Here is a 72,089-nt window from a genome sequence, read left to right on the forward strand (position 1 = left end):
CGAAGAAGGCTATACTAGTGTGTTTGGGGACAAAAAGTGGAAGCTAACAAAAAGTTCCTTAGTAATAGCCCGAGGCAAGAAAGTAAGCACTCTTTATGTGATAGAAGCCAAAGTCAATAATGGGTGCGTTAATGCTCTCGGAGAAGACTCCTCAGTTGAGCTATGGCATAAACGGCTCAGACATATGAGTGAGAAAGGACTTCAAATTCTAGCCAGAAGAGGTATTTTGGCCGGTATGAAAGGATTGAAAATGTCTCTTAAGCCATGCACGCATTGTTTGGCTGGAAAGCAACATAGAGCTTCATTTCAATATAAGGCCCCGCATAGAAGACCACATGTTTTAGATGTGGTACATTCTGATGTTTGTGGTCCAATGACCACTAATACTCTTGGAGGTGCAAGGTATTTTGTTACCTTTATTGATGACCACTCCAGAAAGGTTTGGGTGTATGCCCTCAAAACAAAAGACCAGGTGTATGTAGTATTCAAACAGTTTCACGCTAGCGTTGAGCGAGAAACTGGAATGAAGTTAAAATGTGTTCGCACTGACAACAGAGGAGAATTTATTGGAGATTTCAAACGTTACTGTATGAGTAATGGAATCCGACATGAAAGATCTGTTCCGAAGACACCTCAGCACAATGGAGTAGCTGAGAGAATGAACAGAACTATTGTTGAAAGAGTGAGAACAATGTTATCTCATGCTAAGTTACCCAAGAGTTTTTGGGGTGAGGCTCTGATGACTGCAGTTGATTTAATCAACTTATCCCTTTCAGCTCCATTGAATGGTGATGTTCCAAATAGATTTTGGACAGGTAAAGGTGTATCCTATAATCATTTGAAGGTGTTTGGTTGTAAAGCGTTTGTTCATGTTCCAAAAGATGAGAGATCAAAACTCGACTCAAAGTCGAAGGAATGCATCTTCTTGGGATATGGAAATGAAGAATTAGGGTACAGGTTATGGGATCTTGTAGAGAAAAAGATTATTAGAAGCAGAGATGTTGTCTTCTTTGAAGACCAAAATATTGAAGATGTTCAGAAGAGAGTCAAGCCTGTTATTTCTAGAGAACATCCAATCAACTTGGATCCAATTCCTCCTCTAGAGAATTATAGGAAAGATGAAATAAAAGATATTGGAGATGCAGAAAATGAACCTCCAATTATTAATGGTCCAAATCAAGAAGTAACAGATGGTAATAGAAACGATGGTGATAATGAAGATATGGTTGAAGACTATGAGGATGAAGAACAAGTTCCTCAAGTAAGAAGGTCATTTAGGATACCTAAACCGCAAACCAAATATCCTGCAACGGAATTTGTGTTACTCACTGACGGGGGAGAACCAGAGTCTTATGAAGAAGCTATGATGGATAACCACAAAGAAGAGTGGTTGAAAGCCATGCAGGAAGAATTGCAATCCTTGCATGAGAACCTGACATATAAGTTAGTAGTTTTACCGAAAGGTAAAAGAGCACTAAAAAACAAATGGGTGTATAAGTTAAAGACCGAGGAGAATAACTCACGACCAAGATACAAGGCAAGATTAGTTGTGAAAGGCTTTAGTCAAAATAAAGGCATTGACTTTGAAGATATTTTTTCACCCGTGGTCAAGAGTCATCAATCCGGGTAGTGCTTGGTTTGGCTGCAAGTTTGGATCTAGAAGTGGAACAACTAGATGTGAAGACTGCATTTCTTCATGGTGATTTAGAAGAAGAAATTTACATGGATCAGCCAGAGGGATTCAAAGTCAAAGGCAAAGAAAACTTGGTATGTCAGTTGAAAAAGAGTTTATATGGACTTAAACAGGCACCACGTCAATGGTACAAGAAGTTTGATTCCTTCATGATTGATCATGGATACCAAAGAACTAATTCTGATCATTGTGTGTTTGTGAAGAGATTTGATGATGGTGAATTCATCATATTACTCTTGTATGTTGATGATATGTTGATTGTAGGACAAAATAGTGAGAAGATCAGCAAGCTGAAGGCTGAAATGAAGAAGTATTTTGCTATGAAAGACTTGGGACCAGCAAAACATATTCTTGGTATGTCCATCCGCCGTGATCGGAAGGAACACAAGTTGTGGTTGTCACAAGAAAAATATATCGAGAAGGTGTTAGAGCGTTTTCACATGGAAAACGCAAAGCCAGTTGCTACTCCACTTGCTAGTCACTTTTGTCTTAGTTCAAAGCAGAGCCCGACAAGTGAAATAGAAAAGCAGGAGATGAACAAGGTGCCATATTCCTCAACAGTTGAAAGTTTAATGTATGCGATGGTATGTACACGAGCAGATATAACACACGCGGTTGGTGTAGTTAGTAGATTCTTGGCAAACCCAGGAAATGAGCATTGGAATGTTGTGAAGTGGATCTTGCGATATCTCAGAGGAACTTCAAAAACGAGTTTGTGCTTTGGAAGTAGAAAACCTGAACTGATTAGCTACACAGATGCAGATATGGCGGGAGATATTGATTCTATGAAATCAACATCTGGATTCTTGATAACATATTCAGGGGGAGCTGTATCGTGGCAGTCGAAGCTACAAAAGTGTGTTGCTTTGTCTACCACAGAGGCAGAGTTCATTGCAACAACATAAGCTTACAAGGAAATGTTATGGATGAAACAATTCTTGCATGAATTAGGACAAGAACAACATAAGTATATTGTGCATTGTGATAGTCAGAGCGCTATTCACTTAAGCAAGAATTCGAGCTTTCACTCGAGGTCAAAGCATATTGATGTGAGGTATCACTGGATACGTGATATGTTGGATTCCAAGAAACTGCAGCTTGAGAAAATCCATACTGATGACAATTGCTCAGATATGATGATCAAGTCCTTACCTAAGGGCAAATACGAGTTCTGCAAGAGAGCTGCTGGATTAATGGAGTCTTCCACCTAAATCGGAAGGGGGAGATTGATGGGTTTTCCTCTTTATGTGGAGAGAGAAAGAAGGAGAAACATTAACATTTATAGAAAATGTAATTGAAAGTACGTGAGTATTTCTTGATGAACTTATGAAAGAGAAATTTTCTCTTTACACTATAGCCCCCAATTTGTTGCATGGTTTGGCTATATAAGCTTCCATTGTTTCATTTCTATAGATATCAAAAACAGTGAAATCCTTTTGAGAGACAAATTCAAAAGAGAGGTTATCCACCATATTTATTGGTGAGAGTTATAATAATCAGTTTGTATTATTATTCATTTAAAGAGAAGAAGCTGTTGTTGTTCCAACGTTATTGTTATTATTATTATAGTGGGAAAAGTTTGATCCAGGGATAATTAATTATCCAGTGACCTAATGTATTAGGTGTGTTTAGTGCTATCTTTCTCAACACATTATGCTATTACCATTCCTCCTCCATAACTCCATTCATTTTATTTATTGATCAAAGTCCAACCAAATACCCATTGCGAATGGAGAGCCTGCTTGAATTTAGATACATAGTTTTTGTATACTTAATAATCTCTAGTAGCACCACTCTGCCCTTTCAAACAGTCAGAAACCTTGTGTAGTGACCAACGGAAAACACTAAGGAATTCGTATAACTTCATACTGATGAGAAATCTGAATAGGAGAATGCTCTGAGACAGGTCTGCTCTCCGACCAAAGCTCCAAGTTGACAGTGCCAAAATCCCAGTGAACAAGACACTTCAAAATCTCTGTAACATTAAATCGATTGACCAGTGCCAAGCCAAGACATTTATCAACGAGCCTCCACTCACCTGAAATTATAACGAAAAATTTATAAAGAACAATTACACACTTTAACACAAATACCTTTTCAACATCCACCTACAAGTACATTGGTCTTAAAAGGGATGCTAAATTTATCTTTCCTTTTCCTTTATTTTGGTGAGAGCATGGAAAGATGGGATGTGGAAGGAAAGATGGGATGTGGAAGGAAAGATGGGATTTGGAAAGATTTATCTTTCTTTTTCCTTTGCTATTTTGGTCATGGTAGTGTGTAATGGTATGAATTGTCTATTATTCCTTGAATAAAAAACATCTTCAGTTAATATCTCTTAAACTATCCTGTGAACTTGTCAGTTTGAAGACTCGTCATATTCTGAACTGAAACCCTAAAAAATACAAATTTATATAAGGAACTAGTATACAAGAACAAAACTAGTTACGTAATAAAAAATCGAAGCAAAATCCGGCATACATTGAGATCTAGGATTCAAGATTCAATTGTACCTTGAAACACAAGGCAACGATAATTCGCTCTCTACCGGAAATTTTGAATGAACTACCAGAAATTTCATTCGCACTTTTGACTCAAATTTTTTCATGGACAGTTTGGGAATCATGAAAATATGTTGGGTGTCAGGTTTAAGTGTGGGTGTGCCAGGTTAATTCCTCAAACTACCAACCCCAAAGAGACTTGAGTGACACTTACATAGTGTCTCTTTGATTGGTTAGTACAAGGTTGGACCCTCCCCAACCCTTTTCTTATCATTGATTTAAATTTAGCACAAGATAATGAGATGAGTCTATGATTTGCAATGTCTCAAGTATAGTACATTATACATACAATACACATTTTGGCTATCTTCTAACAAGTCAATCTTGATTCATTTGCCTATTTATTTATTTGCCTCAGAAGAAATTACAGCATTTTGTATGGGTAATAACTAATAAATCAGGAAAAGGATAAAAAGACCATTACCGTCAGGAATAAGGTTTCCTTCGAAGATTTGCTCCCCACCATCTGGAAAGACTTCATGCACCGATCCATCAATTGAAGTAAATGAGACAAATGATTCTGTTGGGTGCAAAAGATTGAATGTTGGGTGAATTCTTAAGCAGACCAACCTGCAAAATAAATAAGAAAGCTTAGTAGAAATCAGAGAATCTGAATCAGCAAGAGTCAAAGCATTTTCAGTAGAGAGGAAATGATGGATAACAGGGATATGTTCTTTATTTCTAAAGTCCCAGGGAATGTAAAAAATATTTAGCTGGGTTCATTAGAGCCTTATACATTAGTCATACTTCTTCAGTTGTTTAGCTTATAGAAGCAACTTATACATTAGTCATTACTTCTTCAATTGTAGAATTAACTTAGAAATAGGATTAGTTTTCATATTTTTTACTTACTATAACTATTTGTTTCCCTCTTTTATTAGTGTTGGACTTTCCGCCTTAATTGCGGTCCGCCCCTAGTCGCCTTAATTGCGGCATTTGGCTTGCCTCATTGCAGCCCTCAACAATTACCAAAATTGGTGTAACCGAGGCTCACAAATGAGAGGAGAGAGAGTGTCTATAAAAGCACCAATCTCTATAGACACTCATTTCTCTAGCTCATTTCTCTAGAGCCAAAATAAAGAAGCCTATTTAACAGGATGCTAAATAGGGATGGTCTTGGTGCTTAATCTTTTGTAATGAATATATCAAACCATAGTATTAATAACAATTCAGTATTTTTTATTCTTTCTTTTCTCTTTCTTTGTCTAAAACTTTATAACTTGAACATGGGATCAGAGCAGTGCCATTTTTCATGATCTTTCTCATAATTATTTTGCTGTTGAGTTACCCAATTTTGGAAATCTTCTAAAATTTGAAATACACTTTTTGTCTCATACACAAATTCCAACCCATTTTTCTCTCCCAAGTTCTCTCTTTTGAACTAGTGGTCTTTTTTTCTGGCCTTAGAAGAAATTTCATTTGATTCTATTTTCCATAGGGTACATCTATAATCTAAATCTCTTAGGATTAGTTTAAATATTTTTAGTCATTATCATGAATTATTTCACCATGATCTCAAGATTTTTAGAAACATTGTCTTTGATAGAACATTATGGCATAACTTGATCCAAGTAGCCGACTCTACTTAGCGGGATAAAGCTTGGTTGTAGGTTGGTTGCATGAATTATTTCATTATATGAAATCAAATTTGTATAAATAAGGGTCAGGGCTTAATCGTTGTAATCAATAATAACAATTCAAAGTATAATTTATTCTTTCTCTTCTTGTTTAAAACCCTATAACTACGATAATTATAATAAATGATATATAATGCTATTATTGTTAGTGTACAAGAAAAGCTTCAAATAAAACCTTGAGAATCCTCCAGAACCAGCTCCGACGCTGCGCGCTATTATGCTAGAGTTGATTTGGATGATGTTAGCAGCATTCTTTGGAAAATTTATCTTCCGTTGAAGAACCAATCCTCCACCAATATCACCCTCTAATACCACAGATTCCTCCTCTCCAGCATGCCCAAGTTCTCGACTGCAAGGGAAAATAAGTTTGCCGAAAGGAGGACATGTTGAATACCAAAATGTAAGACGGGGAAAGGGTGGGCCCAGAATACAAGAACATGATAATTAAAGAGTATATATATGGATTACATTGGCTTTTGGAGTCTCTTCAACAATAATGTTTTCCCAATGAAGCTGTGAAGTACAAGGGAAACTTACTTGATTATAGAATATTCCTCAGAACACCCAGCAGAACGATATTCTGTACCACTGTACTCCTCATATCCACTGATTTCAATCCTACCATGGAGCCATTGTGTTCCTGAAAACAAAAAGTTTATTATTATTATTATTAGAATAAATATTAAAAGAAAAATCATTTCATCTATGTAGCATAAGAAAAAAAGCATTGATTTATTGTTAGTCTCTCTGGACTAAGTCACCGAGTCTACAATTTATGGATCTGATAAATGGGTTTATGACAAACTACAGAAAATAATAGTCATAGGGAGAGTAGCAAGAATTCTATTACTGTTGTTATATTTACGAACTTCGGGAAAAACCCTGATCATCTTATAGGTGCATATGGAGAACAGGAGAAGTCTAGATAAGGGAAATTCTGAAAAAAGTTGAGATCAACAGTTGATTTAAGTTTCAACTGAATCAGGAAGCTATTATGTAAGAGACTCATAATCATTACAAGATCCCTTTGACTTTTATTTTCATAAGTACACTAATTGAAAAGTTTATTCAAATTGGCTAAGCCACTTGAGTATTATTACAAGCAAGTTACTTCTAACTAAGTGAGGAGAAAAAGTGTCCTAAATGCTTAACTGCTGCACTCCATAAACTGTAAGTTTTTTTTATAAAAAGGGAAATGGAAAATTTCAGGAATTTCTTATACACTTCCATATATATTAAATAAAGTGCTAATGGATATTCAATTTACCTGAAGGAAAGTGTATCATGGAGATGATTCTACCCCCAATCCAGGGAACAACTTTAAGAAGCCACTCACTACTTTTGAGTTCAATGGGAGTTCTTGAAAGCTCCATACCCTTGGGTCCAGAAACTTCATCTTCTACATCAGGAATTTGAATTGCTTTTTCTGCAACAAAAAAAATAGTAGCACAACTTGATACAGATTTGGCATTTTTAAATAAAATAGATTTATAAGAACAAAAAAGTTTTTATAATCGTTTTAAAAATTAAATATTTGGTTTAATTACTAATTAAAAATAAAAAAGAACAGCCAATGCCGGCCTGCCAATTTCTGCCTCCGGCCACCGCCACGCGCCGCCGCAGACCACCTCTATGAACTACAGGTTCTGGCTTCAAGTCTGTTTTTCCAGATTCTGATCAGAGACATTCTTCTAGTTTGTCTTTTACTTTCTATATACCTTAGTTAATATCACTGTACACACATTCTTCAATCTGCATTCTTTAATGTTTAGCAGGAATTTCTATCCATATTAAACTACAGGATTTTATTAAATTTGATAGAAATTTTCGAGCTAGTTTACAATTAAAAAAAGTTGATTTATCAGTAAAAGCTATAGCCGGAAAAATTAAATTGGCCTCCAATTCTGGAAGATTTCATTTTTTTTCTTAATTTGTTTAACATACCTGTATAGATGGTTTGGATGGACACCCGTCCATTGAAAACATGACATGGATGAATTTGATTAAATTTTTTATGAAGAGCTTTTAGAAAATTGTTAAAGGATTAATAAATTGTTTTGATCCATCAAATATATCCATTTTTTTCACCCTAGATAATATTCATAGATTGATCAAGTAAAGATTTAAACAAGCACATACCCAAACGTTCCTTGTATTGCTTCTGACTGGTAGATACCAGTGTTGATGCCTCCTCTTCTGAAGGAAAATTAACATGCAGAACTTCCCCATCTACTCCCCGTGTATCAAGCTGTTTACAGAACCAAAGTGTATAAATATTAAGATTACTGAATTAAAAAAGATAGATTAATGAACAAGCCGGGCACATTCATCTGTACACTAGTTGCATCTTCCTCATTATTTCCTCTTATGAAAAATAACATACCATTGCACCCCCACCAAGTAATAATTGAATGTGGATGCCGCGTTTAGGTCTTTTCCACGATCCTTCAGTTTTGTGCACACTCACAGTAACAACTGATGATTGAAGTTCAGCCACATAATGTGTTAATAAATAATTTCCCTTAGTGAATTCATAGCCATCGCCATCATCCTCAAATAGAAAACCTTCAGCTTTGCCTGGCAATGATTTAAATCTTAATCGTAAGTCTTTAAGACCGAGACACTAATCCGAAGAGTAAAGACTATATTAAAATATCATTTATCTACTTATCGTATTCAAACATGCCAAGTTAAAATTTAGTGCATGGACTTACCGTTTTCATCTAAAGCCACGAGAAGTGTCAATTCATCCGATGGTTTAGCTTCTCCAACATGCTGAGCCGGGAGGCCCACGGGAATAATTGAGCCACCTTTCAAATATAAGGCTGGCAAATCCTGGCAGGCCCCAAACAGAATAAATAATTTTTTGTAAAGATATTAAAAAGTACGTACAATTATCAGTACTACAAAATAAAATACAAACAAAGTGAGCAGAATAAAATACCGGATGTGCATCACTGAAATCAAAACCCAACCATATCCCCTTTGGTAGATTAACCTCCAACTTATCCAACCCCTGATTGCGCGTGGTGCTGGTCAAGAAACAAATAAGACATTAAATCAGTACTACTTTTAAGATAGATTCATAATTGAGAAAAAACACGACTCTTTCATTTTAAATATTTGCCTCTATAATGCCAAATGGACAATGTTAGATAAGGTGGTTTCACCTTAAATACCAACAAAAAAAAAACTGGCAGAAACCAATAAAATATGGCCATACACAGTGATATAATGTATCTCGAGTTTCAATAAATATCGAAAAGCTTGACTTTAGGGTAGAAGTTTGTTAGGATGATAGTTTCAATAAGATTATATTGACCTTTGAATTATCCAATTCATAATTCAGATCTGACTTGAAGTTCAGTTTTGAATTTTCAGCATATTCAAAGCCCAATTGATCCTAAGCATAAGCTGGAAATGGTCATAATTCACAAGGGTGAACGCCGCCGCCACCAGTTCCACCGCCACCATCATCGTTAACATAGCTTATAAAAGAAAATAAATGATGGATGTTGTATGGTTTAACAGAAGATTTACTATGATAAAAAATTACTCTTATTTTACAACTAGAAAATATGACCTGTAATTTCCTTTTCCTATCATTCCCCCTTTCTCAAAGACTAAAAGCTATACAAAATCCGCTAAAATACACAATAGCATCACGAAAACCAAGCTTAATTCGTGCGAAGACACCTCTCAAAATATAGCACTGTCGTCTAAATTGACGATAGACAGAGTAAGAAAGTATTATAACCTTGCATACACTAAAACTGAACCAAGCAAAAACGAATTTTCAAGTTTCCTCAAGCTAGGATCTTTGGTATCTGTAAAACCAAAAATAAAAATTCACGATGTGTAAGAAGAAAGTTCAAATATCATTCATGAAACCAAAGATACTAGAAGTAATCAACAGAACAAGAACCCACCAGCAAAAAAAGTAGGGGTTGCCACTGGAGTGCCTCTTGTATGTGCAAAATAAAAAAGTGTGTAGATAAGGGGGATAAGGCGGTAGCGCCTCTTTAATGCCAATCGGCAAACTTCTTCACACTAAAAATAAGAGCTGAATTAGTAATGCACAGTTTTAGCATAAGTAATTTGAAACTACACAACACCATTTTGTTGAATGAAAAAAAAATGAATCATAAGGACTGTAAGTTGTCCCATCCTCTAATTCATCAGACACTTGTCCTTGGATCTTATCTGAGAGTGCTAGGGTCATTGTAACGAATTAAAGGGTTTCTATAAAAGAAACACCACCAGTCATTCAAAATTTAGTCAGAAAGGCAAGGTAAATATCTTTTTATGCTTTAGATATCTTGAATGAAATTTAAAAAATATCAAAGGATTATAAAGTTCCACTAAAATTCCAGTTTTTTAGGAGGGCATAGGGAAGCTACAAAACAAGTTTGAAAATTGACACTTGACACTAAATATGTTCACAACATATGTACAACACCAGGGCCTAAAGCATTTAATAAAATATGACATTATTTTCTTTTTTTTTCATTAACTAAAAACTGGTACCCTGATGCTCAAGCTAATGGTCAAGCTCAAAAACACAAGAATTTTACACCGCAGTCCCCATAATGTATTTGCACAGACAATTTTATCTTGGAATTTATATAAATGTTCAATACATGACAGGTTGGAAATCATTATAATGATTGATGATTTTATGCAGCTAAAGTTGATCCAACCTCTTCTCCAAAGGACCAGGGTTCATGGTCAGTGGTTCCAGCTTCGGAATGCCCACGGCAAAAGGGAAACAAGGAACCTACACCCATCCACCTTCCAAAAAGCCTTGGTGTTGCATTGCCAGCAAATCCACCAATATCAGGACCTGAAAGTGGCTGACCACTGAGTCCCTGAACATAATGAAAGCAAATTATGAAAAAAAAAACTGAAAATGTGTTTAATGTGACATTTTATGTTTAAATTTGAAATAAATACTAGATCATAACAAGAAAATGACATCTCAATTCTTCTGGAACTGAACTACATATCCAAAAATTATAAAATAAGATATGTGAAAATAAATATTCCTTAAAGAAGCATAACCACCACTCAAAAAAAATTGGAAAGGATAGTCAATTTAGTCCATGACATTATGTAATGTAGATATTATATCTGCTTGTTGCAGCTATCTTGTTTTATGAGGACGGTGATATGCAATTAATTAAAGGTACTATTCATCATTTGGGTAGCTAATTGGTATTACACCTTATATCCTGGCAGACATACACCGTGTATCCCATATACCAGAAAAATGCTTAGAAAAAAGTGCAGAACTAAATGGATATATTGAATGACAATGTTGTTCAAGGGAAGTAGCATCAAGCTCCGAAGATCCTTACCAGCTGAAGTACCATGGAGATACTCATATGAAGATGCTCCCAGGTTGAAAGATTATCTCCAGTCCATGTTGCAGCATACCTTTGGCTTCCACTAAATCCAGCTCTGGTGAGAACAAAAGGACGCTTATTTTCATTAGCCAGTTTCATGCCTTCATAGGTTGATCTTGCCATCAAAAGACCGTACACCTATAGTGAAAAGTCATGATAAATACTAAAATTCCAAAGCGCACCACAACAGGATAAGGTATAAAATAACTCCACCTATAAATTCATAAACTAACATCAAAATCAAGTCACATCACACGACCGTATCATATTACATGATCAAAGTGCATCCCACTTAGCATCGTCCACAAGTTTATGGTAAATAGACATGTGACTCCAAATCATAATAAAGGGCAAAGAATATTACATTATGATAGAAAGAATGAGTCTGACAACCTCCAAGTTCACCATCTCCTCTATGAACATTGCTCTCGGGCATTGTTTTCGTTACAGTCTGGAAAAAAAAAAGGGATTAAAAAGGTTGTAATTGAAAATATCAAGAGTCTCAAATAGTGAGACCTGGTATATATATTGTTTAATATTCAGGGAAAATAAACCAGTGAGATTTTAATCACCTTAAAGACAGCTGGTTCGTTCATATCGTTCCATATACCATCAACACCATTGGAAACAAAGTCTTTAACTAAATTTGCCCACCATGCACGAACTTTTGACTGTGCATAGTCAGGGAAGACACAAGGTCCAGGCCACACATCCCCTGATAATGGATAGATGGGCTCAATGCATCGCCAAAAGGAAAAGGGAACAAAAGGACATAAAGTGAAGAAGTATTGATGTACAAATTACCAACAAAAGGTGTTCCATCTGCCTTTTGGACCCAGACATCATTTTCAGAACCACTGTCATATACAAAATAACCCTTTTCTTGCTTGATCCCGGGATCAAGCATCCAAATACCTTTGAAACCACTATAATGGAGACCTTCCACTAAAGACTTGGGATCCCTAAAGCGCTCCTGAAAGATAGCATATTACTTACTTTTCTAGTCAAAAAAGTATCATTATAGACATTAAAAATGTTAGGCCCAAAAGAAAACTTTCTATACATCACTTTAACTTATGTGGTGCAGACTACATGTACTCATATTTGAACAATTAATGTGCACGAGTAAAAAGACCTCATTTGAAAATCAAAACAATGAGACTGTAAATGAAAAACATGCCTTGTCAAAGGTAAAACAGCGAAAACCATCCATGTAATCGATATCCATCCATATCACATCACAAGGTATGCTCTTTTCTCGAAATGTCTTTGCAACCTGCAAATGTTAAATTGCTAACAGGTAAATAACATATGAAGCAATCTATGGCAAAATCAACAAGCAATACATTCAAAACATAAAAAAAAAACTAAAAGATGATGGCAACGAATATTTGAACGTATACATTGCATATAAGCATGTAATATATCTGGTATGATGTGCATCAGAATTTCAGAACCCAGGGGGTGCCGTGTTTGTTTTACGGGATAGAATTATATTACCAAGAATGGCATTCCTGGGAATAATATTACATGAACATTATATCTGGGTATCTTTCATAAGTATATTTGGTAATGCTCAAAACTCCTAGGTATATTTTTAAATTAGTTATTTTAAAAATAAATAAATAAATAAAACTGAGGTAGAATAAGACATTAAACTGAGGGGTAAAATAGAAGGACAACATTGGTAAAAGACATTAAATAATCCATGATACACAGGAATATTTCTTTTTAAATTGTACCAAATATGATAATGTTATATTCCCAATCTCACTTTTACATGAGTACTTTTGCATGCCTCAAAACAAACACTCCAGGTTTATTATGAGATCTGAAAGTTCTTAAAGGGATTTCCTTTCACGCTTATCCAAACAAATAACAAAGGGGAAACAATAATAGCAACAGTCAAAAGCAATCAGAACTTCGAATACATGTCATATTCAGCATCTCAAGCCCAGGCTTCCTACATATGCAGATGATACTAAATTAGTAATCTCTGGCTCATCACTGTTGAGAGAAAGTGGGAGCAGCACCAAGTACCTCCAGAACTCTTTGATCAGATAAATAGCTCCAACGGCATTGTTGATAGCCTAGCGACCACTTTGGGGGCATAAACACAGTTCCTAATGATAACAGAATCTGTAAGGAAGTATCTTTCACCACCAAAATAAAGTAAATGATGCTGCTGCAAATTGTTGTATAGAATAACATTCACATTTAATATAAACATGGAATTTTAACTTAAAATAGGCCTTCAGTATGTCCAAAAAAAAAGTGCATAACATCTTATATGAAGCTATATCATTTATAATTGTATTCTTTGTTTAGAAAATTACCAATTGCTTTTGATAGAGATATCAAAACTTCCGTAGGTGAAGCAAAAGGACCAAATGTAATGACAGGATATGAGGATGGAGAAATGAAACGTATTGTTGATTCTTTCCTTAGATCTATCTGCTCACGAGCACAGAAAAAGATCATCAAACGGATCATTATATCATTGTCAAAGCGCATATGTGATATGTCTAGGTTAACCTCAATAAATGACATAAAGCTAAATGTAACAGCACCTCACAGCGCCTTGTAGTGTCAGCAAGAATTCCCAGGGCCTCGCCATTTGGAAGAACAGCTAATACCCATGGGTGTGATTGGTATAAGGATGAAGTTCCAGGACCATAACCCCATGCATCAGTATTCCATGTGAAAACCTTAAAATAAAATTATAACAGATGAGTACATAGATAATAATAATAAAAATAAAATAAAATAAAAAAATAAAAAAATAAAATAATAATAATAATAATAATAATAATAATAAAATCTCTTTGAAACTAAAAATTTCATATAGCAGACTTACTCTTTTGCCTGTCCTCTCAAGCTGTCCACTAACTTCTCCTGTTCCATAGAGGGAGGTACCTGCAGGTAGCTGGTTGGAAAACAAATTCAGTAAACCTTCGAAGTCAAATTTGTAAGGTGGAATAGTATAAGCATCAGGGTCTGTTTGGATTGACTTATTTGAGTTTGACTTCTGGCATAAGTACTTGCCATAATGTTTGGAACAGATTATGGGAACAACCTATTGGTTATACAAATACATGTGGAATTTATTTTATCCTTTGTAATAGAAATAGCTTATACATAAGCACTTACACTATAAACGCTTAATTAAGTTGTATATTCAATCAGGGCCGGAAAAATAAAATTAAGAAACAATGCTTACACTAAAAGGTAACCAACATTTTGTAAGGATAACAACAAAAAGTTCTGATACCACAAACCAAAAAAAGCAACTGACCTCAAGCTGAACAACTTGCTGCTCTAGAAGGCACTCAAATCTAGGGATATACGAAGGAACCTTGTGAGTATTATTAGTGATGGGAGTCTCTCTATCCCTGCTATTCAGAAAAGAAATACTAGGATATGCCGCATCTCTATCATCTGCTGAACAATCAAATCGAAACACTGCATCATCCAAAATAGGCTCAAAAATCATATTCCCTGATCTCACGTCGCTACTGCCACTAGAGACTTGTCCTTCGTAATTAGCCATTTTGGATATAAACTTCTCAAAAAATCTCTTTCTTCTGCAAGCCAAAAACAGCACAAAAACAATTAATAGCTAAGCAAACCACACAAAAAGTATGATCGTGAAAATGCTCTTACTACTCTAAAATCAAATTCAGAAAACAATAATCATAATTACAATCAGGTAAGCCGGTATATAAAAGCAAAATCGAGTTAGCACTCTTTTTTCTCAATTCAGCAAAAATCACATAAAATTGATGAATAAACTACTTAAGCTTCAACAAAAACAAGTTCCGATCCATTGATCGGCGATTAAAGCGTGCAATGACTAAAAAGGAAATCCAAATTCAAAGACAGAGATAGTAGTAGCATTGCAAAAGGACCTGTAACTTCCGAAGTGTGACGTGGAAGAATCAAAGAAGGAACCTGAGAGTAATAATCGAAGAGGAAAGTGGATTGTTCCGATGATGACTGAACGGGGATGCCAACGGCGGTGAAAATGGAATCGCTCCGGCTCTGGCAATTCTGTAACTGCAACTCAACGCTTGTTCCATCGTTTTTCGTGCTCGTGGACTTGGTTTATAGTATCATTTTTTTATTTTTAAATTGATAGTAATTATTTAATTATTTATTCGTTTAAATTATTAGCGTTGTGGTGGAGTTGAGTGGAAGAAAAAGGAGAAAGGAAAGAAAGAGAGCGGAACTGTGGAAGAATCAATTCGTTAGGACATGGGATAGTGTTTTAAGTGTTGGAGAGATAACACATCATGCTTTGTTTTATGATCAAGTGACAGATGGGATATAAAACTAACTATGGGAGTAACTAATTATGGATGGTCAATTGGTTTAACCAATGGGAAATTAACTGATTACTATTTTGGGATACTCTTTTCACCATGCATTTGAATCTTTAGATGCACCTAAAATCAAGTCTATTTTTTCTTTTTCTCAGTTTTATCATAGTTTTTTTTAAATAGTCTGAAAATCTATCTTCGTATTAGATTTGAGTGTATTCGGATATGCATATCTAAAATATTCCTTGAATTCATTTATGGGTTTGTTATTCACGCAAATGATTTAAGTAACAACTCAGTGATAATTTCGGAGATGCGTCTTCATAAATGGCCAGCAGAAAAGTTGATAAAATACCACCTTGCATGATCTTTTTTTTTTAGAAAAGAGAGTTGTCAAACTCGAGTACCGATCACCCTCGATAGAGAATAAAGGGAACATATGGTTCATCATATTTGAACTAAAGACGGATGATGATTCGAAGGTGATGTGGAGTATCTTTTACCGTTACTTAACAAATGGTCTGATTGAAATGGATGTGACGATTCAAATATCAGCTCAAGATATTATAAGGATGTTGCAACGTCCCAAACCACCTATTTTTAATAACATGTAATGTTAAATTTATGTAATGTTTATCTATGTAATATTTATTTTGGAGTTAATTTACGTTGATTTTTTATTTTGCCGTTGTTTTTGCTTATTTCTGACATAACATATTTCAGAGATGCATCTGCGGAAATCTCACTAACTAATGAACTAAGGGGGGTTACGGAGATGCATCTCCGAATCAAACTTTTATGCATACAGAGATGCATCTCCGATCAAATTTTAACAGAATAGGGGTTTAACACCATTTTTGCCTCAGTTGTGTATAAAAGGTGCGCGCGAAGATGCATATTCGGATGATGAGGACATTTTAGTCTTTTCACGGTGGTGGGGGAGAACTCATAAGGATGGAAAGAGCAATCTCCTTACTATTTTCAAGTGAAATATGTGCTATAAAATTCTAGAGAGATCACACATCTTGTAAAAGTAATAATTCTGGAGAGATAACACATCATATAAAAGTAATAACTATTGTTAGAGAATTTGACCTGACACCCTATGTTATATTTGACACCCCACATATTTGCATATTGACAAAAATGCATCTTGTATTATTTACCAACAAAAATTACATTTGGTAAGCTGTAAATTTTAAAATTTTAAAATTTCTGATAGTTAAAACGAGAAATTCCAGTACGATTTTTTTCGTATTTTGTGGGAAGTTTGCATTTATATCAGAAATATAAGAAAATCCGGTATATTCTAGAAAAAGCATGAAATTTTACCAAAATTTTTGGAATTGTCTGTGAAGAAATACCAAAAAAATTGAAAATTCCGATGAAGAAAACCAAAATACTTACCGAGTACTTTGAAAAATCTGATAAACATCAAAATTTACCGGTTATTTTCAAAATTCCGGCATACCAGAATTTTCACCTACATTCAAAAAATCTGATAATTTAGAATAATATTTTACTTGTGCGGTCCAGATCCGGAAGACTCATCTACAAATTCCTGTACAGATTATACGCCTTCACCAATAACACTTTAAGTTTTCTTTTTAACCTGTTCAAAATTTAAAGGTTTTTTTGTCTCTTTGATATTGATAGTTTACACTTTATATGTAGTAAATGAAATATATTTTCCTCCCGGTCTGAAGTATTAGCATGGACAAAGTCTATTGGTAAATAATATGGTATTATTTTTGTCATTGTTCGTTCTGATACCACAAATGGGATGGGAGGGAGGAGAGATAAATTGATTATGGATTGAGAGAGATGAGGAAACTATAAAAAGAAGAATCCATCTAAAAGTAATAATTCTTTAGAAGGAATTGATAGTATGAAAGTTAAATGTCCTTTTAGGCTGAGATTTGTGTCAAGTAGTAGCGGTTAGAAGGTGGTGCTTAGGTGTGAATTTACAATCATCAACTATATAAGGATTTCGTTGGCCATGATATATTGGGTCGTCTAAAAGATGATGAAAGATAGTTTATGAATGACATGACGAAGTACAATCTGACTTCAAGGTACATAGTTGCTGCTTTGAAAGGCAAAGATCCCGAAAATATCACGAGCCTTATCCAAGTGTATAAGGCTAGAGCTACATACAATACGAGCAAGTAAGGTCCATTGACGGAAATTCAAATGTTGTTGAGTCTTATTTGTGGAGAGAAATACATGTGATGGATTAGAAATAGGGACGACTTAAATGTTGTTTCTAATATCTTTTGGACACATCCTGATTCAGTGAAACTATTGAATATGTTTCATTTGGTGTTGATTTTTTATTGCACTTACAAAACAAATAGGTAATGGCTACCACTACTTTAAAAATGCAATTTTTGATTTATTTGATTGTTGGTCAGTTGTTGATTAGTGACTGTGCATCGTGATCCTAAAGGTATCAGCTACCACTACTTGAGATTGTTGGTCTTACGTCAACGAAGTTGACCTTTTCAGTTGAATTGCCTATTAGGAACATGAAAGGGATGAGAAATTCACACGGGAACTGGAGAAGCTCAAAGAGTTACTCTCTTCCGAGAATTTGCTACCAAAGGTTATGGTGACGGACCGGGAACTGGCACTGATGAATGTCATGGAAGTTGTGTTCTCAAATTTAACTCATGTGTTGTGTTTGTTCCATATTTAAAAAAACGTTAGTATGAAGTGTAACGAGTATGTTAAATTATAAAGGCAAGAGCATGTCATGGATCTATGGAACAACATCATGTATTTAAATAGAGAGACTGAGTTTGTGGAACACTTGAAGCACTTTAAGATTGTTTGTGTTGATATTCATGTATTTGTTAAGTATGTTCACAAAACATGGTTGACGGCTTATAAATAAAGGTTTGTTGTTGCTTGGACTAATAGAGACACTCATTTAGGGAACACAACAACGAACAGGTACATGGATGTGGCATTGATGTTACTATATTACTAAACATAATTTAACATATATTTCTATTTATGATTTTTAGGGTGGAGTATGCTCATTGGAAACTAAAAAACATGTTAACTACGAGCCGAAGAGATTTATGCCAAAGTTGGGATGTTGTGAACATCGTATTGGAGTTGCATCTAGGTTCAATTAGAGTGTCGTTTCAAAAAAGTATCGTCAACATTGAGCATCGGCATAACACTTCATTCTAATCCAGATTGCACAGTTTCATTTCAAGATAATATATACAACACATTCGAAAGGAGCTAGAAATGGTAAAATTTATTGGTGTCAACCAAAATGCATGTGGTTGCTTTGTTAGAACAGCACATGGGTTACCTTATGCGTGCCAACTTGCATGTATCCAAATACAAGGTGATCTTGTTCCATTATAATCAATTAATCTATTTTGGAAGAAATTAAATATAGAAGAGCATGAGGTCACTCGTGAAGATAATGGTAAACAATTGGATTTAGAAGAAAAGTGTAAGAACAAAAATTGTTCTACAACAGATTCCTTGATTTTGATGATAACAAAGGATGAAACCAAAAATGGCACCCTAACGAAAAGTTTCTAAGTGTGCAGGGTTCTAAAGAAAGAAGGAAGAAATCTGATGATGTCATCAGATACAAAACCAGATCAGATACAAATCATCAAATGATCAGAAGCATCTGAAGTGAAAACAAGTTCAAGAAAGTCTAACTCTGAGCAAAACAACAAGTATCAGAAGCATCTGAACAAGAAGTAGCTCTAGAAGTTCTGAATCTGAACAACGCTATCTCTAAGCTCCAGAAGTTATCTGCGCTATTTGAAGAAACTATCTGAACTCACAAGAGATTAAACGTCAGAAGCAAGATTCCAAGACTCTCCAGAAACACATATACTCTGAGCATGGAATTGCTAATCATGAAAGAGTAACGTTAAAGTCAAGTAAAGATTTGCAAATGGATTTCCTAATTAAGAAAGAGACGTTAATCTCCAATTTCAATAAAGAAGATACTACTTGTGGTAAGTAGTCATTTCAAGGAGAAAAAGTTATCCTGCAGAAGCTACTTATGTTATGGCGTAAAATCATCTTATTACTCATCAGTTTCAACTACTACCTCACTGATCTATATAAAGGATTGCAAATCAACTTTCAGTATACAACAAGAAGCCAACAAGTCAAAACTATACTGAAACATCCACGCTCAAGAAAAACACTCCTGCTCTCTAAGATCTTCACGAAGCTTTTTGCTTATTACGTGAAAAACTCTTGTTCTTAATATTGTAACACTTGCTTTCTTAGAAGCACTCTAGTTTACATAAATCTTTCTTCTATTGTTTGTTGATTTCCTCAAGTGACTCTGTGTAGTCTGTATACTTGAGAGGGCTAAGAGATTTTTTATCTTAGACGTTGTTTGTAATCTTTCAAGATTAGTGGATTAAGTCCTTGTTGAAGGCGAAATCACCTTGGCCAGGTGGACTGGAGTAGCTTTGTGTTATAAGCGAACCAGTATAAAATCATTGTGTGGTTTTCATTTTGAAAAGCGCTTATTTTTCAAAACAATTCAAACCCCCCTTTCTTGTTTTTCTCACCTTCAATTGGTATCAGAGCTCCGGCTCTGTTATTGATTTTCTAATCAAACACTTAACCGTGTAGAGAGATCCAGTACGAGAAAAACAATGGCCCACTCAAATGAAAGAGATTCTTACAATGCTAAGCCTCCTGTTTTTGATGGAGAGAAATTTGATTACTGGAAAGATAGAATCGAAAGTTTCTTTCTGGGTTATGATGCTGACCTCTGGGACATAGTCACAGATGGATATACACCTCCAGTCTTAGAAAATGGAGCTGAAGTTCCCAGAAACAAGATGTCAGAAGATCAGAAACGTATCTTCAAAAATCATCACAAGGCCAGAACAATACTTCTAAATGCTATATCATACAACGAGTATGAAAAGATCACCAACAGAGAGACAGCCAAAGATATACTTGACTCTCTGAAGATGACCCATGAAGGAAACTCCCAAGTCAAGGAGACGAAGGCTCTGGCGCTTATCCAGAAATATGAAGCCTTCAAAATGGAAGATGACGAAGCTATAGAGGCTATGTTTTCTAGATTTCAAACTCTTATTGCAGGTATTAAAGTGCTAGACAAAGGATACACGACTGCAGATCATGTTAAGAAGATAGTCAGAAGTCTGCCAAAGAAATGGAGACCTATGGTTACTGCTCTGAAGCTGTCAAAGGATCTGAACAATATCAGCCTTGAAGAACTTGTTAGTTCTCTCAGAAGCCATGAGATAGAACTAGAGGAGGATGAGCCTCAGAAAAAGAACAAGTCCGTAGCGCTAAAGTCCAGATCTGAAAGACGGAAACCTGACAGAACCAAAGCTCTCCAGGCAGAAACTGAAGATACTGACGATTCTGAACCAGAAGACTCTGATGATGAAGAAGAGTTGTCCCTACTAACCAGAAGAGTCAAGCAACTCTGGAAAAAGAGGAACAACAACTTCAGAAGACCAAGACCCAGAGGGGATCGATCAGAGTCAACTTCAAAAGGTAAAGCTAACAAAGATATTACCTGTTATGAATGTAAAGAAACAGGTCATTACAGAAATGAATGCCCCAAGCTGAAGAAAGACAACTTTAGAAAAGAAAGCTTCAAGAAAAATACCTTCAGAACAAAGAAAGGATTAATGGCCACCTGGGATGATAGTGAATCTGGATCATCAGAATCTGACTCTGATGAACAGGCCAATGTAGCACTTATGGCTACCACATCCAGCAGCTCAGATGAAGAATCTGAAGAGGTATTTTCTGAACTTTCTCGTTCTGATTTAGAATCATGCTTGTCAGAAACTCTAAGCTCATATCAGAAATTAAAACAAAAGTTTAAAAACATCAAAGGTTGTCTTAAAGCAAAATTTGAAGAATGTAGAGAGCTTGAGATAACAATTTTATCACGAGAAGATACAATCAAATCTTTAATGTTAGAAAGAGATGAAGCAAAAACAAAAAGCTCAGAATTAGAAGAAGCATTATCTCAAGCACCACAAACTTCAAATAAAATAATTTATCAATATGAAGAAGCCTTTCAAGAATTTCTGAAAAATGGGATAGATAGGAGTATTATGGCATCCATGATTTATGGAGTAAGTCAAAACAATAAAAGGGGAATTGGGTATGATCCTAAGGAAGATAAAACTTCTACCAGTGACCAACTTAAATCTCCCTTTTCATATCATTACACACACACACAAGAACAAAAATTTAAAAATGCTAGAAAACCCAAAGTTATAAGAAACTCTGGGAAAACTAATCTGAAAGGACCCAAGAGATTCTGGGTACCGAAAGATAAGATTATCTATGTTGCAGATATCCTATGCAGCAAAGTTCAGACACCAGTCATGGTACCTGGACTCTGGATGCTCGCGACACATGACGGGAAGAAAGTCTATGTTCCAAAGTCTGGAACTTAAAGACGCTGGATTTGTAGGCTTCGGAGGAGATCAGAAAGGAAGGATCAGAGGCTCCGGAACTATTGGTAATGGTACTCTTCCCTCTATTTCTGATGTTCTTTATGTAGAAGGATTAATGCATAACTTGTTATCCATAAGTCAATTAAGTGATAACGGTTATGATGTAATCTTCAATCAAAAAACATGTAAAGCCATTAATCAGAACGATGGCTCTGTCCTTTTCACAGGCAAGAGGAAAAACAACATTTACAAAATAAATCTTTCTGATTTAAAAGATCAAAATGTTAAATGTCTAATGTCAGTTCACGAAGAGCAATGGGTATGGCATAGACGCTTGGGCCACATTAGCATGAGGAAACTTTCTCAGCTAACTAAACTCGAGTTAGTCAGAGGCCTACCTAAACTGAAGTTTTCTTCAGATGCTCTGTGTGAAGCTTGTCAGAAAGGAAAATTTTCAAAAACATCTTTTAAAAAGAAAAATGTTGTTTCTACCTCTAAGCCTCTGGAACTTCTTCACATTGACTTATTTGGTCCTGTGAAAACAGCATCAGTTAATGGAAAGAAGTATGGACTAGTCATTGTTGATGATTACAGTCGCTGGACATGGGTAAAATTCCTAAAGCACAAGAGTGAGTCTCACTCTGTATTCACCAGTTTCTGTTCCAAAGTGCAAAAAGAATTTGACTCTAAAATTATTAGAGTCAGAAGTGATCATGGTGGAGAATTTGAAAACAAAGATTTTGAAGAATTATTTGATTCAAATGGAATATCCCATGATTTCTCCTGCCCTAGAACTCCACAACAAAATGGAGTTGTAGAGAGGAAGAATAGGACACTCCAAGAGATGGCCAGAACCATGATCAATGAAACTAATGTAGCAAAGCACTTTTGGGCAGAAGCTGTAAATACAGCGTGTTACATTCAGAATAGAATCTCTATAAGACCTATTCTAGAAAAGACTCCCTATGAACTGTGTAAAGGAAGAAAACCAAACATTTCATATTTTCATCCTTTTGGATGTTCTTGTTTTATATTAAATACTAAAGAACATCTGAACAAGTTTGATTCCAAAGCACAGAAAGGTATTATGTTAGGATACTCAGAACGCTCTAAAGGCTACAGAGTATACAACACAGAAACCAAAATTGTGGAAGAATCAATTCATGTCAGATTTGATGATAAGCTTGACCCTGAAAAGTCAAAGCTAGTTGAAAAGTTTGCAGATTTGGAAATCACTCTTGTAGAATCTGATAAAACTCCAGAAGCAACTGTCACTCAGAACTCTGAAGAAATTAAATCTCCAGAAATCCCAAAGAAAGTCAAAAGTCGTATCAATGTATCTGAAGATTTGATTCTGGGAAACAAGGACAAACCTGTCAGAACCAGATCTACCTTCAGGACTTCTGAAGATACTACTCTGGGACTAGTGTCTCTGATTGAGCCTACGTCTTGTGATGAAGCACTTCAGGATAACGACTGGGTGGCAGCTATGCAAGAAGAATTGGATCAATTCTCAAAGAATGATGTCTGGGATCTCGTTCCTAAACCCAGAGGCACTCATGTCATTGGAACCAGATGGGTTTTCAGAAACAAGCTGAACGAGAAAGGAGAAGTTGTCAGAAACAAGGCTCGACTGGTAGCTCAAGGTTACAGTCAACAAGAAGGTATTGACTATAATGAAACCTTTGCTCCAGTCGCAAGGTTAGAATCTATTCGTCTTCTTGTATCTTTTGCTATTAATCATTCTATTAAATTATATCAAATGGATGTCAAGAGTGCATTCCTTAATGGTTATATATCAGAAGAAGTGTATGTCAACCAACCTCCAGGTTTTGAAAATTCAAACTTTCCAGAACATGTTTTTAAACTTAAGAAATCCTTATATGGACTTAAACAAGCTCCCAGAGCTTGGTATGAACGCTTAAGTAGTTTTCTTCTGGAACAAAATTTTATCAGAGGGAAAGTTGATTCTACACTCTTCTGTAAAAACCTTAATAATGATCTCATGATATGCCAGATTTATGTTGATGATATTATTTTTGGTTCTGCTAATATCTCTGTTTGCCAAGAATTTTCTAAGTTAATGCAGGCAGAATTTGAGATGAGTTTAATGCAAGAACTAAAGTTCTTTCTGGGAATTCAAATTAATCAAACTTCAGAAGTCACGTACGTCCATCAAAGTAAATATATTAAAGACGTTCTGAAGAAGTTTGACATGACTGAATGCAACTCTGCAAAAACTCCCATGCACCCAACTTGCATTCTGGAAAAGGAAGAGGTAAGCAACAAGGTTTGTCAGAAGCTCTATCGAGGTATGATAGGCTCTCTTCTCTATCTGACTGCTACTCGTCCTGATATTCTCTTTAGTGTCTGTCTTTGTGCCAGATTCCAATCAGATCCTAGAGAATCTCATTTAACAGCAGTTAAGAGAATTCTTAAGTATCTGAAAGGAACTCCTAACCTGGGCCTGATGTATGAGAAAACATCAGAGTATAGACTCTCGGGTTATTGTGATGCAGATTATGCAGGAGATAGAATAGAACGAACAAGCACCTCTGGAAATTGCCAGCTTCTGGGAAACAATCTGATATCCTGGGCTAGCAAAAGACAATCAACAATTGCTCTATCAACTGCAGAAGCAGAATATATCTCAGCGTCACTGTGCACAACTCAGATGCTCTGGATGAAGCATCAGTTAGAAGATTTACAAATCTTTGAGAGTAACATTCCTATCTTTTGTGATAATACTGCTGCTATTTGTTTAAGTAAGAATCACATTCTACATTCCAGAGCCAAACACATTGAAATAAAACATCATTTTATCAGAGACTATGTTCAGAAAGGGATAGTAACATTGAAGTTCATTGATACTGAACATCAATGGGCAGATATCTTTACTAAGCCTCTAGTTGAAGATAGATTTCTTTTTATCTTAGAACATCTGAACATTAAAAATTGCCCTGAATGAAGTGTGGCTCTGAAAAAGTAAAATGAGACTCTGATGTAAACAAATGTATTTCTGCCTCTGACTCTGATACTTCTACCAAGTTAAGAAGATATCTGAGTTAGAAATCTTCAGAAACCTATCCTTTGATATTCCTGAAGATCAGATACATCAACACGTGGAGCACTAAGCGTCTAACCCTAGAACTTCTAGACAGCTGTCAAAAGAAATTCAAAGGTCAGAACGTTTGAAATCTCCTTGAGCAGTGTGCGTACTGTGGGATTAGACATTCATTAATTAGCTGTAATCATTTTTCCCCCCAAGCGTGCTTACTTGAGCGTTGTGCTAACGCAATTTAATGTGTCGTTTTGCATGTGTTTCACTTAGAGTATATAAACACTTTTCTCACATTTCACACACTTATCACTCTCACTCACTCTAAAACCCTAAACCCTCTCTGAAGCATTCTCTGCAAGTTCTTTATCTTCATCAATCTTCATCTTCTCCTTCACCATGGACGCTTAACAACAACAAGTCTTTAACTTCTCTCAAGAAATGGAATCAAGTTCTACTGCTCAAACCTCAAGCATTCCAACACCAACGGTTACAGGCGTCACCATAACCCCTGTTTACAAAGAACCCCATGTTCTTGACCGTGAACGCCATATTAACCTTTCAACCCCTTTTGAAGGATTGGACGTGTTGTGTGAATCACTAGTTGATTTCGACAACTTGAAGAGAAATGGCGTTGATCTTACTGAAGAGCTTCGTAAACAAGGATGGGAAAACTATTTCCAAAGGCTTTATGGTCCTGTTTACCCTCTTCTCATCAAGGAGTTCTGGAGGTTTGCAGATGCAGATGACCACTTCATCGTCTCATATGTTCTGGGGGTGAAGATTGTTATCACTGAAGGGTCAATAGCCTCTCTACTGAACATGGAGAGAGCTGGAGGAAAAAGGATTTACAACATCCCTCCTAGGTCAAAGCGCATTACTGAAGTAATCAACCCAACAATCTTCAAACCCAACATTGAAGGAAATCCTTCAAAGAACAAAGAGCTGCATCAGAACCTCAGAGTGTGGCTGAAGATTATTCTGGGAACTATTCACCACCGTCCAGCCTCTAACTCCTCTGACTACATCAATGCAGACCAGAAATGCATTCTGTACTGCATTCAGAAGGGTGTGAAGATCTGCCTCCCTGCTCTCCTTTTCAGATATCTGAGAGATTCTGTCAGAGAAACCAGAAACAACATGAAGCCCAGATCCTACATCCCTCTGGGAAGATTGTTATCTGATGTCTTCATTGAGAATGGGCTGGTGGATCATCTGGAGAAGGCCAAGCTGATGCTAGATCTGGCAATAGATGTTGGGAAGCCTCTGAACGCCAGAAATCTCAAGAGTATGGGAATAATCAAGAAGATTCAAGTCAGACCCACTCTGGACACATCCTGGGATTCTTTGAAAGATCAGAGGAAGATGCCTCATGGCCTTGCCAGGTTCTTCAAGAATGAACCCAGAGATGCTGTTGCTATCTATCTTCAGCGTCTGCTAGATGATGGTGTTGACATCTCTGACTTCAGCCTCGACGACTGTCTGGATTCAGAAGAAGATTTCTTCAGATACAAGAGAGGTCTCTCTGAGAAGAAGATAGCACCTCCGGCAAAGAAGGCCAGACTTGGAGAAGCTTTTGGAAGCAAATCTTCAGCTCCTCTGAATATCTCTACTGGTACGTCTGTTCCTTCTGTTACCACTAATCCTCTGATGGCTTCTTCTAATCCTCTCTCTTCACAACCTATTTTTACAACCTCTGAAATCCCACCTTCAACCACCAGAACCTCCCAACCTTCACCAGTTCTAAATGTAGCCCGTACTTTCATACCTCCCTCTAAACCTGCACAAACTCACCAAAGCACTTCCTCTTCATCATCCTCAGAACCAGAATCACCCCCATATGTTTCCATCTCTTCTGACCCAGAATATCCTGACCCTGATTCCCCAACCATAGCCACAATTTATGCTCATAAACTTGCTTCACAACAAACACAAACACAATCTGAAGCAACTTCACCTCCACCACAACAAACAACCACCATACCTTCTGAAACTCAACCTTCTGAACCCCACACCTCTGATATCACCCCACCAAACATCTCCGCTGCACCTGAAGCTGAAACTGAACCCTTAGATTTAAACCCTCTTTACGCTTCACCCCAAACATCTGAACCTCAACTAGAAGCAGAATCTGAACCCCAACCTGAATCAGAATCTGAACCTCACACATTAAATCTCAGCCCTCCAAACTCTCCACCTCATACCTCTGAACCTGAACCTGAACCTGAACTTTCTACACCTACCCTTGAGGAAGCCATCATGCAGGTAGCAGAAGCTTCAGTACAAAAGGTCAAGTCTCTGACCACTAACTCTGAAATCAGTGATGATCCTAAATCTGTAAGGACACACTGGAACAGAGTCATTGGCTGGATGACCTCTGAGTCTTTTAGACTGAAGAACATCTCTGAACAAGTCAGAAATGGCTACATCAGAGATGCTGAGGCAAGACTCCAGGAGAGACTTGCCAGAGAAGCTGAAGCCAGAAGGCTAGAGGAAGAGAGATTGGCCAAGGAAGCTGAAGAAGAAGCACGAAGACTGGAAGAAGAAGAAAAAGCTCGTCAAGCTGAAATCCTAAGGGAAAAGGAAGCTGAAGCTAAGGCTCTGGCGGATGCAAAAGCACAAGCTGCTGCTGAAGCTGAAGCTCAGCAGGCTCTGACTCTGGGGGAGTCCTCTTCTGTGATCCCTATGGTCCTTCAGACTCTGAAAGAACTTAAGCAAGATCAGAATGAACTCCGGGCCAGAATGGACAAGCAAGATACTGTCAACGACAACATCCAGAATATGCTTGCAATGTTGCTTCAGAGAATGCCTCCGCCTCCGAACCCTTAGGCACTTAGGATTTATTTTTTTTTGCTTGCCTGTTGTTTTTATTTTCTCTGAATCTGATGTTTTTCTAGCTTCTGTTGCCTTTGTGCTTCTATCTATGAATTCAAGTTTTTCTCTTTACTTATTTTTTTTTACTATGTCTTTTTGATTCTGACAAAAAGGGGGAGAAGTCATTAATAGCTCTGATGAAAATATTGTCTAATACCTAAAGCATTCTGCAACATATTTCTCTTAAAAATAAATTTATCTAACCTGAATTTAAGAAATTGCAGAAGGTATCAAGAAACCTCTTTACTTAAGAAACTCTGGTAAGAACTTCTGAACTCCCTCGCACTATCTCAGGGGGAGCTTCTGTCTATCTGATCTAATATTATTCATGTTTCATCTGCTAATTAAGGTTGTTTTGTCATCATCAAAAAGGGGGAGATTGTAAGAACAAAAATTGTTCTACAACAGATTCCTTGATTTTGATGATAACAAAGGATGAAACCAAAAATGGCACCCTAACGAAAAGTTTCTAAGTGTGCAAGGTTCTAAAGAAAGAAGGAAGAAATCTGATGATGTCATCAGATACAAAACCAGATCAGATACAAATCATCAAATGATCAGAAGCATCTGAAGTGAAAACAAGTTCAAGAAAGTCTAACTCTGAGCAAAACAACAAGTATCAGAAGCATCTGAACAAGAAGTAGCTCTAGAAGTTCTGACTCTGAACAACGCTATCTCTAAGCTCCAGAAGTTATCTGCGCTATCTGAAGAAACTATCTGAACTCACAAGAGATTAAACGTCAGAAGCAAGATTCCAAGACTCTCCAGAAACACATATACTCTGAGCATGGAATTGCTAATCATGAAAGAGTAACGTTAAAGTCAAGTAAAGATTTGCAAATGGATTTCCTAATTAAGAAAGAGACGTTAATCTCCAATTTCAATAAAGAAGATACTACTTGTGGTAAGTAGTCATTTCAAGGAGAAAAAGTTATCCTGCAGAAGCTACTTATGTTATGGCGTAAAATCATCTTATTACTCATCAGTTTCAACTACTACCTCACTGATCTATATAAAGGATTGCAAATCAACTTTCAGTATACAACAAGAAGCCAACAAGTCAAAACTATACTGAAACATCCACGCTCAAGAAAAACACTCCTGCTCTCTAAGATCTTCACGAAGCTTTTTGCTTATTACGTGAAAAACTCTTGTTCTTAATATTGTAACACTTGCTTTCTTAGAAGCACTCTAGTTTACATAAATCTTTCTTCTATTGTTTGTTGATTTCCTCAAGTGACTCTGTGTAGTTTGTATACTTGAGAGGGCTAAGAGATTTTTTATCTTAGACGTTGTTTGTAATCTTTCAAGATTAGTGGATTAAGTCCTTGTTGAAGGCGAAATCACCTTGGCCGGGTGGACTGGAGTAGCTTTGTGTTATAAGCGAACCAGTATAAAATCATTTTGTGGTTTTCATTTTGAAAAGCGCTTATTTTTCAAAACAATTCAAACCCCCCTTTCTTGTTTTTCTCACCTTCAAAAAGTGTGAAGAGTTAAAGAGATATTTTAGTACTTTGGATATTATAGGTCAGATGGCGATGAAGAAAAAGGTTTAGGAGCTAACATATTCATCCACAACTTCTATGTGTCCACCATCAGTGAAGTACAAGCCAACTAAGGGAGTTAAGAAAAATAGAAAGCGTCAAAAGAGTGATTTGCGTCGTGAGCATTCATAGTAGGAGTATGTTGAGGGCTCGCGTGGAAGTCAGACTAAAAAGAGATCATGTACAAAACAACTAGAAGTCAATTATCAAGTATGTCGGCGAGAAACCGTCCACCCAATCTTCGAGACATCTTTACTTGTCTCAATTTCCTGATATCTTACATGACTACATTGATGACATTGTTGATGTTGGTAAAGATTGAAATTGTGGTTTCAGTGTTATTGCAACTCTACTTGGATGCGGCAAAGAGTCATGGTATTTGGTTCGGACGCAATTAGATGCTGGAGTTTATCAACATCCTCAATAGTATTCCAATTTGTTCTATGACCCAGTCTCTGAAAGTAGGAATGTGTTGCAAGTAGCTAGCTTGGGTGTGCATGGTACTGATAAATGAATGATAACTCCTGATATGGGTTACCTTATTGCTTGTATATATAGTGTGATATTTGTTTCCCTGTCTAAGAAACTCAACATTACATTTTCCCCCTTGTGGTAGCTCCACCTACGTATACGAGTAGGCATAAAATCATTGTTGTTGGTTTTGTCAACGATAATCATTAGGCCAGGTGAAGTTGAAACCTTGTTGTCTGTTGCCTCATGTCACTGACCGTTAGAGATAGAACTGTACAGAAGATGCAAGAGTATGGGAAACAACATATGCGAGACACATAAGGCACTAGGAAGACGGAGTTAGGAAGTCATCATAATTTTTTTTGTATTCGTATATGTAACACATTTTCCATTTATGTATATATTTTATTGGTTGGTTATTTTATCAGGTTATTTTGTAGTGTTATATTTGCAAAGAAAAGCCTTGCCTAAGGCGCTGCTCTGGGAACGCCCTAGGAGAAAGCAACGGCATGAGGTTTCCTGAAGGGAGGTATCGCCTCGCCCTTAAGTCTTCCTCACCCATAAAGGAAAAAACATGGGATAAGATGTGTCTTGGATAAAGAGAAAGTCAGAATCGTTACTGACTCACGTCTCCCTTGGAAATAGGGATTCAACTGTCCACCATTTGACTAGATGGACGATGGTATTTCCCAAGGAAACTCTAAGTGCTGGAAATTCCTATAAACACATTTCCCCTCAAGGGGATAAAGTACAAACTTTAAGTCATACACATTTTCCACTACTCAAAGAGCAATACATTCTTAATAGTCATAACACATTATCAACCTAATCGTCTGCCTGTAACCCAACAACGTCGACCACCAACAGGGCCTCTCATCTCACGTGAGTTGGTCCCTTAAACAGCCTCAAAAACCACCGCACGGGGTTTCTCTACGTCGTGAGCAAGCCCTCTCTACCCAAATTGCTAGATACCTACTAAGACCTCTGAGTATTTCTTCCTTTGCAGGGGGAACACACACGCCTTATATATTCTGACAAGTACAATGGTGCCCACTGTGGGGCTCTAGTAAAACTTACATGGGACACATACTTCACTCCAACCATATCATCCCACTTTTTCTAGAGATAACTAGCAGGGACCTACATCACAAAACCAACACCAGAGTTGTCCGAAGAAGATACGTGAAATAGGTGTTCATGGCGAACGTCATATCCGAGAACTTTCCTAAAAACACTATGGGAACACATGGGTCAACAACATTTTCTCTAAAGAGGATGCTTTTGGCATCAACCCTCACGATAATGATATATTGGTCATCACCGTTCAACATGGCAACTGGGATATCAGGGGCATCCTGATAGACCCGGGAAGCTATGCCAATGTCCTTTTTTGGGATGTCTTTCAGAAGTTACAATTGAGCCTCGACTACATGTAAAGATTCACTGGCTATCTAATAGGATTATCAGGCAAACTTGTACAAATAATGGGTTGTGTGGTCGTAAAAACCATCTGCATCAAGGAAGTTAACACCAAAACCATCAATGTTGGTTGTCTCATCGTGGACACCATGTCACCATACAACATCATCATGGGGCCCCCGACCATCAATGCCCTAGGGGAAGTTGTATCCACCCGGTGTCTAACCTTGAAATATTTGCTCCTAGATGGAAGAATGGGCACCACCCGAGAAGATCAACAAGTGGCCTGCAAATGTTACATGAGGAATATGGAGACGACCATAGAAGATTTTGGTAAACCTATATTATCGCATACTATTATTGCATCATCATATATATACCGAGCTTTTGAGCCTAAAATATTGCATCATCAAACCTTTGAACCATCTAAATAAAAATACTGCATATCTATTTGCATTCCATCCACATAAAAAAGTCATATGCATCATTTTCAGCGAATCCCAAATTTATAGTCATTGTTGAATATTCAAAAAAAGATAAAACCATAAAGAACATATACATATCAGTTCATAAATATATAAATCCTTTTCTCTTTTTCCCATATTGGTTTCCTCTTCTGTCTTTACTTCTATACTCTACAATTGACGATAATTCCCGGATTCCCTGAAAACTAAAAATACACTCATACATTCATGCATTTGCATTTTATGCATATAAACCAAAAAAGAAATGTTATTCGTAACAATTAAATAAGAAATAAACTACGAATAATAATTTTAAGTATACATGTAATAAACTCAAATAATCAGTAAGTTGCCTGGTCTCAAAGGAAGTTGCAACTCCAAGTGTTGTATATAGGATGACCAACGCAACACCCCCCCACCCCAATTGGTATTGTCAAGGCTACTCAACATGCACATGTACTGAGCGTCAATATAAACATGAGACTTGTCTGCAAAAGAGTACATGTTACTAGATGTAGCATGTATACCCTAGCGACAACCTCAAACATATGTGCCTTAACAAGCTCTTCGTATCTATCCTAAAGCCAAGATATGTGAAGGTGAACTCCCCTGTTAAACTCAAACCCCTCCAGCACGGCCTCCTCAGAAACTCCTAAATATCATACAACCATCATACATGCAAGCGACGGGCTAATAACAGGAGCCGTTAAGAATCTGTCGGCGATGGGGAGATGGAACAATGAGGAGACATCATCCAGAGTGATAGTCATCTCCCCAAATGGAAGATGAAAGGAAGATGTCTCATTGTGCCATCGTTAAACAAAAGCAGTAAGAAGTGAAACGTCGAGCATGGTAAGTGACCAATCGGAGAATGCGAGGATATCAAAATGATGTATAACTCACTTGACCTGCTTAGGCATCGAAGTCTTGGGTAAGTTCTTCATCTTCGACCAGTGGGATGTCACCTTCAACGTGGGACAGTCCTGTAACAAACAAAGTTTAAAAAATTATCCGTTAGGTTTCAACATATCATAGAACAATAATAAGTAAATTAAATTTAAACATAACATATATATACATCTCCCTGTCATAGTCGGTATGCTACATGTTGATAATACTTGGTAAGCACCGACCGGTCAATGGGTCCTCCCGAGAATGCTCCATTAGTGTGCCTGGACGGCTCCGTCGACGGAGCCATAACCTCTGTATCAGCAGTAGTAGAAGGGACCGGATTTGTGCCAGCCACCTCATCAGCAACAACAACATCTGGATGGACCACCTTATCTGCAACAAGGGCATCTGGCTGGACCGCCTTATCTGATACCTCATCAGCAATCTCAACAGCAATATGTATCGCATATGTCTCGACCGCTAAGTCATGAATATCCTGAACATGCACCTCCTGAGCATGAACAACCTCAACATCATCTCTGGGTTGTTTGTCTGATCTCACCCCTGCGTCGGATGCTACGGGGTGCATGGAACTGCCCCTGCTCAACTATTAGTTTCCGGTGCGCAGAATTTCTGAAATTCCCAGTAAAAATTCAAATGAAATTCACAGAAATTTTGAAATTTCCGGGAGAGAATTTGGAATTTCCGGTATCGCTAAGGATTTTTCAAATTCGCGTAAATGTTAAGTAGACTTTGAAAATTAGTGAAAAAATCTCCAAGAATAATATAATCAACTCATTGAGTTTGAGAAGAAGAGGGGGGGAGTGTCATGTACAACTAGGGGTGGCAAGTTAAATGCTCACATATCATACTTTCACATTTTTTATTACTATTACTTCATTCTTAACAATAAGGAAAAATCGGTAAGTTGGATTCAAAATCTGACAAAGGAATATTTCTTGAATACTCAATCTCGTCAATATGTAGAAGAAAGCATGCATGTTAAGTTTGAAGAATTTAACAATCCCAATATTCAAAGTTATGTTGTAATGAATTAGAGGAGCAAAATAATAGCTCAACACAATTAAAATCTCATCAACTATAAAAGTATGTCTTAAAACCATTGAGTGATGAAGAGAAATAAATCATGTTTCAAGATTAACAGAAATCAGAAAGCCAAAAAACAACAAGAATGTCGACGGAAACGGAAGACGTCGGAGTCGTAGTGGTAGGTTATTATGTTTCTTTAGGCTATTTATTTTGGTTGTAATTTGCTCTTTGTACCCACATATTAAAATTTTGTGTGTGTTTGAACTATAAATAATTCTTTTGAAGTGCTTTGAATTATTCAACCAGTTTTTCACAACGAAGGACGCCCACCATGCGACAAAGGAGTATTGTTTACAAGTGAGCCATGTAGTCACTTCTTGAATAATTTGTTGAATGTTTGCATCTTGTGACACTTCCTGTAATAGCTGCTTCCCTTCTAGCCATTTAGGAGAAGATACTAACACATTCAGCTCCATGTCATCATGACATCTAGACAAAGCATCAACAACTTTGTTCTCTAGCCCAGGTTTATACTTGACCTCAAACTGGTATCCCAACAATTTAGAAAGCCAACAGTGTTGGTCAGGAGAGGAAACTCTTTGTTGTAAGAAATGTTTGAGGCTCTTGTGATCAGTATAAACCACAAATGATCTGCCCAGAAGGTAATGCCTCCAATGCTGAATAGACAACACTAAAGCCATCAATTCTTTTTCATACACTGATTTTGCAAGGTTCCCATCAGACAGAGCTTTACTGAAAAAAGCTATGGGTTTCCTATTTTTCATCAACACGGCTCCTAACCCCCTACCAGCAGCATCACATTCCACTTCAAAAGGCAAGGAAAAATTAGGAAGCATCAAAACAGGTGAAGTAGTCATGACATGCTTCAATTTTTCAAAAGTCGTCGCTGTTTCTAGACCCCATGAGAAGTTATCTTTCTTGGTCAATTCTGTTAAAGGCTTAGCCAGCTTCCCATAATTTTGGATAAACTTCCTATAATAATCGGTCAGTCCAAGAAAACCACGTACTCCTTTGACATTCTTTGGAACTGGCCAGTCATTAATACACCGCACTTTCTCTGGGTCTACAGCCACCCCCTGTCCAGAAATGATGTGCCCCAAATAATCAATTTGAGTACAACCAAACTTACATTTAGCTTGATTTGCAACAAAAGAGTTAGAGACTAACACTTCTAGTACTTGTTCTAAATGACCCTTATGAGTAAGCATATCTTTGCTATAGACCAGTATGTCATCAAAAAACACCAACACAAATTTTCTCAAGAAAGGCCTAAAAGTGTCATTCATCGTGGACTGAAATGTGGCAGGTGCATTCATCAAGCCAAAAGGCATAACAAGATACTCATAGTGTCCATTGTGGGTTCTAAAAGCAGTTTTATGGATATCTTCTTCTTTCACCCTAATTTGATGGTATCCTGATTTTAAGTCAATCTTAGAAAAAATTGTAGCTCCAAACAACTCATCTAACAATTCATCTACTATAGGAATAGGATACTTATCTGGGACAGTGGCCTTGTTGAGTGCTCTATAATCCACACACATCCTCCAACTGCCATCCTTCTTTTTTACTAAGATCACTGGGCTAGAAAAAGCACTCATGCTAGGTCTTATTACTCCAGCATCCAACAGTTCTTTGACCTGTCTTTCTATCTCCTCCTTTTGATGATGAGGGTATCTGTAGGGTCTCACACTTACAGGGCCATGATCAGTAAATAGCTTGATTTGATGAACTTGTGATCTCATAGGTGGCAGCCTAATGTGTTCCTGAAACACTTCAACATATTGCTGCAACACATTCTGTAAAGCACTATTCACCACCTCTTTCTTATCTGAATCGGTTACCCACCATGCGTCATTCACCCAATTCTGTCTATCTTCAAGGAACGAATTCAAGAAACATTGTCTTTCACTATTAGCACCTTGACCTAGCAATACAACAGATTTCCCTTCATGCTGAAATTGCATGGACAAGGCCTTCCAATCCATTATCACTTTACCCAAAGTACATAACCAAGAGACTCCCAAAATCACATCCATTCCTCCTAAGTCTAACACTAAGGCATCCACCACCACCTCTATAGGACCCATTTTCAATTTAACTCCTTCACACACTCCCTGTGAAACCACATTGTGACCATCTCCCAATTTAATCCGTTTAGCTGTCGTGGGTGTAATGGGTAAGCCCAAAGCAGCAGTAATTTGGGAGGATATGAAATTGTGGCTAGCTCCACTATCCACTAACACCACCACATCAATACTTTCTAACTTACCTCCAATCTTCATAGTGCGATACTCCCTCATGCTCCCTAAAACTCCCATAACTTTACATTCAGCTTCTGCCTCTTCCTCCTCCTCACTTTTATTAACCTCCATGGATATAATCTCCCCATCGTCGTTCACACTTTCCCCTTCACCCAGAATCAATACTCTTAAACTCTTCTCAGGGCACTTGTGAAGGGTAGGGTGGAATTTACCTCCACACTTAAAACAAAGTCCCTTTGCTCTTCGTTCAGCCATCTCTTCATTGTGGAGACTCTTCACACCCTTCCATCGCTCCGACGAACTCAGACGGTGGTCAGAATCGCCTTTTCGTCTTGTGGAAAGCATCGAGGAAGTGTAACTTTGATTGTACCCAGTGGAACCTGTATTTTGATTCGGGTTGGATCCACCCAATTGGGACACCCGGGTTAAATCCTTGTTAGACAGGTTATACCCACTTCTATGTTTGTTTGTAGGCCCAGCCCACTCACTACGACCCAAGCGGTCCATTCCTTGCTTCTTCCTGTAACTTCTTTCTTCGTCTTCGTCTTCCTCATTCAATTCATTCTTTAAATCTTTAGCAATTCGTATTATCTGCATCCGTGTCACAGGATTCAGAGTGAAAGATAATCAATCATTATTAGTTTTATTTAATCTATTTATTTTATTATTATATTTGTTTCAAACATAATCAATCATTCTTATTTTGTATATTAGTTTTCAATATATTAAATATTATATATTACATGAAATCTATTATTTTCTTAGGTTTTTTTTAATATTAATAAAAAATATAATTTATAATTTGAATGTCTGATTCAAATAAAACCACATTAAATTGAATCAAATCAAACTAGATTTTATTAACCAATCATCAAAAATCGAATCAAATCGCAAATAAATTTGGGTTTAATGACGATCCTCTGACAGTGTAAAAAAGTTTTACACGGTCATCCAACATAAATATATCATTTTGTCATGTCATACAAATAATTTAAAATTTTCAATTTGACTTGACGGAATGTATGATCGTCATTGATTGAAAGTCTAAAATAAATTTATATCGTCACTACATCACCCCTTTTATATTTGAATCAAGTGACTTTTTATCTTACAACCAATTCAAAAGACATCCCATAAACACTTATATTCATGCATTCAAATACAGAATTTTAGATTCATATTAAAAAAAAAAGGAGTAAAATATCAAACTTTATAATATGTGTCTTAAGTCATGGATTCAAATACTTCCTCTAATCTTTTTTATACCAAACAATTTCTTTTTAAAATTGATTATTCATTTTTAAGACTAGTAATATTCAATAAATCTTACAAATGAATTATCTCATAAAAAATAAAAAAAATAAAAAAACTATATGATATAAACCCAGCCATTCAAAAAAGCTACCACATGGTTGTGTTTATGTCATGGAATCCAAATCATAAATTCAACCAACCACCTTCCGGTAAATTTACACATGATCGGTCGAAGTGGGTAACATGTCTCCGACAACTACCTTTAACCACCCCCAATTTCATTCCTGTTAATTAAGGTCTCACAATCCAGAACCCCCGTTCTCTTTCTCTCGCTGATTCCTACTACTACAACTACCAGAAACTCAGACCGGTACATCTATGCTTCTCTTTTTCCTGTCATGAACTGTTATAAATTCTTTCATTTTTGTTTGCCAAATTGATTTCTCCACCCTCCCAAAATTCAGGAATCCGCTTTCACCATGACAAACAAGTTTCTCTCCACTCCTCTTTCAACTTTCTTCAAATTGAGACGAACCTTAACTTCAATTCCCCAAGGTTTATCTCCTCGCCTTAAAATTCAACCTTCATCACCACCCTTTGCACCACCGTATGATATTCATAATCTCTGTCATGGTTATTCTTCACTTGGGTCTCTCAGATTTTGCAGAAAAAGTTTATGTTCAAAACCTGCAGAGAAATTTCAAACCACATGCTGGAATTGCCACGCTGTTCCTCAATCAACACCTTTCCTGTTCTGCCAATCATGTTGCTGCATTCAGGCTGTTGATCATTCGATTGACTATTTCGAAATTTTCGGGAGGTAAGTTTGGGGTTTTCTTTTCTTGTTCTTACTTGCTGAAATTGTTCATAAAGTTTTGATCTTTATGGGCTGACAAAATATGGTTTGTAATTTGTTGATTTTAAGCACACATTGTTTTACTAGGAAGGTGAAAGTTGATGCAGTAAGGAGGGTAATTGAAACAGATAGAGGTAAAGGTAGAGGTAGACCTAGAAAATCTATAAGAAATTATTAAGAAATACATAAAGATTAAGGATTTGGATATAAACATGGTCACATCCATGTAGTCAACTCCACCTAATGGGATAAGATGGGTTATAGTTGTTGTTTATTTTTGGAATTGTTATATGTACTACGCAAGTGATTGAGCTATACAGCCATACTAGTTAATGACCATCGGTGAAAGACTAGGGAAAACCCAAGAACAAATTCTGACTTAATTAATTTACTTACCTCCAGATCAAACTGAAGATTCACCTGAGAATCTGAGGGTTGAGACAGAAAAACTTGTTATATATTTCTGTGCAATGTCTTTCATGAAACTGTAAGATGAAATCGTATTCTCTTACATGTCATAAGTGTGTTTGTAATATTTCTGACATGTTTTAAGTTTTTGTAATGGAGAAAAAGAAATCTAATGATTTGTTTTTGTATGAAACACACATTATATCTGCTTCACTGTCAAAATCATCGGTTTGAACAACATTTGCATTATTGGATGAGCCATGTTTTCTGTTTGGACAGTTCCTCTTTCAATGCCTAATCTGTTTGTAACTATTAAGCTCAACTATTCTTCGATTCTTGGATTTAGACCCCTTCTTTAATTTTTTTATTTTAATTCTCATAGTTTGGAAGGCTGTGGTTAGATTCTAAGTGGTGTATATGCTGCAATCTTTAATTTGATTTGATTGTAACCCTTGTTGTTATTCTTATTCTCTTATGAGAAATAAAACATATTTGAATCACTCAGAATATATAGCATAACAGCATAAGCAATTCAAAAAGCAAAGATAAGAAAGCTTCATTATGAAAATTTGTGATAACATCGGCAAAAAAACATTTGGTGTCTACACCCCAACTTTGGTACATGTAGCACAATCTCCAAATGTTGGATTATTTCAAAGCCCTTATTATGTATTCTTCTAAATTCCAAATCCATCTTATTTTCCATGACTCAAACAGTGTAGTGCTGTTGAATTGTCTCAATGTCAAGTCCTTTCAGTTTCACAACCGATTCAACATGTCCCTTCAGTGTGTGTAGCTCCCTTAGCCTCGCGATTTCAGCGCGTTTCTTGGCTTGGTCCGCAAGTTCAGATAAGTCTCTATAGTTGTTACTTTCATTCAACACATGATCTGAGTCTGGTGGATTCAATCCGTGTAGCGTGCGTTGAACCGCGGCCCATTGTGCTTCTCTCGCACCCCTTCCATAATCTTTCTTCGAGGTGAAAGCAGTCTGCATTCCATTCCATTACATTAGTTAGAATTATAAGATTACGTGTTTTTTAGTCTCGGTATTCACTTTTCAGCTTCCAAATGTACGTTGAAAAGTGAATACCGAGACTAAAAAAAACATATTTAACCGTGTTAGTACTGTTATAATGCGAGCTTACCCTATTTTCAGTAATGTTATTCCATGCCTTGCCGCTCAAGGCATATCGAATGAAGAACTTAAGGATATCCAAAGGGATGTAGAAAACAATGCTGTAGAGCCAAATCACTGCTGCCCAACCCCATCCGATTCCTTTCATATGTGCAAACTCCCAATTTGCATACACAGCTATCAATGTGGCAATCTAAAAAAGTCGTAAATCATAAAAGAAGATAAAAATAGATTAATTTCGTAAGAAAGATATCACAAAAGGAGTCTGTTCTCTTTACGACAAAAAAAAAACTTACCAGTTGTGCGATGAGAAAGGCAGCAATAAGTAATAATCCGGGACGTTCGACGAAAGACCAACTCCTTGATCGTGTAACAAAGATGAGAGCCTGACTTACGATACTAACTTGAAGGTAAACCGCAGCTGTGAGCTCCTCGTGGTTGTTTCGGATAGATTTTAATCCAAATTTTTCCTACACATATTTTTCAGTTTTTGGATTAAGCATGAAGGCTGAAAATGATGAAATAATGATCTTATTGCAGAATCACTTAATCTTACAGTGAAGAAATCAGAAGCATGAGCAAGCCAAAAGAAGACAACAGTCATAACAGCAAGGTAGGTGCCAAGCACGACGCCTGTGGCGAAAATCTCCCTCAACTTCCATGAATCTGGCATAGGAGATGGCTTCACTCTATCCTTTGAAATGGTCATGATTGTGCCGTCGTTAAGAATGGCAATGATCAAAACCATAAAAGGAGAGAAATCGAATTTCCAAATTAGAGCAAGGAGCATAAAGCCAAGCACGACTCGGATTGTTATTGAAACTGCGTAAATCGTGTAGTTCTTCATTCTTTGAAAAATAGCCCTGCTTTCGGTCTAGGTCCATAGTTAAGGCCCACCTCGTCATCCATATCTCTATCAGAAATCTAATGATTTGTTTTTGTATGAAACTGAAAAGTATAATAAATAAGTAGAGAAACTTAAAAGAATTTTTTTTCTGTAAATTTTAAACAGGGAGAAGAAGTATGATGTAGATGGTATTGATTTGGAGCGGAAGTACAAGGAGTGGCAAAAGAAACTGCATCCTGATTTAGTGCATTCTAAATCTCAGGTTTGTCTTACTGAGATATCCTTTCCTCTTCCTTTTTATTTCATATTCTACTTCAACCTTATTTTTTACTTTTTGTTTTGAATTGGGGCAGGTAAGGTAGTGAAGTTGAATGTGTTTTTGGAGATACTAACGGTTTTTGTTTTATTTGCTTCAATTTGTTAGAAAGAAAAAGATTTTGCTGCTGAACAATCAGCAAGAGTGATTGATGCATACCGTACACTTAGCAAGCCTTTGTCAAGAGGGATTTACATGGTAAGCATACTTCCACACCAAGATTCAAATTGATGACGCATTATTACATGAGCGAAAATCTCTACAGAATTTGAACATATTTAAAAATTCAATGGTTAAAATACATCTATCATGAAGAATTTTTTTATTTGATCCTAGAAACAAATTCAATATGTCATCAACAAGTTTGTTATTTGATCTTAGTTATATACCCTCTTCACTGTTTCTTCTTGATTGATACAAAGTTATGATACACCATATTTTGTTAGCTGAAGCTCAAAGGAGTGGAAATTGATGAGGAGCAGACAATTTCAGATCCAGAATTACTAGCAGAGGCGAGTAAAGCTTATTTCGTCTTCAATGTGAAATTTCTTTTGAACCTCATTAAGCAAATTAATAGTGAAACAAGTGCCTCCCAAGACAAATGGAGAGTTATTCTCTTTGAAGCTTGAATCACATCTCATTAATTGAGTCTTTTATCAAACTCAGAAGTAAAACTATCTAAAGAAAGAAAAAGATAGTCTCTGGACAACTGTGATGGTTAATTACAACAGCTCAGCTTTTCTTTTTGTGTCTCTTAAATAAAATGACTTTTTTTCCAAAATATAAAGTAGGACTCTGGAACTTAATTGGTAAGGGTTAATTTCTATCCCTTATCTCTTTTTACACTCTTCTAATCAAGGAAAATCTAATCCCATTCCGTTGCCAAAATTTATTGCAGATTATGGAAATCAGGGAAGAAGTTGAAGAAGCAACTAACTCCGAGGCTCTGAATCACATTCGCTCCCAGGTACGTCTAGAAATTCCAATTTGCTCAAGGTGGAAGTCCTATGCTGCAAATAGATTTCATAATCAGTTAAAATATAGATTTTGAATTATGATTACTTTGATGTTGTTTCTTCATATCATCCTTTGATTGTTCATCCAGATGCAGGAGAAACTGCAAAATTGGTCTAATGTCTTTGCTGATGCTTTTAAAAGACGGGACTTTGAAGAAGCGAAGAATGTAATTAGGAGAATGACTTATTATAGTCGTGTAATTGAGGAAGTTATGAAGAAGCTTTGATGTTTTTTTTAAAAGAACAGAACAATAACACCATTTGATTAATAATCAAATAAGTAATACAAGAAGATGATTCATGGTTGATAGAAATTGTAACAACTAAGTATGTAATTAGTGTTATTAATTATTATATATTTTGAAATATAACAACTACTACTGCCAATGCCATTGAGCACTCTTTCAGCATTAATGAAGGTTCTTTACAAAAATGGATGGAAGTAAAAGCATGATTTTTTTTTTGTAAAGAGTCTAATGATTGGAATTTTCCCTCTTAAGTGAATAAATGGATGTCACATATTCAAACCCGTCAATCCCATACTCCTGCATTCAGATGGACACTCAACTACTACCTAGCTAAATTAACAGGACTCAAAGCATGAATTCTTAATCTATACTATATTATAAATAAAATTTTGAAAACAATTAAATATCTTCAACATTCTCCAATGACTTTTAATCCTTGAAGTTTAATACATAATTTCAAGTTCTTATTACATAATGATCTAAATGTTTTAATACTAAACAAGATTTTAAATTTCTTATATGTTCTTTATAGCTTAACTCAAATCTTTTGTGAGCTATTTGTTTGATCTATAACATATACATGATAACACATCATCAACATATCTTTAAGACTATTCAATAAGACAAATCTTTCAAGTTCACTTGCACTTTCAACCTTGACTCATCTCATGTCACAAGAAAAACTCTAAATGGCATAAATCCAACAACTTCCAAAGGCCAAGCAAAGAAATCAACTTATGAGCTTGCGCTTTCTGATCATTTCTGATTTTTGTTGCAACACAGCACGTGCTAAACCTTGTTTCCCTTCTCTATTCAACCCATATAAAACTGTTCTAAAGTTAATAGTACTAGGAACAATCCCACTCTCCAACATGTAAGAAATAAGTTCCATTGCTTCTTCAGATCTTCCAACTTTGCACAGACAAGAAAGAAACATAGAATATGTTTTAAAATCAGGAAATGGTCCTTTAAATTTCATACGGTAGAACAAATTCCATGCTTCATTAAACCTCCCCATGTTCATGTACCCGTGTATAAGCGCAGAATATGTAACAACATTTGGTTCATAACCCAATTCTAGCATTTCCTGATAAATCTCAGTAGCTTTTTCAATGTTAATGATGTGTAACCATGGATGGTAGGTTTTATCCCCTCTTGTTTCATTGCATTCACCTTAGTTAATGCTTCTTCTAATTTACCCTTTTGTAATAAACCATGTATTATACTTCCAGAAGTTAGCTTTTCTACACAAGATTTCTCTGCTCCAACCTCTTCAACTAATTTCAACGCTTCTTCTACTTTTCCAGCTCTACAAATAGCTCTTATAAACAAAGAGTAGCTAAGGGGAACTGTGTAGCCGGATTTTTGAAGTGAATCTATGCATTTCCTAGCTTCTGAGATCCTACCCGTTTCACATAAACAACCAAGATAGGTTTCAATCAATTCTTTGTCGGGGACATGTCCTGAATTGATCATCTCATTATATATTTTGAGAGCATCGTCAATTTTCCTTCCTTTCCTCCCACACAAGGCGATGATCAAAAACTTGTATGTACTCCTACTTGGACTATAACCATCGGCTTTCATCTCGTTGAAACAATTCATGGCCATCTCTGTTAGTCCTGTTCGGCCGTAGAGCAATATCATGATTGCCATGTTTCTGGTGTTATTGGATAATTATTTCTTCTCATTTCATAAAATAGGCTTCGCATGTGCTTGAAATCTTTCCCACATCCTGCGATTTTGATTGCAATATTGTATGATTCTACAGTGTGTCTGTAACCGGGTTGCTTTCCCACCCATGAAAAAAAGTTTAGCACGGTGTAACCATGCATTCTGCATATTTGCAATGTATCCATAACAAATTCTGGGGTGAACTCAATGTTGCTTTTCTCTAATTTTTCTTGGATTGAAGACCAGTGTAGAGAGGATGAGAGTATCCTACAGACATCGCAAACATCTTGCTCACGGTAAGTCTTAAGAATTGGATGTAGTGATGAGCAATCGACCTTCTCTAACTTTGTTTGGCCAACTCCTTTATCTTCTCCCAACTCGCTTATCAACGACACTTGTTTTTCAGACTCGTTGAAATTTTCAGGAACAAGTTTAGAGGCTGAATGCATCTGTTGGACTTTCTCTTTTAAAGCAAGCTCCCCTTTGTTCTCCATGTAAGTTATAACCCAATGAAATACTTCATCTTTGATTACAATCTTCAAAGCCTGCATTTCATACAATACTTTGATAATGTCATCGGTCCTTGAATCCTTACAAAGCTCCTTAACAAATACCGAATATGATTTCCAGGTAGGCTTGATGCCTTGACACTCCATACTCTTGAAAATTTTCCATGCTTCGGATATACAATTTTGTGAAACATGGCCGGCAACCATGGCTGTTATAGCTACGATATCTGGTTTAATTCCTTTTCGCAGCATCTCGTCGTACAACATGCAAGCTTCTTCATACCTACTCAACCTAAAGAGATGCTGTATCAGTTCTGTATATGTGGAAACCATAGGCATATAACCGGATTCATTCATATTTTGAAACACATCAAGTGCCATGCGAACATCATTTCTCCTTAAATACCCGTTTATTATAATTCCGTGAATGTTCCCATCAACAATGTCCCTTCTCTTCATAATTTCAATAATCTCTAAAGCATCTGAAATCCTGCCTTCTTTACACAGCCCTCTCACCAATGTCTCAAAATATCCGGGTTCAAGAACTACATCTTTATATTTGAGGTCACGAATCAATTCCAAAGCCTCTTTAATCCTCCCAGAAACACAAAGGCTCTTAAGCATACATCCAAGAACACTCCTCTCTGGCATCAGACTCAACCGCATCATGTCATTTCCAAGCAAACTAACAGCTGCAACATCTCCTGATTTTGCCATACAATTCATGAGCATCTTATACAACGTTACATCATCAAGTGCAATGTCCTTCCGGACCATATCATTATAAAACTCCATAGCAATATCCCCCTTACCCGAACTGCAAAGCAAACGAATTGCCGTTTTATACGAAACAGCATCAGGTTCACAGCCAAACTTTTGCATATTTTCAAAAGCCAACAAAGCTTCACTGATTTTCTTACCCTTCCCATACTGCGATACAAGAATGGTCCACGTCTTAACATCCTTCTGAACTCCACATTCATCCATTTCCTCTGCCAACTTCTTCACCAACCCAAACTCCTTAGCTTCTCCAGCAAGGCACATGGTATAATAAGTCTGCGTTGTATGACTAAACCCATCCTTAACCTTCAACCAATTGAAAACCCTCAAACCCAAATGTGGCATTTTGAAGCACCTTTTAAACACTCTGTCAAAAGCCTCAACATTCAATTCACAATAACCCATATTCTCTAACCTCTCTTCCACAGAAACAGAACAATTTTCTCCTCGGAAATAGTAATTTCACCCACCATCTTACATATATCTTCTTCTCCCATTTTACTCACCCGGGTATCTTCCAAAACAGGAAAGCTTTCATCTTTACCAACTCCCACTTTCTCTTCAGCATTTTCACAAACACGTTCAGTGCAATCATGTTTCTCCTTAAAACCAACTTGTGTATCACGAATTTCAAACGGAAACAAAAACCCAGATGGAGAATGGTCTGGGAACACAGTATCAGACCCTAAAATCTCAGTAATCTCGTTAAAAAGTGAACGCGAGGCGTCAATGTCTGAGTTGGAAAGTTGTTGTGTTGTTTTGTTGAAGGTAGAAAGATGAAAAACACGGTGAGAGTGTGAGAGTGTGAAAGTAAGTGGAATCAAAGAATTGGAGTTTGTTTTTCAATGCTCTCATGTCTTGGAATTTTGAAAATGTAATAGACTGTTACGCGTGTTAGGGTTTATGCGAAGAAGAAAACACGATGAAGTTGTAATGGAAATAAAATGATATTTTTTAGAACCTACTTGACAGTTTGACTTCTAGTCAAACGATTGTGGGTTCAAGTCCCACTAGGTCTGACTAGTTTTTTATTACTAGATGAAACATCTAAAATAAAATTTTATGAATTTTTTATTTATTTAAAGATTTAATTTAAGTCACTAGTCGGATTGTATGATTGTTGTTGATCCAATATATAAAATAAATTAAAATTCTTATTTGACATAAAATTGTGATTATAAAATCGGTGAGATATTGGATCGATGTCTGTTCAGTTTAGTGTGTTAGTTTTCTCATAAATAGAATACTAGTCTCTCATCGTTCTATAACGCAAATTGTAATTACGGTGAGAGAGATTATTTGCTACTCTGTAACACTTGTATCAGTTTATAACCAATTTCATTGTGTTCTTCTTGCTTCCCTCTTTTCTACCCTCGTGGATTTCTTGCCGATCAATGAACCGATTATACTTTTTTATTCCGACATCTGATAACGCGAAAAAGTCCAATGGCATTAACATCAACAAATTCGTCAATGTTAGGGAACAAAGCTAATCCATAAATGAGCAACACAAAGATAACTTCAAAAGCGTCCACACTACCAGCTTGAGCAAAAATAGTAGCTTCCTTGATGAGGAAAACAGATGGCAACCCAAACAATCCTTCTTTCTTCACCCAATGAGCCTCTATCTCAGACTTCTTCAAGTGAAGAGCTTCAGCAATAATACTAGATCGAGGAATCTCCTCCAATCAACTAAAAGACACTCTACTAGAAACAGGTATCCCCAAAAGATGAGAATACTCCTCCAAGGTAGGCATAAGTTGAAAATATGGGAAAGTGAAATAATGGTAGAGAGGATCATAGAACTTCACTAGCACACCCAAAAGTCCTTCAACCACATCAGCAGATAAGATGGACAAAAGCTTCCCATGACGTTGTTTGAAGTCCAAGGGATCTAATATAAAAGATGCAAGCTTCCTTAGCTCTTTCAAATCTGGACATCTAAAACTATACTTCTTAGTGTTCCTTCGTCCATAATCCATGGTCTGAAAATATTTGCAAATGATACCTTAGTTCCTTAAAATTTTTGTGTGATGAATGTTATGATGCGCATGAATGCATGAATGCAACAATCACAAATAAGGGATCACACACAAGGCAAACAAAGGTCAAGGGATGAATCAAGTCATTGTCAAGATCAATCATCCATTTTGGTGGATTATGGTTTACACCTTATCAACACCCAAGTTCCATTGATATTGACAAGACTTGATTGGATCAACCAAGAATCAAGGGTTTGTTGTAAGTCACGAGCATGGAGTATGAGTAAGAACCATCCCAAAGTGTAACACCTCAAAATTTGCCCTCCTCTCTTGGGACTAGCTTAACATATTTACATATCATTTTTAGGTCATTAGGCATTGCATATTGCATATCATGTGGGTACACTGTGCAAGCCATTCTCCCAAGTCTTGTTCAGAAGATGAGGAAGTCAAAGTGCAAGCCTAGGGTTTATTGACTGATCATTGGCCATCTGAGGATTGGGCTGTGAATTAGGGTTTTGTGATTCTCCAAGGATATTGGATTTCATCTTGATTACAATAATACATCATCATCATCATGGTTTATTATCATCAAGTGTTGAAGCAGGATTCCTTGAGATTAGGGTTTTGACCACTGGTCAACCCTAATCAGTTGCATTGGGCCAGTCAGGGCATGATCAGGAGATGGGGTCTATGATGGTTATGGGGTTCATAATATGGTTATTTTGAGCTTATTGAGGCTAGGGTTTCACCCTTGAGCCATTTCATCAGAGGATTGAAGCTCAGATTGATCTATGCATTGCCAGATTCATCTATCAGATGAAAAAGTCAACTGTGGTCAACTGTACATGATCTGATGGATTTGGAGGTGAAAATGAGTTGGATACACTTCATTCATGTTGGAACAAGTGTTAAATGACATTGCAAAGCTTAAAAATGAAGAAAATCAAGTCAGGACAAAAATTGCCAAAAATAGAAAGTGACTTGTAATGGAAGTTTCCAAAATGGAAAGTTTTTGACCTCAAGACCACGTGTCCAAGAATGCTTCAAATGAAAATTTGTTCAACATGAAAGTTGTAGATCTTGTTCTCACATTTCCAAAAAGTCCAAGAACTTGAAAATCCCATGTATGGTTGGAAAATTAGGGCTCAATGAAATTCAAAAATGACCCATAATCAGGAGGCCATAACTTCCACATGGTTGGTCCAAATTGCAAGTTCTTTATATGCACAAACTCCATTTGACATGTACTTTCATGGTGCATAATTGGATTTTTCCAAAAGTGGTCAGTGCAAAAAGTCAAATTTCAACTGGACAGTTAAAATGGACCAAGGGCAAAATTGTCCAACTTGTGAAATAATTGGAATTTTTGAGTGGGGATTTTTGCTACACCTCATAAATGGCATTTGAGGAATCATCATTTCATGGCCAGGCTTCATGGTTCGGATTTTGACTTGTAAAATGAAATTGCAAAAATTGGACATAAACCATTCACATGTGATTTTCCAAATTACACATCCAATGGGAGTGAAACAAGTTGCAACAGCTCACACATGTCATTTTGAGAGTGTGTGAGCTGTCCATGAGGTGGCAATGAGCTGGCTTAGGAAGTGACCGTTTTGCCCTCACTTGAAAATTAACATTTCACTTACACATTCCAAATGGTTAATTAACATGGTTAATCATGGATTAAGGTATCATATATATTCCTAATCACTTCCAAATCATAACAAAAAATCACTTTCCAAAATCAGATCTCAAACTTTCCAAATTCTCTCAAACTCCTCAAGAACACAAAACCTTCAACTTCATCAAACTCTTTGAATTCTTGCTCAATCTGGGAAATTCTTTTTGCATTGATCTCCAATCATCATATGCTCGAGCTGTTTTTGGATTTCATCATCAATCAAGCTTCGAAACTCCACTGTTCAAAGAAGCATCATCAATGGCAAATCGTGATTGTGAGCATTAGGAGCTGTTTCAATCAAACATAATCACATCATTCAACTCCCTGAAGCATCCACTGCATCTGTTTGAGGAGAAGTAGCTCGAATTCCATCAAGAACATCACTGCCATACCAGGTTTCCAAAAATTCGAATCTCACGAATTACTTGATTATTATATGCATTCTGTAGTTCATTGATGGTAGATCATAGTGATGCTTGTGGTTTTGCAAATGGATGACTGTAGGTGAAGAAATCTGGAAATTAGGTTTCGTGTCAAAACCCTAACGCGAGCGATTCATGAGATAGAGGAACTTTTAGGTTAAATTGAGTTGGTATTTGAGATCTACGTGCTTAGACGAGTCTAACGGTTATCCACTTGTCCATTTTGGTGTTGATTTGAGATTTTGATGTTCTTGAGTGTTCTTGTGGATTTCTGGGTTGAGAACGATGATAGTTGAGCGTTTGATCCAAAAATCTGTTTGAAAATTTGAATGGCGTGTTTCCCTCCCCCGCGTCCAGTAATTACGAATGTGCCATTGTCAAATTTCAATTAATTTAATTAATTCATAAAAAATCCTAAAAAATCATTAACACCTTAAATAATTCATAAAAAATTGATAAAAAATCAGAAAAATATAGGAATTTTTTCTTTGACTTCCTTGTTGACTGTAGGATTTATTTGACCTATTGATTGAAGTTGTGCTTGGTAATATTTGTGTTTTCCCTAGGGTTCTTTAACATGTGCTACATTTTGATACCTTGTGCCAAATCCAATGTGAAATTCTCATGCTTACAAATAAATGTCTGGAAATTTTTGTGGTAAATGTGGACTGGTTGAGGCTTATTTCCATGTAAATTTCATGAGTTTTTGATACCTGGTCATTGAGTTATGAATTTTGGAACTTAGGTGTGACAACTTGTGTCACACCTCATTATGTCAACTTGCTGGATTTATTTGAGTGACCTATACTTGGTGAAATGATGCGAAATTTTGCATGGATGTTCATTAACATGTTAAGATGCTATGTGAATTTTTGTGGAATTTTATGTGGCATTTTCAATTTGATTGCTATTTTTCATCTCTGTTGGTCAAATGTGCAAGCTTGTGTGACATGTGTTTGAAATATCCTTGTGAAATGCTCATATGGTATTGAATGCTTATGAAATTTGGTATGATAGTTGTAGACACATGATGTGACATCCCTGTTTTGGTCTCACTCATTTCTTTACTGTTTTCATTGAGTTATGAATTTTTGAAGTGGAAGCATGTGTTGATGTTGTGATTTGGAGCATGTAATTGTGTCTGTTTTTGTTGATTTTCATTGACATGGTTTCCTTTGCCCAATTAAGCTGAAATTTGGTGTGCCATACCTTGAATAGACCCTGTTTAGGTGTAATTTATTTGAGATTTTTTTGGAAGTGTTTTGATGTGGATTTGAATGCAATAGTTCTGTTTGCATGTTTGATGCTTCATTTGAGCTAGTTTGCCTTGTTTTGTGCATAACATGAACATGATGGATGATAGGGACATGGGACTAATTGTGTTGGCTTTTGTTTGACATTAATTTGAGTTTGGTTAGAGATACCTTGCTGTTTAGGAAGTTTTCTTGCCTTTGGACCCTAGGCTTGGCCTAGTGGTCTAGTTGCTAATATTTGCTTGATTTTTCAGGATGAATAGCATAAGGCTCATGGAGAATGATCCAAGTTGATTGAAATGATGTTGTTTGATGTTTGTACACTAACATAACATTGTTTTGTAGGTTGTGAAGCTTGGGCTTGAGCTCATAGCTTGCCTTTGTATGCCTTGGCTTGCATAGTTTGACTGATTAACTTGTTGTTTTCTGATTGGTTGTCTGAGTTATTAACTGGTTAGCTTTTGTACAGGTACCTTTAGTCGCTCTAGTTCTTTTAAGAACTTGCTTGGTAGCCGCTGCTCGGTTGTGTAAACCGCTTGAGGTAGGTCCTCTTGACTTCATGTAGTCTGGAGACCCGGCTGTTACCGGGCCGGGCAAATGTCTGAAGTCCTCCTTAAGAGGCAATGATTGTGGTTGTTTATTTTTTGTGCCAAGCAGGTGAAAGTCCTTTAAATAAGGCAATTGGTGGAAGGTAGGGGTATGCAGTCTACCCCCCACTATTCTGTGAGTCTTCTCCTTGCTCCCATTACATGGTTGTAGCATTGAGATCACAAGCCCAAGATCCGTGCAGGGCACATTGTGTCAGAGTCTCTGAGTATAGAAGGGTTCCCCCATTCTGGACCCATGCTCATTTGTCAGAAGCTCTCCCTGGTTAGGGATAAGAGCTGTGAGGTCTGATCCTCACTTCACCTCTCATCTGCTTCACCTTAGCCTCGTAATGGCAAGGTTAAGAGCAAACACAACCCGTACAGATGACTTGCTGAGGCAGTCAAACCTATTGTGTGAGCCCCTTGTTTGGTTATAGTGCGTGCTATATGGATATCTGTTTGAGATGCTTGTTCTCATTTGATGTATGCTTGTATGTTGTTTGCTTGTGTGCTTGCTTCTTTCCTGGATAGGAGTAGTTTGCTTATGCAAGTAGGATAGAAAACTGAACTTAGGGATGACTGTGCATGACAACATCTAGGCTCGAGTCGTAGTCTCCCTAGTGTTGTGTCTCCCTGGTTTCTGGCTAGTAATGCAGTCCCTTTCAGGGGAACTACATCGCCCTGATCCTTGTTCCAGACGAGGTATGTAGGCAGGGGGTCGTGCGAGACCTCTCTGGGCAACCTTTTTCTTTTTTGTGTGTGTTTACTTGTTATCTGACTGTGTGTTTGGTTCGGATGCCGACGTAAGTCCAGTGATTGGCTGTCGGGCTCCACGTTTGCCGTTTTGAGTGTGTTTTGGTTCGGATGCCGACGTAATTCCATCCAGTGGTTGTCGGGCTCCATGTTTGCCACCCTTGCTTGTTTGTATGTTTTGTGTTGTTTGGCGTGCGTAAGCCGAACTACAGTGGCTCTGATTCTTGTTTCAGACAAGATATGTAGGCATAAGGTGCGATACCTTATCGAGCCCGTTTCTCCTAACCCCACCTGCGTTCCCTTGTGTGTGTGTGTGTGATGTTTAGCAACCTTTTCTTTTCTTAGAACGTGGATCCCGTCGAGTACGACGGACGTGAGGGGTGCTAATACCTTCCCCTTGCGTAACCGACTCCCTTACCCTGTCTCTTTGGTCGCGAGACCATTTCCTTTCCAGGTTTCTCTGAGTGTTTCCTTTCCCTATCTTGGGATAAATAACGCGCAGTGGCGGCTCTGTGTGTGTTTTATTTTTAGCTCGCCGGTTGATTTTTCGCAGGATGCGACAGCTGGCGACTCTGCTGGGGAAGCATCGATGTAGACCTATGCTGGTCCATCGTCCCTAAGCGAGTCCTTCCTAGCGTTTTAGGATTAGTTTAGGTTGCTTGTGTTGTTTGATTTATTGCATTTATTATTCTAACCAGTGTGTATCTATATTTGCATTAATGTCTGCATGCATCATACTATCATGTTGTTGCCGTCCTCTATGCAGGTGGTTCCTCTGTTTGGGGTGGGTGTTCTGAGTGGGGCTAAAACCCAGGCCCGAGTATACACCTAGGATTAGCGTGGTCTCGCGTCGCTCACATGTCGGTTGGGCATGATGTTGCGATGTGACATACCACAAGCCGGACGAGGTTCATCTGAGAAGTGCTCTTCCAGTGGGGTTTTCCACTTTGGTCGGGTTATCTCTTTTGAGCCGTTGACTCTGGTGACCGATCATTTCCCGGATCTTTGGTTTAGACGGTCTTAAGGGAGCTACAATGGCACACCCGAAAGGGAAAACCCATTGAGTATCTCTGCCCGATTGTCGAGACTATTATCCGCCTTAGGATGACCTGTTTAGAATTTACCTATGAGGGGAGGGTTGATTATTTCAGATGCATTGCTCAGATGGTGACTTTTTGTTCCGTGGATCAGAGTCCTATTTATAAGTCGGATTTATGGTCATGTATTGCCGAGACGCCGGAGTGCTGTCCGAGATTTATCAGTGGGGATCCGTTTATTTCAGGATTCCCTGGGCCGAGTTATTTATCAGTGGGGATCCGTTTATTTCAGGATTCCCCGGGCCGATTCAGAGATTGTGTGATGGGTCTGCTCAGAGACTGATGATGATGATGATGATGATGTATCTGTCTTCCGTTTATTTCGGAACCCGTGGATCAGATGTGTGATTGTGTATTCCTCAGATGGTTATGATCAGTTCAGAAACCAGTTTCAGTGCAGAGGATCAGATGGCTTGGAGGATGGCAACGCATTGCATTCATTCATCAGCATCATTACATCTTGCATTAATTGCATCTAACACATGTTTACCCATATGCAGGGACCCTTTTGATCGAGATCCTGGTTGAGAGATTTTCTGCCCAGATATGAGAAGACCCGGTTTGAAGGATGACGTGGCTTACAGTTTCTTCGATCCAGATATCAGTGTGCTGAAGGATTTGATAGCATTGATTGCACCTGACCATGTGGGGTTGTTTCGTGAGACGTATGAGGGTATTCTGAAGGTGGTTTTCAGGCTCATGGACAGAGACAGGAGCGCCATTCATACTCTTCTTCAGTTCTATGATCCCGAGTTGAGGTGTTTTGTCTTCCCGGATTACGTGCTAGGGCCTATGATGGAGGATTATGCTGATATTTTGGGTATCCAAATCAGGGATCAGGTTCCTTTCTATGCTACTAAGGAAGAACCTGATATTGGCGGGATTTCTCGTGCTTTCTATCTGAGTCCAGAGGTGGTGAAGGGTAATCTGAAAGAGAAGGGGAAGTTGCCTGGTTTTCATCTAAGTTTCCTGGAGGCTAAGGCTAAGGAGTATTCAGAGATGGGGAATTGGGAAGCCGTCTGTGCTTTGGTTGCTGCGGGCATTTATGGGATCATGCTGTTTCCCAACCAGAAGAACTTTGTGGATATTAATGCCATTCGCTTGTTTGTTCGAGGAAATCCTATTCCCACCTTGATTGGAGATGTCTATTATTCGGTTCATAACCGGAATGAGAAGAGGCGTGGGGGATTGATTCGATGCTACGCACAGTTACTATACAAGTGGTTTATGGGTTATTTGCCGTCTAAGGGTGCTTTTGTTCTTCTTGGTCAGAATGTTAATTGGGCGACCAAATTGATGGGTTTGAGGGCCAAGGACATAGATTGGACTCACGGTAGTGGGGTTGGACAGGATTTCATTTGCAGCTGTAGGGGTTTTCCCAATGTGCCGCTTATAGGGGTCCAGGGTTGCATTAATTATAACCCGACACTTCTTAAGAGGCAGATGGGATTTGCTATGGAGCTTCCACCGTACAAGAGTGAGGTTCAGGAATCTGTGTACTTTCCAGTTGAGGGTAATCAGGCCAGGGTGAAGCAGATAGCTGAGGCATGGCGCAGCATTCAGAGAAAAGGCAAGGCTTCTTGGGGTAAAGCTAATAACAGATCTTTTCCTCCGTTCGATGACTGGCTCAGCAAGAGAGTGGAGCTTACTTATCTACCATTTCCTATGATCGATCCTTGGTATCCGTTGATTGAGGAGACTCCTTCTACTGTTAGCATGGATGAGTTTTTATAGATGAAGCGGGAACGGGATCAGCTACTTACAGAGAAGACAGAATTGGAGATGAGTGTTGCTCGGGTTCAGAGGATTAATCAGGAGCTCAAGGAAAAGATGGAAGATCAAGACAAGCGACATGCCTTGGAAGCCAAGCGCTTTGAGATGGATACGGCCTATTATGGGAAGATTAGCCAGGCCTTAGCATCGTCCAACCGGGAGCATGACATCACCAAAGAGAGATTGGCTAGAGCTTCGAAGGTTATTGAAGATGAGAAGAGAAGGCAAATCTTGGTGAAAGGTCAGAGGGATGACAGAGTTCAGGTTCTTATTGCTGAATGGGAGGCAAAACTGAGGGTTAAAGAGTCAGAGAATCTGAGGATTGTTGCTGAGTGGGAGACCAAGCTGAAGGTTAAGGAGTCAGAGAAGCTGAAGATCACCGCTGAGAGAGATCACTACATGGCAGAGAGAGACCACTACTTCAGGCAGATGAAGATTCATCAGAAAGAAGTGGGGAGATTACAGCAGGAGAACACCGAGCTCAGGTTCGCCGTAGAGTTCGCGAGGATGGAAGATGAGATAGGGCCATCTGTGGGACCCGCATCGAGCTAGATCTTCCATTTGTGTTGGATTACCGTCAGGCCTGTTGACGGAATTCACTTGTTTGTATTTCTTTCCAATTTTGGAGGATTGTATTTGACTTTATTTGACTTGATTGTATGACTTTGACACTGTTTGTGCACTCTTTGGTTATGTGATGGTGATTTTTCATTCAGTGATTGGTTTTCAAGCTTTATTTGCTTTACCGTACGCACTCACACAAGCACACACATGGTTGGGGGTATCATGCTAAATCACATATCTCCGATCTGCACGATGAAATCAAATGCTGAATGACTGAATATTGATGCCGGATTGTTATCAGTCTCAGTGATGCCAGGATCAAGAGACAAAGTGTCCTTCATATGGATAGACACTGCATCCATGCATTGATCATAATAACCTGTGTTTTATTTTGCAGGTATTTGTTACTAACGTGCTTGTTTGTGACAGGAATCATTGCTCGCGCTCGAAGAACAGTACCTTTGCACTCAACACGCCCTCACAGATATTATACCAGAAGAAATACTCCTAGACTCATGGAGCTTCCCAGCGCAGATATGCTTGAGCTAAAAGATAAAATGAATGAGCTGATCAACATAATGCAAGGCTTCGCAGTTGGTCAGAAGGCTCTGGCGGATAAAGTTGAAAAGCTCGAGCGGGCTTCTGCAGCAAACAGCGGAGTTAACCTGGATGGAGTCTCCAACCAGGGGCAGGGGTCTCGAGACGGCGGAAAGAGAACAACTGTTGGTCTTGTGAATAATGCTGGTGGTCTTGGTGGTGCGGGCGGCCAACCGGGTCCGAATATGAAAGACAATTTTGTGCCTCCGTTCTACGGATTCGATGAAGATCAGGAGGAGGATAGAGAGGCTGATCAGTTCTCGATGCAGAACGAGCCGTTTGTGCCGTACAACGTTCCTCCTCAGAACAAGGAAATTCAGCTGTTGGCTGAGAAGATAAAGGTGCTCGAGAGCTATGCCACGCCAGGAGTGGTGAATATGTCTAACATGGGGCTGGTAGAGGGGATCGTTATTCCGCAGAAATTCAAAGCACCTACTTTTGACCGATACAATGGGAGTTCTTGCCCAGAGACGCACTTACAAGCATTCGTCCGCAAGATCTCTGCGTACACGGCAGATCAGAAGTTGTGGATGTACTTCTTCCAGGACAGCCTGTCCGGAGGCTCCCTGGAATGGTACACTAAGCTGAAATCTTCTGATATAAAGAGTTGGCAGGATCTTGGAGATGCTTTCTTCAAGCAGTACCAGTTCAACGCTGACATGGCTCCGAGCCGTACCCAGCTGCAGGGTATGTCTCAAAAACATAATGAAGGATTTAAGGAGTATGCTCAGCGGTGGAGAGAACTGGCTGCGAGAGTTCAGCCTCCGCTTGTGGACAGAGAAATGTCTGACTTGTTCATGGGGACCCTGCAGGGGCCGTTTGCGGAAAGGATGGTGGGTTGTCCTGTCACCAATTTCTCAGACATTGTGGTAGCTGGAGAGCGGATTGAAAGTTGGTTGAAGTTGGGTAAGATCCAGGGTACTGCTTCTGCATCTTCTTCCGGTTCGAAGAAACCATTTGGTAATGGGGGGCAGAGGAAGAAAGAGGGCGATACCAGCGCCGTGTATACTCAGCGTGGACCTAGTAGGGACCGTTACTTTCAGCACACTGCTGCGGTAACTATTCCTACTGAGCCTCAATCCGCACCGCAACAACAGCAGCAACAGCAACAGAGACAACAACCCTTTCAGCAGAGACAGCAAAGGGCTGGTTATCAAGTTCGGGGCAGAGCGCAGGACCGTCAATTAGATAGGCCTCCGGTGACCTATGCTTTCTTGTTCAAGAAATTGGCAGATTTGGGCCTTGTGCAGACCAGAACTCTGGCACCTTTGAGACCTGATCAAAGGCCAGCCAGCTATGACGAGAACGCGAAGTGTGAATTCCACTCAGGTGCGTCTGGGCATAACGTTGAGAACTGTAAAGCTTTTAAGCACACAGTTCAAGATTTAGTGGATTCAAAGGCCATTAATTTCGCGCCATCTCCCAATGTCAATGCAAATCCCATGCCCGCGCATGGTCAAAGGGGGGTGAACGCCATTTCTGCGGAAAATAGAGTTGGGCTGTTTGATGTTGATCAGTTAAAGACGCCTCTGGCTGAGGTCAAGAGGCAGTTGTTAAAAAATGGGGTTTATCCGGGCTGCGGCCACGTGTGTGCTGAGTGCACTGTTTCTGTGAACGGTTGTGAGCTTCTGAGGAGGCATGTCCAGGGTCTGATGGACAGTGGTGATATTGCAATGGAGAGGGCTGACGAAGGAAAAGAGGAGGTCTCCACCATAACCATTTATTATGATCCGGTGGATTTGTCGAATCTTACTGAAGAGGCTCCAGTTACCATCACGGTACCTGGGCCGATTCCCTACGACAAAGATGATGCCGTGTCGTGGCATTATGGTGGGGAGGTGTATTGCAACGGTGAGAAGTTGGAAGAACAATCTGCAAGTGAAACCACCGTGCTAAAGGTGGATAATGCCGGTCCCAGCGGTTTCACTCGCAGCGGTAGATTGTTTGCTCCTGATGCATTGAGAAGAGGTGAAGAAGAAAAAGATAAAAAAGAAAAGGCCGAGGCTTTAGCCAGGGCAAAAGGAAAAGCTGTGGCGGATAATAGTGGTAATACTCCTGTGATGACATCGGCGCCTGCGGGGTCGGATAATAAACTTGATGATGAGGATGAAGAGTTCTTGCGAATCATTAAGAAGTCGGAGTACAAACTGGTTGATCATTTGCAGCAAACTCCTTCCAAGATCTCAATTCTTTCGTTGCTGCTGAGCTCAGAGGGGCATAGGGAGGCCTTATTGAAAATTCTGAAGAAGGCCTATGTTCCTCAGGAGATCACTATCAATCAGCTGGAGACGGTCGTATCCAATGTGCATGCTAGCCATGGGCTGGGCTTTACGGATATGGACCTGACAGTGGATGGAAGGAACCACAATAGGGCACTACACATAGCGATGGAATGCAAGGGAGCCGTGCTTTCGCATGTGCTGGTTGATACCGGCTCCTCATTAAATGTGTTGCCAAAGAAAGCCCTGGCGAAGCTTAACTGTGATGGGCTGATTTTGACCCCGACTGATCTGATTGTGCGGGCATTTGATGGGTCAAAAAGGGCCGTATTTGGAGAGGTGGAACTGCCGGTAAAGATTGGCCCTGAGGTGTTTAAGTCCACGTTCTATGTCATGGACATCCAACCAGCTTACAGTTGCTTGTTGGGTCGCCCATGGATTCATGCTGCGGGAGCAGTTACCTCGACTTTGCACCAGAAGCTGAAATATGTCTGGGGAGGTCAGGTTGTCACTGTTTGTGGAGAGGAAGACATTTTTGTCAGCCACTTGTCTTCTTTCAAGTATGTGGAGATGGATGGAGAAATATGGGAGACGCCTAGCCAGGCATTCGAAACTGTCAAGGTGGAGAATGCTCTGTTCGCAAAGCAGGAGGAGGAGAAACCATCCATCGCTTCTTACAAACAGGCTGCTGAGGTGGTTAAGAATGGAGAGGCTCCTGGTTGGGGCAGAATGATGGAGATTCCTGAGAAGAAGGATAGATTTGGGGTGGGATATCAGCCGGGCCGAGGCTCAGGGCGAGGAAGAGGACGTCGTACGTCAGTAACCTTCACAAGCGCCGGAATGCTGGATCCGGATCACATCTGTATGATGAGTGAAGATATTGATAGTGACTGCGACATCGACCAATGGATAAAGCCGTGCACACCAGGGATGGAAATCCAGAACTGGAAGGCCGAAGAAATCATCCGGGTCACTCTCCTTGAAGAGTAATATTTTTCTTGTTTTCATTCTTATTTGCATGAAAGCCATACGTGTTGCCCGACACGTAATGGTCCATTGTAAGGGCCACCTCATGTTTAAATTTGCAGAATTTTGCATCGTTAATAAAAGGATGTTTTTCAGTCAAAAGCGGTGTTCCCTGTTTTTCATTTATTTGTGCAGTTTAAAAACAAAAACAAATAAAAATGGCAATGTTTTCATTTTTCTTTTTCAATTTCTCACACCGGTTCTAAAGCAATGCATGAATCAACATTCATGCAGATGCGATTCCTCTCCGGATCTCATTGATAACAATCCTGTTACACCCTTGTATGACTTCGACGATCCGATCTATCTTGCTGAAGAAGAAGACGAAGAAGATTGTGAACTGCCAGGGGAATTAGCCAGGTTGTTAAAACAAGAGGAGAAGGTGATTCAGCCGCATGAAGAACAGATTGAGGTTGTGAACCTGGGTACCGACGAGGTTAAGAAAGAAGTGAAAATCGGGGCTGCTTTGGAGGAAAGTGTAAAGAGCAGAATGGTGGCGTTGTTGAAAGAGTATGTCGACATCTTTGCCTGGTCTTATCAAGATATGCCAGGGTTGGATACCGATATTGTTGTGCACAAACTACCATTGAGAACAGATTGTCCTCCAGTGAAGCAGAAATTGCGCAGAACTCGACCTGACATGGCGATGAAGATTAAGGAAGAAGTGCAGAAGCAGTGGGATGCTGGTTTCCTTGCTGTCACTAATTATCCGCCATGGGTTGCGAACATCGTGCCAGTCCCGAAGAAAGATGGTAAAGTAAGAATGTGTGTGGACTACCGAGATCTGAATAGAGCTAGTCCGAAAGATGATTTTCCATTACCTCACATTGACGTGTTGGTAGATAATACAACTCAATTTTCGGTGTTTTCCTTCATGGATGGCTTTTCTGGCTATAATCAAATCAAAATGTCGCCAGATGATATGGAGAAAACAACGTTCATTACACCATGGGGTACCTTTTGTTACAAGGTGATGCCATTCGGTCTCAAGAACGCCGGTGCTACTTATCAGAGAGCCATGGTGACTTTGTTTCATGATATGATTCATCATGAAATTGAATGCTATGTTGATGACATGATAGCAAAGTCCCAAACAGAAGAGGGGCATTCGGTAGATTTGGCCAAGTTATTTGACCGGTTGAGACAGTTCAGACTGAGGTTGAATCCGAACAAGTGCACGTTCGGAGTGCGGTCCGGTAAATTGCTGGGGTTCATTATAAGAGAGGAATCGAGGTTGATCCTGCTAAAAAAAAAAAACGAGAAATGCCTGAACCGAAAGAAAAGGAAAAAGAGGTTCGTGGCTTCTTAGAAAGATTGAACTATCTGTCATGGTTCACATCCCATCTAACAGCCACGTGCGAACCTATATTCAAGATGTTGAAAAAAAAAGATCAAACGGTCAGGTGAAATAATGATTGCCAAGGGGCATTGAAGAATAAAAAAGAATAAGTTGCAGGAACCTCTGATTCTGATACCTCCTGTGGAAGGGGCAATTATCAATTCTGTACTTGACGGCCTTCGAGGGGTTTACGAGGTGTATTGGGTCAGCATGATGCGTCTTGTCGAAAAGAGCATGCAATTTACCTTAGCAAAAAGTTTACCGACTGTGAAACAATACATTCACTGTTCGAGAAAACTTGATGTACTTTGGCATAGGCTGCTCGCCGACTGAGACAGTATATGCTGATTCATGCCACTTTGTGGATTTCCGAGATGGATCCGATCGAGTATGTGTTTGAGAAGCCAGCATCGACCGGACGGGTGGCGGGAGAGCAAAAGGATGTTGACTGATTTGTGATCCGCTCAGAAAGCAATCAAGGGGTGTATTGTCTGATTACATCTCTCTGCAACCCGTTGAGGTTATCAACCGATGAAGTTTGAGTTCCCTGATGAGGACATCTCGAGGTACTCAAATCGAAAGATTGAGAGTGACCGATCCCGGAGGAGGGGCCTGACCCCAAATCCGAACGGATTCTGATGTCTGATGGGGAGGTTAAGGAGAATAAGATTTTGTTGCCCGGATAACGTTTGAATACACCAACGACGGTGTGATTAAGTAGGAAACTGGTATCCTGGGTATTGATCTTCGGTGTGTCTACTGGGGCAACTCCTTTCTCATTGGTATATGGAATGGAGGCGGTATTACCTGTTGAGGTTCAGATTCCCTCTTTGAGAGTCCTGATGGACGTGAAGTTGCAAGAGGCTGAATGGGTAAGGACCCGGTATGAAGAGTTGAGCCTGATTGAGGAAAAGAGGCTGGCAGCCATCTGTCATGGACAATTATATCAGCAGAGGATGAAGCGTGCTTTTGACGAGAAAGTATGACCTCGGGTGTATCACATGGGTGATATGGTGCTGAAAAGGATCCTTCCTCCTCAAAACGATAGAAGGGGCAAATGGACACCGAATTATGAAGGTCCATTCGTGGTCAAGAAGGTTTTCTCTGGCGGAGCCTTGTTGTTAACGACCATGGATGGCGAGGATTTTCCATCCCCTGTGAATGCGGACGCAGTTAAAAAATACTTCGTATAAAGAGACCCGCTGGACGAGAAGAATAAAATAGTCCAGGCAAAAATGGGCATCCCGGCGAACCAAAAACAGAAGAAAGGTTCGGGCAAAAATTAGGGATAAAAAGAAAAAACTGTACACCCGGCAAGTCGAAAACCTGAGAAGGCGACTTGGGCAAAAAAGGGTATCCCGATGGACTGAAAACCCGAGAGGGCGGTCCAGGCAAAAGAGGGATTGAAACGAACAACTGCGTCTAGCATGATCGTTTGCGCTTTGGTTAAAGCATCATGGATAATACCCGGTAGGGATCAGTTGGAATCGTCTTGTTCGGAAGGCAGAAAGCATGGAGAGTCTGAGGATATATGGGGTGTAACCGAGTTGGAACTCGATGAGATCGCGGTTTCACATTGCCATTAGGATAGATTTTTCCTTTCGTGCGCAATTACCTCTTTTCAGGAATTGCTTCCTTTGTATTGCTCAATTTGAGCCACACTTTTCTAATCAATAAAATGCATATTCAGTCAAATAATTTTGTTTTTGTCTTTCATTACCGCTTTGATTGCAAAAACATCCAGATATTTTTGATAAAGAATTTTGCATTTTAAGACATACAGGTACCTTCCAATGCATGTTTATAAGATGGAAAGCTTGAAATCTTATTTGGAAGGTTGAGTGACCCAAGTGTTGAAATCTTGACACGCCTGGGGCACGGTTTTATCTGATGATCTGTTTTGCAGGAACTGTTAGGTATTCGTCACTCACTTGCAGGTTGTGATGTGGAAGCTTTGTAACAGATCCCCAGAGAGTTCGCTCAGGAACGAATGTATGAAGAATGACGAGGACGTTGAGACGTACGACGATCCTTGATGGTAATCAAGAAGACTCTTCAAAATCGGAAGATTTGAAAGTTTGTATAGATCCCCACAGAGTCTGACCAGGGACGAATGGGTAGAAAAGCGATGAGAGACGTCGTGACGTCCGACGACCTTTGGAATTAATCAAGAAGACTCTTCAAAGTCAAAAGATTGAAATTTCGGTATACATCCCAGGAGTACGTCTCGTCGAGCGTAGAGCGATTGGGAATACAAGATGATAGAGCAGAAAAGGTCCAGACGAGTCTGGGAATTCTCAAAAGTGGAAAGCTGATACGAGATTGGGGGGTAGATACCGTGGTTCGACGAGTCGACGGGTGTTCTGTACCAACTTTTCTCATTTCCCAACGAGGTCCCCAAGCAGAATTAGAGGACCAAACCTCCCAGCAGATCCAAGGTCTGTGGATTCCCCAGCCGAGTTAAGATGGTTATCCCCGGCAGGTGTAAAACGGTATTTCCTCAGCAGCCAGGCCAGAAGGTTGCTACTCCCCGAGTGGAGCGGGTTCAAAGAAATATATCTCCAGCAGTTCCCCGAGTGGAGCGGGTTCTTTTCAAGGAAATATATCTCCAGCAGTGTTCATCCTCCCGGTGGATTGGACAAGTTCCCGTAGCAGACGGATTTTTGCAGCTCCAGCTGAGCTGATTCTACCTATGGGTTGCGCGGGTTGTCCCCAGCGGAGTAGTATTCGTTTCCCTAGCGGGGTCAGGATGGTTGCCCCGCAGGTGATAGAGTGATGCATCCCCAGATGAGTCTGGAGATTGCTATTTCCCCAGCGGAGTATCTGTGAGCATTTCCCCAGTGAAGTCAGTAGGTATCTGTGAGGGTTTTCCCGAAGCGGAGTCAGGATTGATATCCCTAGCAAGTCAAGATTGTTGTATCCCCGCAGAGCGTTGGTGGTAATTATCCCCAGCGGTTTCTCGAGTGGATTGGGTGCAAAGGAGGTTCTTCCCCAGCAAGGGTTGCCTTATCCCCAGCAGCAGTTATTCCCCAGCATGGTGGAAATCGGAGCGGTGACGAGTTCCTCAGCGGAGTGTCTCGTATTCCCCAGAGGAGTCCCTTGAGGGGGATACTTTTTTATGCATTCATCATGAAAAAATAACATGGCATATTGCATAGAAAAATAAATAATCGCGTAGCATTTCCATAAGTATAGAGCATTACGCAGAAAAAAATCGATCATTCATCATTGCAAGCATAAGCTAGTCTCAAACCGTGGTTACTGTTCGAGAAGTGGTTTTGCCCAAAGGTGAAGAGGTGTTACTCCGAGGAGTTCAGCATCGTGATTGAATCGAAGATATTCCCCAGTAGTGCGATACTGGAGGAGTAATTGTTTTCCGTCAAGCCGAGATGGGAAATGTTTGGCGTTCAGCGCAATTCAAGCCGTGGTTACCGCTTGGAGTCTTTATTTCGCCTGAGGGTGAAGGTGTTACTCTGAGGAGTTTAGCATCATGACGTCAGATCAACAGTGTTCCCCAGTAGTGCGATATTGGAGGAAATTTTTCCGTCGAGCAGAGATGGAAATAAAATCAGAGGACGTTACGCGATCAGCGCGATTTCGGGGTTCAAATGGAGAAAAGGAAATGCTGAGGTATTTTCTGGGGTTCAAATGGAGATGGAGTTGAAGATTATATCCGGGATGAGGTCCTTAGGATTATCTTCTGTTCATGTGTCACCTTAGACTCTGGCTGAGGTCAATGGAGGTCGTTATAGGTGTCTTCTGAGGAAGAGTTACACATGCTACCTTCCTTTTGAGAAGGTTTACCCTCTGACATGTCGCCCTCAGAGTGGTTTGGTGTTATTTCCGACGTTGCCAGCGGAATTATCACGAGAGATTGGAGAAAAGGAAATGTTGAGGCATTTTCTGGGGTTCAAATGGAGAAAAGGAAATACTGAGGTATTTTCTGGGGTTCAAACGGAGAAAAGGAGATGTTGAGGCATTTTCTGGAGAACGGGGTTCATATTGGCGATCGCGAGTTATCGTCAGGCGACTGGGGTTCAAACTGGAGATTGGGGTTCATTATTTTGGCAAAAAGGAGTGCTGAGGCATTTTCTGGGGTTCAAATGCAGAGATCCGAGGATCGTTTGCGCAGAGAAAATTTCGGGGTTCGAGAAAATGAAAAAGAATAAGAAAATTTCGGGGTTCAAGAAAAGCATAAAAAGAAGAGAATAATAATCCCGCGTGGATGTGTGGTGATCAGGCCATGGTTATCCCTGCGTTACCATTTATTTTGGTATCCAGGTCGACGTTTCTGTTTTGGGGTTCAAGCCGAGTTTTCTCTGTATCGGACGGATTTTTCTTTCAAGATTGTTTCTTCGCCGATACTGACGGGCGTTGTTAATTATTTTTCCCATCAGAGTGCAAATTGTTCGTCTGTTCTTGGTATTCAATCACTCTTCACCCTGATCATCCGAAAGCCGAGGCTATTTCGTATCGACAGGTTCACAGTGGATTGAATAGGGGCAGCTGTAACACCTCAAAATTTGCCCTCCTCTCTTGGGACTAGCTTAACATATTTACATATCATTTTTAGGTCATTAGGCATTGCATATTGCATATCATGTGGGTACACTGTGCAAGCCATTCTCCCAAGTCTTGTTCAGAAGATGAGGAAGTCAAAGTGCAAGCCTAGGGTTTATTGACTGATCATTGGCCATCTGAGGATTGGGCTGTGAATTAGGGTTTTGTGATTCTCCAAGGATATTGGATTTCATCTTGATTACAATAATACATCATCATCATCATGGTTTATTATCATCAAGTGTTGAAGCAGGATTCCTTGAGATTAGGGTTTTGACCACTGGTCAACCCTAATCAGTTGCATTGGGCCAGTCAGGGCATGATCAGGAGATGGGGTCTATGATGGTTATGGGGTTCATAATATGGTTATTTTGAGCTTATTGAGGCTAGGGTTTCACCCTTGAGCCATTTCATCAGAGGATTGAAGCTCAGATTGATCTATGCATTGCCAGATTCATCTATCAGATGAAAAAGTCAACTGTGGTCAACTGTACATGATCTGATGGATTTGGAGGTGAAAATGAGTTGGATACACTTCATTCATGTTGGAACAAGTGTTAAATGACATTGCAAAGCTTAAAAATGAAGAAAATCAAGTCAGGACAAAAATTGCCAAAAATAGAAAGTGACTTGTAATGGAAGTTTCCAAAAATGGAAAGTTTTTGACCTCAAGACCACGTGTCCAAGAATGCTTCAAATGAAAATTTGTTCAACATGAAAGTTGTAGATCTTGTTCTCACATTTCCAAAAAGTCCAAGAACTTGAAAATCCCATGTATGGTTGGAAAATTAGGGCTCAATGAAATTCAAAAATGACCCATAATCAGGAGGCCATAACTTCCACATGGTTGGTCCAAATTGCAAGTTCTTTATATGCACAAACTCCATTTGACATGTACTTTCATGGTGCATAATTGGATTTTTCCAAAAGTGGTCAGTGCAAAAAGTCAAATTTCAACTGGACAGTTAAAATGGACCAAGGGCAAAATTGTCCAACTTGTGAAATAATTGGAATTTTTGAGTGGGGATTTTTGCTACACCTCATAAATGGCATTTGAGGAATCATCATTTCATGGCCAGGCTTCATGGTTCGGATTTTGACTTGTAAAATGAAATTGCAAAAATTGGACATAAACCATTCACATGTGATTTTCCAAATTACACATCCAATGGGAGTGAAACAAGTTGCAACAGCTCACACATGTCATTTTGAGAGTGTGTGAGCTGTCCATGAGGTGGCAATGAGCTGGCTTAGGAAGTGACCGTTTTGCCCTCACTTGAAAATTAACATTTCACTTACACATTCCAAATGGTTAATTAACATGGTTAATCATGGATTAAGGTATCATATATATTCCTAATCACTTCCAAATCATAACAAAAAATCACTTTCCAAAATCAGATCTCAAACTTTCCAAATTCTCTCAAACTCCTCAAGAACACAAAACCTTCAACTTCATCAAACTCTTTGAATTCTTGCTCAATCTGGGAAATTCTTTTTGCATTGATCTCCAATCATCATATGCTCGAGCTGTTTTTGGATTTCATCATCAATCAAGCTTCGAAACTCCACTGTTCAAAGAAGCATCATCAATGGCAAATCGTGATTGTGAGCATTAGGAGCTGTTTCAATCAAACATAATCACATCATTCAACTCCCTGAAGCATCCACTGCATCTGTTTGAGGAGAAGTAGCTCGAATTCCATCAAGAACATCACTGCCATACCAGGTTTCCAAAAATTCGAATCTCACGAATTACTTGATTATTATATGCATTCTGTAGTTCATTGATGGTAGATCATAGTGATGCTTGTGGTTTTGCAAATGGATGACTGTAGGTGAAGAAATCTGGAAATTAGGTTTCGTGTCAAAACCCTAACGCGAGCGATTCATGAGATAGAGGAACTTTTAGGTTAAATTGAGTTGGTATTTGAGATCTACGTGCTTAGACGAGTCTAACGGTTATCCACTTGTCCATTTTGGTGTTGATTTGAGATTTTGATGTTCTTGAGTGTTCTTGTGGATTTCTGGGTTGAGAACGATGATAGTTGAGCGTTTGATCCAAAAATCTGTTTGAAAATTTGAATGGCGTGTTTCCCTCCCCCGCGTCCAGTAATTACGAATGTGCCATTGTCAAATTTCAATTAATTTAATTAATTCATAAAAAATCCTAAAAAATCATTAACACCTTAAATAATTCATAAAAAATTGATAAAAAATCAGAAAAATATAGGAATTTTTTCTTTGACTTCCTTGTTGACTGTAGGATTTATTTGACCTATTGATTGAAGTTGTGCTTGGTAATATTTGTGTTTTCCCTAGGGTTCTTTAACATGTGCTACATTTTGATACCTTGTGCCAAATCCAATGTGAAATTCTCATGCTTACAAATAAATGTCTGGAAATTTTTGTGGTAAATGTGGACTGGTTGAGGCTTATTTCCATGTAAATTTCATGAGTTTTTGATACCTGGTCATTGAGTTATGAATTTTGGAACTTAGGTGTGACAACTTGTGTCACACCTCATTATGTCAACTTGCTGGATTTATTTGAGTGACCTATACTTGGTGAAATGATGCGAAATTTTGCATGGATGTTCATTAACATGTTAAGATGCTATGTGAATTTTTGTGGAATTTTATGTGGCATTTTCAATTTGATTGCTATTTTTCATCTCTGTTGGTCAAATGTGCAAGCTTGTGTGACATGTGTTTGAAATATCCTTGTGAAATGCTCATATGGTATTGAATGCTTATGAAATTTGGTATGATAGTTGTAGACACATGATGTGACATCCCTGTTTTGGTCTCACTCATTTCTTTACTGTTTTCATTGAGTTATGAATTTTTGAAGTGGAAGCATGTGTTGATGTTGTGATTTGGAGCATGTAATTGTGTCTGTTTTTGTTGATTTTCATTGACATGGTTTCCTTTGCCCAATTAAGCTGAAATTTGGTGTGCCATACCTTGAATAGACCCTGTTTAGGTGTAATTTATTTGAGATTTTTTTGGAAGTGTTTTGATGTGGATTTGAATGCAATAGTTCTGTTTGCATGTTTGATGCTTCATTTGAGCTAGTTTGCCTTGTTTTGTGCATAACATGAACATGATGGATGATAGGGACATGGGACTAATTGTGTTGGCTTTTGTTTGACATTAATTTGAGTTTGGTTAGAGATACCTTGCTGTTTAGGAAGTTTTCTTGCCTTTGGACCCTAGGCTTGGCCTAGTGGTCTAGTTGCTAATATTTGCTTGATTTTTCAGGATGAATAGCATAAGGCTCATGGAGAATGATCCAAGTTGATTGAAATGATGTTGTTTGATGTTTGTACACTAACATAACATTGTTTTGTAGGTTGTGAAGCTTGGGCTTGAGCTCATAGCTTGCCTTTGTATGCCTTGGCTTGCATAGTTTGACTGATTAACTTGTTGTTTTCTGATTGGTTGTCTGAGTTATTAACTGGTTAGCTTTTGTACAGGTACCTTTAGTCGCTCTAGTTCTTTTAAGAACTTGCTTGGTAGCCGCTGCTCGGTTGTGTAAACCGCTTGAGGTAGGTCCTCTTGACTTCATGTAGTCTGGAGACCCGGCTGTTACCGGGCCGGGCAAATGTCTGAAGTCCTCCTTAAGAGGCAATGATTGTGGTTGTTTATTTTTTGTGCCAAGCAGGTGAAAGTCCTTTAAATAAGGCAATTGGTGGAAGGTAGGGGTATGCAGTCTACCCCCCACTATTCTGTGAGTCTTCTCCTTGCTCCCATTACATGGTTGTAGCATTGAGATCACAAGCCCAAGATCCGTGCAGGGCACATTGTGTCAGAGTCTCTGAGTATAGAAGGGTTCCCCCATTCTGGACCCATGCTCATTTGTCAGAAGCTCTCCCTGGTTAGGGATAAGAGCTGTGAGGTCTGATCCTCACTTCACCTCTCATCTGCTTCACCTTAGCCTCGTAATGGCAAGGTTAAGAGCAAACACAACCCGTACAGATGACTTGCTGAGGCAGTCAAACCTATTGTGTGAGCCCCTTGTTTGGTTATAGTGCGTGCTATATGGATATCTGTTTGAGATGCTTGTTCTCATTTGATGTATGCTTGTATGTTGTTTGCTTGTGTGCTTGCTTCTTTCCTGGATAGGAGTAGTTTGCTTATGCAAGTAGGATAGAAAACTGAACTTAGGGATGACTGTGCATGACAACATCTAGGCTCGAGTCGTAGTCTCCCTAGTGTTGTGTCTCCCTGGTTTCTGGCTAGTAATGCAGTCCCTTTCAGGGGAACTACATCGCCCTGATCCTTGTTCCAGACGAGGTATGTAGGCAGGGGGTCGTGCGAGACCTCTCCGGGCAACCTTTTTCTTTTTTGTGTGTGTTTACTTGTTATCTGACTGTGTGTTTGGTTCGGATGCCGACGTAAGTCCAGTGATTGGCTGTCGGGCTCCACGTTTGCCGTTTTGAGTGTGTTTTGGTTCGGATGCCGACGTAATTCCATCCAGTGGTTGTCGGGCTCCATGTTTGCCACCCTTGCTTGTTTGTATGTTTTGTGTTGTTTGGCGTGCGTAAGCCGAACTACAGTGGCTCTGATTCTTGTTTCAGACAAGATATGTAGGCATAAGGTGCGATACCTTATCGAGCCCGTTTCTCCTAACCCCACCTGCGTTCCCTTGTGTGTGTGTGTGATGTTTAGCAACCTTTTCTTTTCTTAGAACGTGGATCCCGTCGAGTACGACGGACGTGAGGGGTGCTAATACCTTCCCCTTGCGTAACCGACTCCCTTACCCTGTCTCTTTGGTCGCGAGACCATTTCCTTTCCAGGTTTCTCTGAGCGTTTCCTTTCCCTATCTTGGGATAAATAACGCGCAGTGGCGGCTCTGTGTGTGTTTTATTTTTAGCTCGCCGGTTGATTTTTCGCAGGATGCGACACAAAGGAGTGAACTAAGGATAAAACCTGTAGATCATGTTCTAAAAAGTTCCCAGTCTTAATTCCATCTATCGGATATTATAGGTTAAGATGACTGACTCATCGACCCATAATATTCTTAAGAGAAACTCGTCTGAGTGTAGAATCGTGTAACAACTGTTATAAAGTCTACACTTGAATAGTTTCCGCACTATGTCCTAAATAGGCCAAGATGGGTTAAATGTTCTAAGGTCCTCAGCTTCTCATACCCAATTAGAAATAGTAATGCCTAACCATAAATACTTGTGTGACATTTCCAAATCCAAAGGAGTCTCTACTGAGCAGATGGATCTCAAGCCAACTTGTTAAGGACTACTCCACACAAGTCGAACATGACTATACCATCCTCATATCTTAATTGCACTCAAGTTCGGGTTAGAACTTATCTCACCACTCAGAGATCACCAAGCACCACAAGCAGATCATATCACACATACATATATACAAACATCACATATATACAAATATATTCACACAAAAAGTAGGCTAAACCCATTGGAGACTACTCCCCAACAGAGTCGCCACTTAATTTCTGTAGCGGGAAATTCATGATCATCAAGCTATTGACAAGCTAGAAATCAAATAACAAGAGTCGCCACCGCACTTTTATTGTTTCCAAGGGAAAAGGGAAAAAGTACGAACAAAACCCAAAAAGTAAGAAGTTTTCAAATAAAAACTAATAAAAATTAGAGATCACAGGTAAGGGGGTTGGTTACACAGAGGGAAGGTGTTAGCACCCAAAGTGTCCTAGGTACTTCTAGGGAGCCCTTTTTGTGTGCATATGTATTTTGTACAAAGTGATGTTTACAAACAAATAGAATGGAGGGATGAGAAAAGAATTCATTAATTATATTTTTGTGTTTGACAAGACCTTCGGTCTTATGCCTACATACCAACATAAAAATGAGGGATCAAAACCTCGTAGTTCGTGATACAAATTTCAAAGTGGATGCATTGATTTTAACAAAATTTAAGTTGGAAAGGCACAAAGGCCTAAAATGGTTTGAATGAGTTATTTCTTTTTGACTTTTTTGAAAGTTTAAGTCAAGTATAGTTAAATTTATTTACAAGTTTGATTTAAGAAAATAAGTTTGAAAATGCAATGACATAAGGCCAAAGTTTCTATCTTTTTTTGCAAAAGTGGTCAAAGTTTAGAACAAAAATAGTTCTCACAAAGAAGATTTTGAAAAGGGAGGAAGAGATTTTGAAATTAAAGAAATGGGGAGAAGATGAAGAGACTACCCTATGCACGAAATTTAAAAGTTTAGAGTTGAAAAGATCTGACCAAGTGGGTAGCAATCCAATAGACAAAAATTGTCAATAGAAACCCAGAATTCCCTTGGACTTTTAGAAACAAGCAACACACAAATGCACAATCATATTATCTTGAAGAGTAAGGCATCAAATAAACACAGTCTCATCCAAGCTTATCCATTTCATGATCTTCTTCAAAATAGCTCATGCACCAGATGAATTCCACAAGTCACAGGTTTAAAATAACAGCTTCACAATGATCATGTTGCAAATGAATCTTAGAGAGATCTTCAAAGATGTATCAGATGAATTTCAAATTGCAAGCACTTGATTCTTCAACAAGTTGGCATTGGCCAAGTCCTTTAGCTTAGGAAGGTTGTCTAGATTCTAAGTCCATTTGTCTAAGATCAAGCCAACAGTCCACTCAAAAAGTTTTTTAGGGTTTTTTGTTATTATTATGTACATTAATGGTCAAAGACCACACAAACAAGCAAAGTATATACAAACAAAATATATCACACAATATGGTCCAAATGGATAAAGTGAAAATTACATTAACATAAACAATTAGAATGATATGAACAATGGAAAATGAAATAAAGTGCTAAAAGTAAATTGCATTAAAGTAAAAGCTTGAAATTAAAAGTTAGTAGTTAGTAGATTAGAAGTTAGTTTTGTTTTGCTTTTGCTTTTCAAGACATTCTTTGGAGAACACTTAACCCACTTATCACAAGCATGAATCCTTGAACCAAAACATATTCCAAAGGAAGGAAAGAAGACCAAGTTTCCACACAATACCATGAAAGAGGGGAAACTTACAATCTCACTAACTAGAATGGTTATGCCTTTTATGTCACAAATTTA

The 72,089-nt window shown here is 38.6% G+C and overlaps 3 protein-coding genes and 1 pseudogene across 5 annotated transcripts; 1 reads left to right on the top strand and 3 right to left on the bottom strand.

The window, feature by feature from the left end:
• Positions 1-3,362: 3,362 nt before the first annotated feature.
• On the bottom strand, positions 3,363-15,579 carry LOC127119868 (uncharacterized). 2 transcript variants are annotated; one of them, XM_051050227.1, is made up of 23 exons: positions 15,248-15,579; positions 14,592-14,880; positions 14,154-14,222; positions 13,867-14,004; positions 13,633-13,750; positions 13,337-13,419; positions 12,477-12,572; positions 12,101-12,269; positions 11,869-12,011; positions 11,661-11,747; positions 11,249-11,434; positions 10,592-10,759; positions 9,821-9,941; positions 9,649-9,718; positions 8,836-8,923; positions 8,606-8,726; positions 8,275-8,468; positions 8,031-8,139; positions 7,159-7,317; positions 6,429-6,531; positions 6,067-6,240; positions 4,679-4,824; positions 3,363-3,731 (listed from the first exon to the last, which is right to left on the bottom strand). In XM_051050227.1, the coding sequence occupies exons 1-23, from the start codon at positions 15,373-15,375 to the stop codon at positions 3,538-3,540; spliced, it is 3,153 nt and encodes a 1,050-aa protein (XP_050906184.1). In that variant the 5' UTR covers positions 15,376-15,579; the 3' UTR covers positions 3,363-3,537. The 2 variants fall into 2 exon arrangements, with proteins under 2 accessions (XP_050906184.1, XP_050906185.1); XM_051050228.1 differs by having other exon boundaries at positions 15,205-15,578.
• A 21,942-nt stretch (positions 15,580-37,521) lies between these two features.
• Positions 37,522-42,329, top strand: LOC127119872 (iron-sulfur cluster co-chaperone protein HscB homolog). Of its 2 annotated transcripts, XM_051050231.1 has the most exons (7): positions 37,523-37,747; positions 37,842-38,197; positions 40,789-40,885; positions 41,048-41,137; positions 41,386-41,451; positions 41,838-41,906; positions 42,045-42,329. In XM_051050231.1, the coding sequence occupies exons 2-7, from the start codon at positions 37,857-37,859 to the stop codon at positions 42,180-42,182; spliced, it is 801 nt and encodes a 266-aa protein (XP_050906188.1). In that variant the 5' UTR covers positions 37,523-37,747; positions 37,842-37,856; the 3' UTR covers positions 42,183-42,329. The 2 variants fall into 2 exon arrangements, with proteins under 2 accessions (XP_050906189.1, XP_050906188.1); XM_051050232.1 differs by having other exon boundaries at positions 37,522-38,197; positions 41,392-41,451.
• On the bottom strand, positions 39,331-40,757 carry LOC127119871 (ATPase 9, plasma membrane-type). Its single transcript, XM_051050230.1, has 4 exons — positions 40,333-40,757; positions 40,073-40,246; positions 39,787-39,969; positions 39,331-39,629 (listed from the first exon to the last, which is right to left on the bottom strand). Exons 1-4 carry the CDS (start codon positions 40,621-40,623, stop codon positions 39,351-39,353), a joined length of 927 nt encoding a protein of 308 aa, XP_050906187.1. The 5' UTR covers positions 40,624-40,757; the 3' UTR covers positions 39,331-39,350.
• A 229-nt stretch (positions 42,330-42,558) lies between the features above and the next one.
• Positions 42,559-46,144, bottom strand: LOC127119869 (putative pentatricopeptide repeat-containing protein At5g06400, mitochondrial; annotated as a pseudogene).
• Positions 46,145-72,089: the final 25,945 nt, after the last annotated feature.

The sequence above is a fragment of the Lathyrus oleraceus genome, chromosome 2 (genome assembly GCF_024323335.1).
Source record: "Lathyrus oleraceus cultivar Zhongwan6 chromosome 2, CAAS_Psat_ZW6_1.0, whole genome shotgun sequence".
Lineage (NCBI taxonomy): Eukaryota > Viridiplantae > Streptophyta > Magnoliopsida > Fabales > Fabaceae > Lathyrus > Lathyrus oleraceus.

What these genes read in the sequence shown, in the direction of transcription:
- LOC127119868 (XM_051050227.1), bottom strand. Translation starts at nt 15,375, where the DNA reads ATGGAACAAGCGTTGAGTTGCAGTTACAGAATTGCCAGAGCCGGAGCG. An exon ending in ACGAACCAGCTGTCTTTAAG is followed by an intron (nt 11,748 to 11,868) that starts GTGATTAAAATC and finishes TTTTTTTTCCAG; the next exon opens with ACTGTAACGAAAACAATGCC. An exon ending in AGGAAACCTTATTCCTGACG is followed by an intron (nt 3,732 to 4,678) that starts GTAATGGTCTTT and finishes TTATAATTTCAG; the next exon opens with GTGAGTGGAGGCTCGTTGAT.
- LOC127119872 (XM_051050231.1), top strand. Translation starts at nt 37,857, where the DNA reads ATGACAAACAAGTTTCTCTCCACTCCTCTTTCAACTTTCTTCAAATTG. An exon ending in TAGTGCATTCTAAATCTCAG is followed by an intron (nt 40,886 to 41,047) that starts GTTTGTCTTACT and finishes TCAATTTGTTAG; the next exon opens with AAAGAAAAAGATTTTGCTGC. An exon ending in ATCCAGAATTACTAGCAGAG is followed by an intron (nt 41,452 to 41,837) that starts GCGAGTAAAGCT and finishes AATTTATTGCAG; the next exon opens with ATTATGGAAATCAGGGAAGA.
- LOC127119871 (XM_051050230.1), bottom strand. Translation starts at nt 40,623, where the DNA reads ATGAAGAACTACACGATTTACGCAGTTTCAATAACAATCCGAGTCGTG. An exon ending in CCTTTCTCATCGCACAACTG is followed by an intron (nt 39,970 to 40,072) that starts GTAAGTTTTTTT and finishes CGACTTTTTTAG; the next exon opens with ATTGCCACATTGATAGCTGT. An exon ending in ATAACATTACTGAAAATAGG is followed by an intron (nt 39,630 to 39,786) that starts GTAAGCTCGCAT and finishes AATGGAATGCAG; the next exon opens with ACTGCTTTCACCTCGAAGAA.